This window comes from Perognathus longimembris, chromosome 28, assembly GCF_023159225.1.
Source record: "Perognathus longimembris pacificus isolate PPM17 chromosome 28, ASM2315922v1, whole genome shotgun sequence".
Classification (NCBI taxonomy): domain Eukaryota; kingdom Metazoa; phylum Chordata; class Mammalia; order Rodentia; family Heteromyidae; genus Perognathus; species Perognathus longimembris.
This window is the reverse complement of record NC_063188.1, coordinates 104,473,496-104,545,584: the sequence shown is the minus strand read 5'-3', so window position 1 is coordinate 104,545,584 and position 72,089 is coordinate 104,473,496. Positions and strand designations below refer to the sequence as shown.

The window sequence follows — 72,089 nt, the reverse complement described above, 5'->3', positions numbered from 1 at the left end:
AATGAGCTAGTAAATTCAATAGCTTTGTGGGCAACATATAGCTGATAGACTTTTTCTTTAAACCTTGCCAACTCGTTGCATCTGAGGTTTCTTTGAGCACTCAGAAGGGTCTAAGATAACCAATCTATATAGCTCAGTAGCTGCTTTGGCCAGGCTTCATCTTCTTCCTCAAAAGTGCTTAGAAACCAAGGAGGAGTAGTTGTTAGCACATTGCCTGGTCTGGGGACAGCCGCTCTACAATTAGAAATAAAAAGGGGATCAGCCAGAACCTTAATTGTCCTTGAACAAATCATACAGAACTGAATTGGCTTATGGGTAGTATCAAGAACCTGGGACAGTAGGAACAAGTTAGACTAGACCACACCTTCTGAGTGTCTCTGAGCCAGAGCATGACTGTTGACTTTTTTTTTTCTTTTGCTGGTTCTGGGCCTTGAACGCAGGGCCTGAGTGCTATTCCTGAGCCTCTTTGTGCTCAAGGCTAGCACTCTACCACTTGAAACACACTGCCACTTCTGGTTTTCTGGTGATTAATTGAAGAGAAGAGTCTCATGAACTTTCTTGCCCTGGCTGGCTTTGAATTGCTATCCTCAGATCTCGACCTCCTGAGTAGCTAGCCACTGGCACCCCGCTGTTTTAATTTTTTTTTTTTAAAAGAAAATTTATTTTTGTACTGGAACATAGTTGAAGAAAAAAGTGTGTGTGTGTGTGTGTGTGTGTGTGTGTGTGTGTGTGTGTGTGTGTAGCTATGAACTGCTTTTCTTCCACATGGGAAACCATTTGAAGTATTGGAGGGGGCAAGTGAAATAATTCCTAGAGATTGGAGTACCTACAAGAGTGAACCAACACAAATTTCATTTCCCACGTGGCATCTCCTTGAACTGCAGAAAAGAGAAAAAGAAGGGGCAGAGCTGAGAGAGGATAGCAAGAAGTGTTACCTTCTATGGAAACAGGATTGTTACAGATGTGAGATAAGGCTCTTGACTCTCTCTGGGCTGAGATGAAAATGTCAGTAGGGCAGGGATCCCTTTGGAGGCCCTTCCAGCATCTTGTGGCCACTTTCTTCCTTTCATGCCACTACTGGGGCTTGAACTCGGGGCCTTTTGCTCTGTTGCTCATGGATGCCACTCTACTACTTGAGCCATGCCCCCAGTATGGCATTTTGCTAGTTCATTGGAGATGGAATCTCATAGACTTTTCTGCCCAGGTTGGCTTCAAACTGCAATCCTCCAGGTCTCAGTCTCCTGAGTAGCTAGGACTATAGGTGTGAGCCACTGGCATTTAGTAAAGCTTAATGACCGAGATCCTTAGGAGCTTAAAATTCATCAGCCCATAGGGCTAAGATCAGCAGGAGAGGGCTATATTGTATTCTACCAGCAGTGATGCTGTTGGTGGAAACAAAGATTTTTGCAGATTCTTCTAATGAAGCTAGAAAAGGAAGAAAAACAAATTCTTTAACTTTCTATATTGAAAAGGGTCGGGTGCTCTCTCGTTTATGATGAAGGAATCATGTTATATAGTCAAGAAGTCTTTGTGGTTGGGAGGCACTTAGGGAGCTAGGACAGGAGGAATATAGGCTTGGAGACCAACTTAGGCTACATATTGAAACCCTGTCTCAAAACTGTCTTTTTATAAAATGTAAGTACAGAGATACTTAAACCAACAAGAAGTCTAATGATTGACACTCCCAGAGTTAAACCTCGGTTGGCTACTTCAAGTTTTACAAAATGCAGAAATAGAAATACTTATATAAATATGAATGTTTCCCAAAAGTTTAAGAGATGCTGACTTTCCTTTCCCTCACACTCACCTGTCTAATAGATGTCTTTATTTTCAGTCAATAAAGGAATAGGCATTTATTCTAAGGGCAAAAATTAAATGTTCACTGAGGCTCAACCTCTGCACATTTCATATGTCTCTTCAGATTTGGCTGAACTACTTCCTAGTGTGTAGTGAGTGCCATTAAATGCAGAACTGATAGAGCCAAAAAAAAAAAATGACACGTCCTAGAAGCAATGTGCTTTAGAGGTATAAGATATTTTAAACTCAATTACATATAAAGAAGGCAGAATCTACTTTAGGAAATAAATGATTAAAGCTAGGAGAGATCTGAGGTTATCGAGTAAACTCAATGATTTTATAGATAAAATATCTGAGACCCATAATCATAAAAAGATATATCAATCACCTACTGCTGCATAACAAAACTTACAGATTTTTTAGCAGCTTACAGTATATATGGATTAGTATGTATTTAGTCAACAAATCTCTGGGCTAGCTGGAGTTTGGTTGATGTATGCTTTACTGTATAGAGCAGGTTTATTTCACACTTTGGGTATTTGAGTCTTCCTAACATGACTCTCATCTTCCTTGAACTAGTAGGTGAACTGGTTAAAATAGTACTCTGGAACATGTAATTTTTTTTTTTTTTTTTTTTTTTTTTTTTTTTTTTTGGCCAGTCCTGGGCCTTGAACTCAGGGCCTGAGCACTGTCCCTGGCTTCTTCCCGCTCAAGGCTAGCACTCTGCCACTTGAGCCACAGCGCCGCTTCTGGCCGTTTTCTGTATATGTGGTGCTGGGGAATCGAACCTAGGGCCTCGTGTATACGAGGCAGGCACTCTTGCCACTAGGCTATATCCCCAGCCCTGGAACATGTAATTTATTGGTGGTAATACAACAGTGTATCACAAACTACACTCATGTTATCTAGATTTACTGATTTCTTTCTTCCTAATTTATATTGAATAATTCACAGATCTCTATAACTCTTAACTGTGAAGGCATATAGCACTTCCGTGCATTTAAACTTGGTACTGCTTTCATTAGTGTTAACCACAGCTCTGCCTGTGAGTTCTAAAGTGGGCACATTAGAAGGAAGTGTCCAGATTTCACTGGTTTTGTAAAAATCTGACTGTGCTGGCTCATGAGAAGCTTTTATATATTCTCCCTTAAATTTCTCAAAAATATCCGCTACTTGGTGCTTCTTGTTACCACTGCCAACACCTCTGCAGAGTGCTGATGTTCCAAGTACCTCAGAACCACGAGCCCTCAAGTCACCAAAGTGACATCATGTTCCCTTCTGCTTCCTTCACTGTCTTCAGAAGAGCTATGATACACTGCTGCTTGTGACCTGCATATTTAAAATATCTTAGGAAAATGGATTCTTCAGCTGTTTTTTGTAGTGCCTTTCTTTAGAGACAACAAGCTGAAGACCTGTATTCACAACAGATCATGCTCTTCTCCATGTGCTAGAACAGTCAAGGGTGCTGTGAAATTCAGCACATTTGGATGTCTATAACGAGTCCTTAAATATAATTTCATTAGAGATATTTGAATTTAAGGTAAGGCCCAAACCTTAAAAGAAGGCCTTATTGATACTTTCTTTTTGAAAGATCAACATTAAAAGAATGTTGCCCCAACTAGAGTTCACCAACAGAATGGAGTAAGTCATTTACATCAAGAAAGAAAAATTAATGATGAATAACTGGGTTTTGTTTTCCCCTTAGAAATTAGTACTTGAGAATTTAATGATTTCTAAAATGTAATTTAGAGGAATCTTCTCAATATTATGAGGCATAACTAAGTTCAAATGGAGCATGGCGAGCCCATTTAATTGTGTTTAGAATGTATTTAGAAGCTGATTCTTTTGCAAAGTGGTTTTGTATATTTCTCCGACTGAAATACATTTCCAATATGGCTCTGAAGATGCAGATGAAATAAGGATCCTAATTTCACCTTTCCTTTGCACTCAAGAGATCCATGCCGTGCTTCTTTTTAGCTAGAAAAACAAAATGGCAAGCCTTCTTAAAAAAAAAAAAGTATCTTTATTGAAAAAGTGATGAGCAGGGGGGTTACAGTTATGTAAGTAAGGTAATGATGACGTTTGTTTCTAAACAATATAACCCCATCCTTCATTTTCTCCCACTTACTCCTCCCTCCTCCTCCCCCTCCCCAAGTTGTATGGTTGATTTCCAACCTATTGTTGAGTATCATTGTTGTATTAATTCATCCTTTGACCTGCTGTTTAGCAAATGCTTTCCTCCTTTAGCACCACTTGGCAGTGTGGTGTCTGACTTAGCCTTTTGCAAACACTTTAAAGCAAAAGCAAATATGAACATTTCCAAAGACCCTTCTGAGACTCATCTGTTCCAATGCTCTACTTTCATGCTATACTCTCTTGAAAATTGCTATCATTTCTATATCTTCACCAACTAAAGAGATAAAAACTAAAAGCATTTTCATTTTGTAAATATAACATTATATTCTCTTAACTATGGTTTTTCAAGCTATCCATACTCTGAGGTATTTTGACTCACTTTTATAGAAAGGCACTGCCCTTTGACCATTTTTCTAAATGTGCTCTTCTTAGACTCAATTAGTGAAGCATTTATTATCTATACTTCATCCATATCTGCTTGGGCGTACCATTTCAGTGGACAGACTCAATATCTAGCTGCCAAAAGATGTTCTCTGGCAGTAGAAGCCCTTTCTATCTGTACACATGGCAGACTATAAATGCCAAAAAATAAACATCTCCCTAGGAGCCATTCTCAATGGTAGATGAGAGTTGGTATAACAATATCACAGTTCCCTTGGCTCTCCAGTACAATAATTCTTAGGTATATGTTCTACTTCGACTCCCAGAGGTTCCCAGTGTGATTGAGCTGGAGTTGTATATAGTGGAGACTTACTTGATAATATCACCTTCATTAGGTCCTTTCCTTCTGCAATATATTACTCCACTGTCTGCCAGAGCGTCCTGAATCATTTCACAAGTAAATTGTTTTGCAGTCAAATCATACCTCAAGATATTTTTTTCTGGGAACAATGAATTGGTCACATGAGTCAAGGGTGCCTTTCCATAATAATAACCTCAAATAGAATACCTTGGACACAGAATACAGGATACATAGGGTATGTTGTCTAGTGTTATGTCATTTAGAATCAACTGGGAAAAAGTGGATCAAAGCATGTTGCCATAGTGTTCTTTGACATGTGTTAATGGAGATGCCACATAAGATTTATGTCCAATTTTATAAATTTCCAACTCTGTGACCACAATTTCATCATCTGAAAACTGGTGATAGTATTAATAACAACCCCATTGTGGGTATTTAATTAAACAACATACATAAAGTGCCTAAGGTAATACCTGGCAAATGAGAAAAGCTTATTGAGGAATTACCAAGCCATTCACGGAGGTATGCTGGGATACTGTCGTGGATTCACAAAGGCACAACAGTATATTTTTGGTTTTTGAGGAAAACACTGGGACACAAATTGGTTTGGGGGCATTATGCAAACTACTACCTTGATACTGTTCACAGTTCCAACATTAGATCTGATCTAGTGACATTACTTCTGCTAACATGATGTTTTTGGTGTTTAAAAGCATTTTATTACCATATCCTACTTATACAAGGTGAGAGGTTTCATTATGCGAGTTCCATACATGTGTATAATATACTTTGATCAAATTCAGTCCCTCTATTACTCTTTCTTATCTCCCCTCCTCCATCTACCCCCTTTAAAAACGTTCTTGCAAATTCTAATAATGGGTTTCAGTATGTCTTTTTTCATATGTGCATATAAGGCAGTTCAATCATATTCTCCCTCTCCTATGTCTTTCCCCTTCCCCAAATTTCCAATCTGCTGTTACCCACCTTTCCACAATGTACTTCAACATACCTTTCAGACGTAATTAGCCACCTACATCTGGTTAAACCAAAATATTCACCATCTCCAGGGGATACCTTTATATTTGTAACTTGCCCTCTCCTCCAACTTCTTGGCCCAGTGAACTCTTTTCCATTTATGGCATCCTATCAATTCTTCAAGAATTTTCAGAATCTGAAGTAAATTCTAACTCTTTATATCCAAGAAGTTTGCCTTTCTTTTCTATCAGATATGATTTTTCATGCCTTAGAACTCTAGATTCATCCCGGAATTCTTGAGGATATTTTTCACATAGTTCCTCTTATTTTCTGTCCTTTGTGAATGGAAAGTTTCCATATGCTTAGGGCCATTACTTACATATGTTGATATGCATTGTAATATTACTACTACTGTCAGTGAGTCAATGGAAAGGATAGGTGAATGAAAGAATGAATGTATGTATAGATAAAAAATTAGATAACAAATTGACACATGGGTGGAAAGATGGGTGCATGGGAGAATATGGGTGAATGGTCAATGGATGGGTAGATGAAGAAGTACATGGACGAGTAAATGATTATGTGAGTGAATGTAATAGCTGTTTAAAAACTCATTCCCACTAATATTTTAATCCCTCATAGGCATAAATTATCCAAAGGTCACATTCAATTAATAATCATTTTATCATTTCACGCCTTATTAAAAGTCTAACATCCCTTCTCATTATATCATTAATTAGAACAAAATTTTGACTCCTTACCAATAAGATTATTTTCCCAGTCATATTTTCACATCGATTTCCTTATGAAATAAATTTGTCTGTCTAAAGATGTGCACTCATTTTGACATATAATTTTCTTACTGAATACACTTTATATTATTAGTTGCATAAACGCAGTGTGGTAATACATTCAAACTAAACCTTCCCATAAAAGACAGAAAATAGCTAATTCTATATAAATATGACTATGAATATTAAGTACAAAGTTTGTTAGTAATATTGGGAACGGAAATAACTGTTAGCTATTGCTATGTGCCACTGAATTCTCATACTTATATTGTAAGTTAGAGATTATTATACCTATTTTTTGTATGCTGGTGGTAGGACTTGAATTGAAGGCCTGCTTCCCTTAGCTGTTTCTCTCAAGGCCAGTACTGTACCACTTGAGTCATACCCCCACTTCTGTTTTCTTGCTGGTTAATTGGAGATCAGAGTCTTACAGACTTTTCTGCCTGGGCTGGTCTTAAATTGGGATCCTTAGATCTTGACCTCCTGAGTAGCTAGGATTATAGGCATGAGGCACAGATGCCTGGATTATTATACTCATTTTATAAATCATCAAAAAGGTTGTAAATCTTGCCCAAGGTGGTACATTTCACATATATGAGGAAATAAAGATTCACAGTTGTACTATTGTTACTGACTTAACATACTTCAGATTCATACTCTTTCCTCCTCACCATGTGGAGATGTACGTGTGAATACTACTTAGCAATAAAAGATAGGGAGTACTGGGACCCAGAACACTATACTTCTAAGTGTGATGCTTTGATATGCCAAGTACTTTGAACCAAAAGACACTTGAAGGGCCTTAGGAGCAAATTCTCTTTCTGACATTCTCTTGCCCTTATCTCCAAAGAGAAATTGTAGAAACCAGAATTCTTCTTCCTCAAAGTGGATCATGAGAATTTGCAATCCTTTCTCCCAAAGTGATCCATAAAATCGAGAAATGTTGCTCTAATCTTTCTCCTGCTTTTCTATGTAGGCGCTTCCCATAAAAAAAAAAAAATTCTGGGGCTGGGGATATGGCCTAGTGGCAAGAGTGCTCACCTCGTATACATGAAGCCCTGGGTTTGATTCCCCAGCACCACATATACAGAAAATGGCCAGAAGTGGCGCTGTGGCTCAAGTGGCAGAGTGCTAGCCTTGAGTAAAAAGAAGCCAGGGACAGTGCTCAGGCCCTGAATTCAAGGCCCAGGACTGGCAAAAAAAAAAAAAAAAGAAAGAAAGAAAGAAAAGAAAAGGTATTTAGGAAAAGAAAAGAATAAGGCCTCCTGTTTGCAGACATTACAGATTTCATTGCATAGCTCTTAACATCTGGGCTGTGGTCTCTTTCCACATATGTGATTCTAGCTTTTGTGCCTCTGATTCATCACCTGTGAAATAGATACAATAATACTACCTACCTCATTATGCACTTATAAAGATCAACTAAACAACCCAAGACCTGGAGTTGAGTAATAGTGAATAGATGCCAATGTTGATGATAATGATGATTTTTATAATGGTGATGGTCATATAGTATTGGTGGTGGCGGTGGTGATGATGATGATGAGGCTATAGGACAATTTTGTCTGGAAGACTCCAGGGAGGCTTTGCACAAGAGTAATATTTGAGCTGGGTGCTATTGGCTCATTTCTGTCATCACAGCATTTAGAACAGTGTATGATACATAGTGACTATTCAGCTAGCTAGACCTAGCTCCCACCCTCATGTATATTTACATTGCCACAAACATACACTCGTGAATAAACCTAGAGCTTGGAGTGAAATGTAAGGGGTGATTGTGCTTGGATTAGTCTTGACAGCAGTTATATTTAAGGAAAACTTTCAGTGCTGCTTTTTGTATATCCTGGTTTCTGGGAAGGGGTAAGAGGCATTTTTCTTTCAGAGTACAGTTTATGTTGCTTCTGGATTGCCTAGTAACAAAAGCCTCTTCTTGTTCCTTGTCTGATCTGATTGTTTTTAACCTCAATTTTTTAACTGAAAGTTTAAAAAATTATTACTAATTATGTTTACTTTCCTGACCATTTGAAGTCACTACATCTCAAACAGAATGTTTCAGAAGTGCACACACACACACACACACACACACACACACACATGCTAGAACGTGCTCGAACCTGCTCAGTGATTAACCTTCAATTCTGTTATTTTCATGTACTTGGCAAGCAGGCTTTCATTGCTGCACGCATAAAGAAGTCTTACTCTCAAGGCAGCCTTACAGCCCTGGAGAGGGGAAGGAGGGCCTGGCCAAGCTCTTCTTAAAGACAAGGTTCTCACATTTTTCAGGCCTTCATTAAGGAAAGAAAATGTGCTTTAGCAATTGATCCCAATGGTACAAAACCAAAACAATCATTTGTATGAAAAGTAGAGCTTATAAATGAAGGGAGTGAAGTGTGGTTTTAGGGTGTGTGTGTGTGTGTGTGTGTGTGTGTGTGTGTGTGTGGTGTGTGTGCTGAGGGTCAGCTCAGGGCCTTTAGCATGCTTAGGGGAGCAATCGACCACTGAATTACATCCTCAGGCAAGTAGAGATGTTTTTGAGTAGCTTTAGTGATGTTTCTCTAATCCCAATGGAACAGATTAGCTGTTCATTTTCAAAGTTGGCATCGCACCTAAGAGGATACAAGAGGAGGGTGAGGACAAAGAGTGGAGTGTGCTGGAAAAAAAAATAGACTACGATGTATCTGGCCTTGCTCTATCCCTACCAGAAGCTTCTTTGCCATGAGTTTGGAAATGGGGTGCAGGATCATTATTACTAAGACTCATCATGAAACATAGCAGCATTTCCAGCAAAAATGTTGCATAAATGGTTTCATACTTCTCTGAGGATGTTTTCATGTTGTTTATTCAAAGCACAGTTGAGGTATTGGCAGCCACCATTGGGACTCAGTGAGTTTCTACTTCTCTCTATTCTATATCTTAAGCTACTTTTATATTAAAGAAATGTGACTGTAGACATGAGACAGGTACTAAGCATCCTATTTTATTTCCCTAGAGGCAAACCCACCACCACCCACACACAAACGGGAAACTAAAAGCAAAAGACATCTTTGCTGAAGGAGAAACAGAAACTACAGCTGCCAGATTCTCTATGATGGATTTTCCCCTAGTCTCTCAACTTCCTAATTCTTTATCTGTGGTTTCTCCTTATTCAGATTTCAGCACGTACTTCTTTTCTTTTCCCTATTTGTACTTTTGTGGGTGTATGTGTGTGTGCCTATAACAATGTTTGAATTTAGGGCCTCTCATTCTCACCTGGCTTTTTCTGTCAAGGCTGGCACTCTATCACTTGAGCCTCATTTCCAATTCCAGCATTTTGCTCCTTAATTGGAAATAAGTCTTACAGACTTTTCTGCCCAAGATGGCTTCAAACCATGATCCACTGATCGCAACCACCTGGGTAACTAGAATTGCAGGCATGAGCCACTAGTGCCCAGCTTCACATTTCTATTTCTACCTCTTGTCCCTCAAGAGGTGGTATGGTCCAGTGATCAAACCTCCAATCACTGGAACTCCGTTCTTAGCCATGTGACTGCTCCTACCACATCTAAGAGACATTTTCCTGGGCAGACAATTCAAAAGCCACTCTGAAACCAGTTCTATCCCAAATCATGTATATTCCATCACACTTCTGTCTTGATGTGGTGAACGGGCAGTGAATTCCTGCATGGCGTGGCCCACATGACGTCACACCCTTCTGGGGAATGGTCTTTCTCAATGGAGGCCTCAAACATGGGTGTAGTTATTTGGCTGGCATTATTAGCCATGATAAATTACATTGTTGGCATCATGGAAGCTTCTTAGGGTGGAGAATTGAAAGTAAGTACAAAAAAGTAGACAGCTATATAGCATGAATCCTGATAGCCCTTTTCAGAAGTCTTGAACAGCTATCAGTTCAGGGCTAGTCCTGTTGCATTTTGGCCCTTCCCAGTTCTCCACTTCCCATATGACTTTGAAGCAAATCCAGCTTCTCCTACTATTTCATCTATAAAGATCCCAATATACTTCTCTGAAACAGAGTCAGCAGACTCTGGCCTGTGGGCTGATCTTCTGTTTTGTAAATAAAGTTTATTAGAGCTAAGCCACACCCATTCGTTTTCTTACTGTCTATTGGCTACTTTCCCAGACAGGAAGCCTAGGCTCCATAAAGCCGAAAATATTTACATTTGCCCCTTACGCAAAAGTGTTGGGTGGGGGGGGAGAAGGGGAGATGAGAAAGAGTAACAGAGAGGGTAAAATTGATCACAGTACATTGTGTGCCTGTGTGGCACTATCAAAATGAAACGCCTTTGTAAAATTAATAAATGCTAAGAAAAGGGGGAGGGGGAGGGTACTGACCACTGCTGTTAAAGATGAGGACATTTTAGAACAGCTAAGATGCTATGATCACACCTAAAATTAATAATAAATCTACCGCATTCTCTTGAAATTGTTTAGGACTCGATTTTCAGATGTTATCTTATTTGAATCTCCCAACAAGTAGAAAGAGATAGAGAAATCTTAATGTCATTTAAATCTCTTTGATATGTGAAAAAGTAGACACAGAGAGAGATTAAAAGGGTTTTATCAAAGGAAGGTAGATAATGAGCAATTTGAGTAGGAGTCTGCTTCTGATATATTGTGATAGAGCAAAGAGAAGCTTGAATTCTGCAGTAGGTGAGTGATAAATTCCCTGTGTATTTCTTGGCAGTTCTACTTCAAGAGTATTTGACTTGAAGAACCTGGTATGGGATATATATTTCAGCCATGACTTGGAGTTAATTTAAGGTGAGCCTTCTTCAAGCAGTAAAAATAACAGAGGTTTTATACTGAGTGAGAGTTCCCATGAAACCCCTCTGAGTTTGAAGTACCATAATGGTATTTGGAGAAAAATCTATGGGTAAGCCTTTTCTAGCATCTTCCTTAGAGTAGAACCTGGTGTGTTATTTTACAGGCCAAAAAAACCGGTGAAATGTAAGGTTTGGATTCACTTTAGTGACATGAACACCGAAGAGTCTTGAGGAGCATCCCGGCTATTTTGTTCCATAAAGCAGGCTGAAAACAAAATAAAAGTGAGACTTTCTTATGAGAAACATGATGACATTTTTATTGTTTTTCCCCATGAGATAATACTAAAAAAAAAAGAATCCAAGAAAGCATATAAAACTAGAAAATGGTCACAGTAAGTCCAACCGTACTTCAGAAACTGTAAAAACATTAGTTTCCAGTTTGGTTTGTTTTGAGAAAGAGTCTTACACTAAGGAATCCAGACTGACCTTGAAATCATAATCCCTCTGCATTGACCTCCCCACTGTTGAGCTTGGAAGTGCATACCTCCATTCCTAGCTTTGTGGTGGCCTGTCCTGGGACTTGAACTCAGGACCTCTCATTCTTACTTAGCTTTTTTTCTTATAGCTGATGCTTACCAGATGAAACACACCTCTACTTCCAGCTTTTTTTTGAAACTACTTTTCATTTTTATATAACCTGGGCCCCACTGAACAATCAGTGATCATTGCTGACACATCTTCCAGATTGTTTAAATATAATATTTGTTTATACTTATAGAATGGATTTCTTTATAGAAATTAAAACTATTTTACTTGTTTGTCAATTAGTTCCTTGAAAGCAGGGGCTATTTGGTAATTTGTGTACTCCCAGGACCTAAAACTAGGTCTGTCAAAGAGTAGCACTTCAAATAAATATGCTGACTGGCAGCATAATGTCAACATCATTATTTATTTAGGTGTGATTGAGATCACATTTCTAGTAATTAAAAGGATTCTAGCTGGGGATATGGCCTAGTGGCAAGAGTGCTTGCCTCGTATACATGAGGCCCCGGGTTCAATTCCCCAGCACCACATATACAGAAAACGGCCAGAAGTGGCGCTGTGGCTCAAGTGGCAGAGTGTTAGCCTTGAGCAAAAAGAAGCCAGGGACAGTGCTCAGGCCCTGAGTCCAAGGCCCAGGACTGGCCAAAAAAAAAAAAAAAAAAAAAAAAAAAAAAAAAAAAAAAAAGGATTCTAGGGCCCCAAATATAACTTTGTAGTGGAGAATCCTAGTGAGCAGCAACTTAAGTGATTGAAATTAACATCACCACTGATAAATCATGTGGATATTGTGTACCCTGTAGTAGGCTGAATAACGGCTCCTAAAGACATCAAGGTCCTAATCCTGGGTCCTGTGAATATGTTCCTTTATATGGTCAATGGACTTTGCAGACACAATTAAATTAAGGCTCTTGAGACTGTCTTAGATTATCTAGATGGTTTAAATGTGTCACAAGGGTTCCTATAAGTCGGAGGCCAGAGGAAAGTTTGCCCTCAGAAGGAAAGGCAATGTGATGACATAGTGGAATGGTAAGGCCAAATGCCAAGGAATGTGCTTGGACCATCAGAAGCTGGCAGAAGCAGGGAACAATTCCCCCTAGAACTCTCAAAACGAATCTGACTGGGTGTTGGTGGCTCTCACTTGGAAGAAGTGGAGCTGTAGCTCAAAGAGGTAGAATGGTAGCCTTGAGGGAGAAAAAAATTGCAAGGACAGCACCCAAGCCCTGAGTTCAAGCCCCAAGACTGACACAATAAAAGTGAATCTGTCCTGTTAACAACTTGAATTTATGCCTATAGGCTCATTTAAGATTTCTGGGATTCACATTTGTTCTTTCAACCATTTGTTATAGTAGCAACTAATACATACTCCCTGATAGGATGTGATAACAAAGTCTCCCTACCTCTATGATGTTTCTCCCTTAAATTCACACCTTCAATCTAGTCATGAAATGATACCAAGCAAACCTAGACTAAGGGACATATAACTAACCAGTATTTTCAAAGTATCAAGGACATGAAAAACAAGAAAATCCAAGAAAGTTTCATAGACAGGAAGAGATGAAGAAAAAGTGATCATTAAATACCACGGTGCTTCTTGGATTAGACCCTGGAACAGAAAATGGTAGTATAGGAAGACCGGAAGTCTGAATAAGATCTATAGTTTAGGTCATCGCTATGTGTCAACACTAATTTTTTTTTTTTTTTTAGTTTTGGAAGATGTTAGTTAACAATAGGCGAAGATGAGTGACGGTATATGAGAACTCTTTGTACAATTTTTTGGAGCTTTTCTCTAAGCCCAGAGTTTTGAAATAAAATATTTACAATGGGATCCATCTTATCAGCATGCTTCCAGTTAGATGGGTGTTATTAGAGGTAACACTAATAGAGGGATATGTTTAGAGGGGTTTAGGGTATAGTGAATAGGACTCTTCAGGAGAGAAGAAGAAAGAGTTGGAAAGAAATGGCTGAGTACAGAAGGTGATAGAACTCTTGGTTACCTTCAGTGTTACTGAGAAGTTACTGATGAATCATGTTGTCTCGGGGTGCAGGCAAGGGGAAAATGTCCCTGTATTTCATGGCTGGACAATCTACAGCACAGAATACTTCAGTAACAAATAATGTTCATTGAATTGATTTGACTTGCCCAAGCTCACTGAGCAGATGCGGAAATGGAATATAAATTGTCTAATTTCCAGATATATGGTGGCTGAGCAGAAAAGTTAAACTCATTTATAACATTTTAAAAATACATATATTTATCCAGATACAAACTTTTGGTGTAGCTGGATAACAAATGGATTTCAGTCTGCATAACGTTTAGAGTTGTCCAGACTTTCCTTCACCTCAAAGTCAATTTGAACACTCAAGGCTCAACTCAGCTTTATTGCTCTTATCTTTTGTTTTGTTTTGTCTTTCTTCCTCCTGTCCATCTGTTTTTTCCTGACCAGATATTATTGATCATTGCATAATAAACTGACATAAAACAGTGATTTTGAAATAATATTTGTGAACTGACAGTTTCTGCGGGTCAGGAATTTGGAAGTGGCTTGGCTGGGTGCTTCTGGTTCTGTCATGAAGCTTGGTCAGGCTCAGTCAGTTGAAGCTGCAGTTATCTGAAGGCTTGGTTGTTGCTAGAGGAGCCATTTTCAAAATGGCACACTCACATAGCTGGGGACAGGAGATCTCTATTCTTCAGCAGGTGGACCTACCAATAGGGTCATTTGAGAATCCTCATGATATAGGAGCTGGCTTCCTCCAGAGCAAGTGAAGGAAGCATCAATGCGCTTCCTTCCCTTCATCATTCAGTCTTATACCGTTACACACTCTCTGCTGCCTCAGCGAACTTGTGCATAGTACTAAGTACGCTAAAGGAAGGGACATTAGCCTCCCTCTTTTAAAATGAAGCATAAAAAAATAAATAAAATAAAATAAAATAAAGCATAACGAGAATTGGTGGACAAAGCTAACTGCCAATGGCTCATGCCTGTAATCCTAGCTGCATAGGACTCTCCAATCTGAGGATCCCAGTTCAGAGCCTGCCTGAGCAGGAAAGTCCACGAGACACTTATCTCCAATTAACCAGCAAAAAGCCAGAAGTGGGGCTGTGGCTCAAGTAGAAGAATGCAAGCACTGAGCAAAACAGCTAAACGACAGTTTCTTGGACCTGAGTTCAATCAAGCCCTAGTACTAGCATATACACACACAAAAAAAGAAAGAATTGGGAGATTGACTGAAAAATGACATGGATATTGTCAGTCTGAGCTGACTGAGAATGTGGTCATTCTCTTCAGGTGTTCTCTGCTCATCAGCATGTATGCCCACACTTTTGGGGGGCTCAAAATGAAACTTGACTCTTTCTTCCAGAATATTTCTTTCATCTTTTGCTTAAGTTTCCAAGCCCCACAAAGAGTCACAGAAGGTTGAGAACAGAAAAGGGAACTTGAAATACTCCCAGCCATACAGGATCTGGATATAGTCATCTGCCTTGTTTGTTCCTGCTACAGCACTAAAATTTGACATCTCTGATTCTTCTCAAGCAAGTTGCTGCAATCTTTTTAGCAGTTTCTTCACGGTGCTGTCACAAATCTAATGTTGAAATAATGCTCAGTACCCACTGACTTTTACCACATGCCATTTTCCTCAAAGTCTAATGTCATTCTATTCTCCATGAATCTTTCACTATACATTTGAACTATTTGCCATTCAGTATTCTAGTTCTCAGTTAGTCCTCTTAATTATTTAACTCCAGCCTTCAGGCTTCATCTCTCATTTCATTTGACGTACTTACATTCCCCTGTTCATAGAGCAAACTCAAGACTAGATTTGGCATTTCCCTCTAGAGTGACTTCTCTCTTGCCCTTTGTTCTTTATTCTTTGAGATACACTGTAAGAAACAAAATCTCTATTTGTGAGGGAGTAATAAGATTCTTGTCTCTGTGCTGTGGCAAAAAACAAAAAAGTCATACCTGCTACCATGTAATCTATGACAACTCTTAGCCATTCTTGGGGGTATCAAAAAGTCCCAATGCAGTGCTCTGTGGTTTTTGTGGTTTTTGTTGTTGTTGTTTAGAACAAGTCTTGCTCTTTAGCCTAGACTGGATCAAGATCCTTCTTCCTCAGCCCATGGAGTGTTGGGATTACAGGCATACCCCACCCTGGCTGGCTATAGTGCTTCTCAGTTTAACTTTGAGTTGCCGTTGCTGGTCCCATTCTCAACTCGAGATTTTTAGCCTCCCATTGGTTCCTAGTTCATGTCTTGGTTTCTAAACCATGTTTCCAGCTCTCCACAATAGCTAGATCAGTATATACCAGACTTTAATGTGCACACGAATCCCTAGGAATCTTTTTAAAAAGCAGATTATTTGAATAATGCAAATTATTGGAAAGTCTAGTAGTGTGTGAGATTCTGCATTTCTAATAAGCTATGTGGCTTAAGGACTACAAGTTGAGTAGCAAGGAATAATCTCCTAGCTATGTGTCCTTGCTTACTCTCTTCCTCGGTAGAAGGGGCAAAACAAATTACTGTCATGTTGTCCTCATCTCTGGAAATACATGCTGCCTCTAGCACTGGTCCCAATGGTAGCAGAGAGCTGGAATCCTCTGAGAATCCTAAGAAAAATATTGATTCTTAGGTTCCAGGCCTGGAGATTCCAATTTAATAGGTTTGATGTCGAGCCTCAGAATTTTTATCTTCATAAAACACCACAGGCAGTCTTGATGGGGTTTTGTTGTTGTTTTTATGTGCCAGTCCTAAGGATTGAACTCAGGGCTTGAGCACTGTCCCTGAGCTCTTGCTCAAGGCTAGCTCTCTACCACCTGAGCTAGAGTTCCACTTCTGGCTTTTTTGGTAGTTTATTGGAAATAAGAGTCTCACAGACCTTCCTGCCTTGACTGGCATTGAAGCATGATCCTCAGATCTCAGCCTCCTGAGTAGCTAGGATTACAGGCGTGAGCCACCATGGCCAGCATTTGATGATGTGCCTGTTAGGACTAAATATAATCTGAAGCTTTATATGAAAAATCTTCCCCAGAAGATTCCACTATCTTTTATTTCTCACTTTTTTGTTCAGTATCTTTTTTAAAATTCCTTCCTTCCAAACTTTTGTTCTAAATACACTGCATCTCAAGCAGACCCAGAGCAACCCCTTCTCTTTACTCTGGTTCCAGTTACAAACTCTACTCATTCTATAATCAGACTACCTTCTCTGTGTATGTTTATGGTTGCTGTAGTGGAATATACAGCACCATCACATAGCTAGTGGGAAGAAATTAAGTCGCTATGTTCTTTGGTTCCATCAGATCTACCTGTCCTCCTACAGTTTACCAAGTTACATATTCCCCCTCTCCCATCATTAAAGTTCTTCAGAAATTCTACTTCTCTGGAAGAATGGAAAATATGACTATTGAATGAACCAAAAGTACAAGTGACACCCTACCCTAACACATAAGATGTTGAGTCACAGTCCAATTCTATTCACTGACTGCAGTCCCTGAGAACAGGGACACTATTGTATTTGTTCTATATCATTTTCATAAATCACAGGCATCTCATACTTTTCACTAAAATATAAAAAAAATCTGAGTGTCTTTGGTTGTGGGTCGAAATATGACACATAATAGTAGGAATGGGAAGAGTCATTATAGCTAATTAGTTGAAATGTCATCAAAATTCTCTATTTAACCTTTTAAAACATCCTCAATCTTAGAAAATATTAGGTGTCAGACTTTAATATACATTCAACCCTAAAATACCATTAGAATATTCTATAGTGCTGTGCAACATGTAATACCAACACCAAGTATGAGAAATCATCTATCTGAGAATCGCATTTCAAAGCCAGCACGGGCAGATCAATCCATGACACTCCTATCTCCAATTGACCACCAAAAAGCTGAAAGTGGACGTATGGCTCAAGTGGTAGAGAGCTAGCCTTGAGTGAAAAGGCTCAAAAAACAGACAGGTCAAGCCCTGAGTTTAAGCCCCAGCACTGCCACCAAAACAAAACAAACAACAACAACAAAAATTCCTGCTTTTCTTGTGTCCATTACTCCGTTACTGAAGGTTTAAAGTATGAATCCTACGTGCATATTTCTCAGTAGCATTCCTCATTCCAAGATGGCCAAGTAGAGCAGATCACACATGGTCACCCTGTGTACCCATGCGCATTAAATCCAGACAGACTTCCTTTTATAGTAACCCCAGTATGTCATTCTAATGTATTAGAAAAGCTGAGAAAATGGGACAAGCACCATTTGAATTCATGAAGATAGGGAAAGAAAGATTTCCAGTGCTTTTGCAGAGTGTTAGCAGCATTTATTAAGTACTTACTACAGGTTCTGCATACTTCAATGAGAAGCCAAAAGTGTCTACTATGCCATGTAGAAACTGCAGTTGGCTGGCTGATTCTCGTTTGCAGAAAGCAGGTGGCTAGGCAGTGATTGAAGTGTCCAGCAGGGGGCTGGCATTCTCTGTCTACGTGCTCCTGGTTCCTCTTCAGAGCCTCAGCTCAGGAGAGCTGCTGTTTGCTGGTGAAGCTGGTGACGTGCAAAGCATCCTGCCTATAGGATTGGACGTTTGCTCAGTGCAGGTTTTTTCTACTCACTTTAAACCTTCAGGTTCCAAATATCAGGAAAGGCAGGAAATGCTGTGGAAAAATAGCAGGCCAAAAGTTCTTAGGAAGCTGCAGCCAAGCAGACTCAGACTGGGATGGAGGTAGAAAGAGCTGATACAGCGTGAGCTTCATTCTAAAGCCTCTCTGGGCTGACTTGCTGTTGCTGTTCACTTCTTGGACTTACAGGTGTATTGCATTGGTAGTGTGAAGAGGCCAGTGTAGCACCAGTATCAGAACAGTGACAGATACTTTTGAATGCCATAGTTTAGATGCACTCATACTACTTTTTATTAAAGAAGATTAAAAGCTCAGCGTAGATCACCTAATCATCATCCTCATCTAATTGCAAACAATCAAAACTGAAGAAACAGCATCTGAAGGAGACTTTGGAGAGGAAACCTTTAGAGATGGATCCAAACCATTGCTTTCTTCTGAACTTGGACGTGGACCATTCCATGTACTGCAACGTCTCCAATCACAGTGTGGATCTCCCCATGAATGGAGACTGGTTACACCCAGGGATCCTCTATATTATTCCTGCAATTTATGGGGCTATCATCCTGATAGGCCTCATTGGTAACATCACTCTGATCAAGATCTTCTGCACAGTCAAGTCCATGCGAAATGTGCCAAACCTATTCATCTCCAGTCTGGCTTTGGGAGACCTGCTCCTCCTGGTAACGTGTGCTCCTGTGGATGCCAGTAGGTACCTGGCTGACAGATGGCTATTTGGCAGGATTGGCTGCAAGCTGATCCCCTTTATACAGCTTACTTCCGTGGGGGTATCTGTCTTCACACTTACAGCCCTTTCGGCAGACAGGTAAGTACTGACTGAAAGTTACATGCTCTCCCAGGTGGTAGATGTCTTGCTAAATGAACGATCATATTATCGTGACAGAGTTGTTTGTGTAAAGGGAAGTTTTACTCGAACTCAGATTCCCTTCCAGGCATGTTTTTGTTCTCGGAATTACTTTTTGAGTTTGATATATTGGTTTACAAAAGAAAAATGGGTGCCTGGTAAAGACAGAAGGAGACAAATGAGAATTTAAAAATCTCTAAGCATAAGACTGAGGTGTATTTTCTAAAGACAAATCATTGCCTTTTCCTAACTTTGCTCTCCCTACAAAATAAATTGACTGGGTAGGAAAGACAACCACATCCCATAGTTTCAACCTCAGGCAAATGTTTCTCAGAAGCAACTCAAAACCTTCAGAGAAGAGGAAAGTCCCACCACACTTGTTCAAACTATCCTTTCAGATATCACTAAGAGAAGAAAATACACCTCATTCCTTTGAGATTTATTTTTCTCAGATAGTTTAACTTCATTTGCAGCTGATTTTGTATTTGGATCTCTGTGACTAAATAGTTGTGTGCTGCTTTTTCCGTCTTAAATGGAATTGAGTATTATTGTTCCCCTCTTCCACCTGAATGCTCCACTCAAGCTTGACTCCTCATTTTAATGTCTTTATTGACATTCTTCTATATACAATATCTTCAGTGGGGTTTTTTGGAGGGGGGAAAGAGGAAGTCCGGTACAGGGCTTTATTCTGGGAAATATTTGTGAACTGTTTTGCTGTGTGAACACTTTGCACAAACATTTATATTTACACAGTCTTAAATTTTCTTTTTTAATGTTGAGTATTTATTCAATCCTTATTGTGTAAACAACACTTGCTTGAATTAACAGGTCAAAAAACATCTACAGGTTGCTCACACATATGGTTGAGCCTAGTGTTATTCTAAATTCTGAAAGTTGGACACAGTATTAAGACTTTCACACGAAACATCAATGGGTTGAATTAAGAAAAACTGATTCTATGAACAAGTGGACATAAATTGCTGTCTTAAAATTATCTGTGCATTTGTTATATATGAATGATACATAAGACTTCACTACATATAGGAAAAGGCATATAGGAATAAGCTCTTAAAAGTTTGTGCCGTGAAGAAAATGTCTCACATTTTACTATGTGTGGTGCTCGATTCTCATTTGGGAGAGGAACAAACAGTCCTCAGGTGAGCCAACCTTGAGGAGTACTGGACAAATAAAGCTAGTGTTCTCAGTATTTTAGCCATGTGTTTATACTAAGCTGCCTGAAGTAGTCTGCTGGGCATGCATGACATTTTCAACGATTGCAAAGTAATGGTCCACAAATGATGGACCCACACAAGTTGAACAAGGTCTTTTCATTCTCTCTACCCACTTGCAAATTGTTCCAGCCCTGCACATTTGCCCACCAGGTAGTAATGAGCACAGACAGTTTCGACATTCATTCAAGACTGTCAAAGTTCAGAGCTGGCAGAAGCTCTGTGGCTGGTTGAGCAGTGGTACAGGGCACTTCAGGATGAGGGTACTTTACTTGATAGGAAGAAGAGATTTGGATTTGCAGGCTGGTGAATATAGTAGGACAGATGGTGTTTACTGTCTTTTGGGGGAGGCAAACAGAGAGGAAAGCAAGGACGTGGAATGTAAAGATGCAGCTGCAGAGCCCCCGTCCCCAGAGTTGCAAAGCACATGAGCTCATGAGCTAATCCAAAGCTACATTGCACACGCTGACAGCCACAGGGTCCTGAGGAAGTTGATAGATGCTCTCTATCTTGAACAAGTTCAGAAATTACTACAAGCTCCCACTCAACTAACTTTCTGTGTTTCACTACTGCTTAAGAAAGAGCGAGGGGATAGGTAAATGGAAAGAGGAACGGTAAGCAACTGCAGCCAGAATATTCAATATACACAGATGAAAATGGAGCTTGGAAAATTGAGGGGATGGGTGGCGTTGGAAGATGCAAGGGAGGATCATGAAAGGGATGATATTGATGAAAATGCATTGTACTCATAAACTGACATGTTGAATCAAAACCCTTTTAGAACTACCTAAAGATGGTAAGGAAAAGCTGACGAATCATTGGACTCACCGGTAATACACCTAGCTGATTACAACAAGTATTGAGCTACTTAAATGTTTTAAGATTGTACTTTTCTGTTTGCCTCAATTCTAAAAGTTACAGGATTCTTAGAATAACTGGTGAGTTTGTCAGTGCAAATATATATAGTCTATATTTTCTCTTCTCAACAAGATGCAATCTATATACTGGTAAACTAAGGAAATTAATAGCTCAATCCATTTTTACATGTTTACATAACTGCATAACCACTACTCGGGAGTTAGAAGAGTTCTGGCACTCTCAGAGTTCTTTTATGCCTCTTCCTAGTTAATACCTCCACAGAGAGGCAATCATGGTTCTGATTTCAATCACTGTAGATTATTTATGCCAATTTTAAATCTCATACAAATGGAGTCATTACAGCAAATACTCTTATGTGTCAATGTTCTTATATTTACCATTATTTCTGTGTTATTTATCCATGGTGGTTCATAGAACAGTGGTTTGTTCTTTTCTTTATTGTATGTAATATTCCACTACATACCTCGGTCTATCTAACCCTTCTAATACAGATGGACAATAGGTTGTTTCTGCCTTGAGGTTGATAAACCTGTTCTGGATAGTCTTATTTATGTTTTGGAACAGTGTAAAAGTTTATTTATTTGCAGTATATGTCTGTGTGTGAAAACTGGGTAAAGGGACACACATTTGGCCAATATCACCAGTTTTCTCATGTGCTAGTCTGTATGTGATAGATTGGTAAGAGGGTGAACTGGAAGACTCTCTAAACTCGAGTCATAGGGGAACTTTAAAATCATACGGATTCTTTTTCTTCTTTTTTTTTTTTTTACTGTCTTTAACTAGTTCTACAAAGGCCTTTCAATTCAGCAGGTCAATTTATGGGTACCAATACATCTTGAGCGGGCTGGGGATATAGCCTAGTGGCAAGAGTGCCTGCCTCGGATACACGAGGCCCTAGGTTCGATTCCCCAGCACCACATATACAGAAAACGGCCAGAAGCGGCGCTGTGGCTCAAGTGGCAGAGTGCTAGCCTTGAGCGGGAAGAAGCCAGGGACAGTGCTCAGGCCCTGAGTCCAAGGCCCAGGACTGGCCAAAAAAAAAAAAAAAAACCAATACATCTTGAGCAATATCATCCCTTCCATCAACCCTCCTCCCATCTCTACCAACTCCACCTATCCCATCAAGTTACCTGGTTCCTTTTTGATATATGTACATGCAGTATTATGGCTGTAATCATTCACCCATTCCATTCATCTTCCCTCTCTTGCCTTAATACTCATTTTCTTCAGACAAAGCATGTTCTTCACCCCAATCCTTAATCTACTGAATTAGGGTGTGTGTCAGGCATGAGTGGCGCCCATCATAAGAACCATCCACCCCTGCCCTCTGTAGATTGGCCAATAATATTTGTAATTTGCTCAATCCCCCTTCTACAGCCTTCCATTACCTCAGGTGAACTTGAGTCTTTGTTAGGAAAGTTTGTCACTGTCACCATTTCAATTACATGCTTAAAGGCAGTCCTAGAATCCAGAACATGGGGACTAGTATAGCAGTTTGAAGGTTTACATTCAAGCCCCTTCAATATTGATACCTGTGCTTCCTCTCCTCTCAAATTCTCTGATCTTGCCTCTACACCAATGTCCTCACACATACTGTTCCACTGACCCACTCCTGTCCCTTCACTCTCAAACATGCTTCCTTCGTTCCTACAATTCTTCCACTTGTCCCACGTGGTATATGGGCATCAATGGAGCTACATTTTAGACCTCTTTCTACTACCCTGACTCGTATGAAGGAGTTGGCTCAAGTCACGCAAATCTCTGGCTTTTGTTTAACTATCTACAAAATGACAGCGTTGAACTGGATTATTGCTATGATCCCTCCATGTTCTGAGATGCGACTTTTATCTATATCTTGCCTCATTCAGAATCCAGCTTAAGCCAAAATTCTAAATTCATTCTAGCTTGTGACATTTTATCTTGTTGTTTTGAACTATTTTACTGGCTTGTCTTTTTTTGAAGGGAGTAAGAGAGAAGGCTTTTGTTTATTTTTTTATGTTTTATAACATCACAAACTAATGACAGATTAGAGACCATACCTTCATCTATTCAGTGCAGAGCAGAGAGTAACTCTCATATCCATTATTTCTTTTAACTTGCTTATCTTTTTTTAAAAAAAATCCTCTCATATATTCTTTGCTATATAATTTTAAATTTTAGATAGGTTATTAAGAATGTTGGCTGGAAATATGGCCTAGTGGCAAGAGTACTTGCCTCCTCTACATGAGGCCCTGGGTTCGATTCCCCAGCACCACATATATACCAACGGCCAGAAGTGACGCTGTGGCTCAAGTGGCAGAGTGCTAGTCTTGAGCAAAGAGAAACCAGGGACAGTTCTCAGGCCCTGAGTTGAAAGTAGAGATTTCCTATATATTTCTCTATAAAATTTAGTTCCCTGGCCAGGCACCAGTGGATCACACTTGTAATCCTAGCTACTCAGGAGGCTGAGCTCTGAAGATCACAGTTTGAAGGCAGCCTGGGCAGGGAACTTCATGAGACTCCTTTCTCCAATTAACCAGCAAAGAGGCAAAAGTGAAGATGTGACTGAAGTGGTAGAGCACTGTCCTTGAGCACAAAAGCTCAGGGACAATGCCAGGCCCTGAGTTCAAGCCTCAGGACTAGTGTTGAAAATTTTGTTCCCTGAGCAAGGGCTACATGAGGCTAGTGGCTCCCTACCACACAGCACAGTTACAAAACAGTCCCATCACTACAGAAAGTTCTCTTACATACAGTGATAGTCACTAGATACTGTGTTGGAAATGAACCTTACAACTTGGATGGGAGGGGAGTGGAGGAGGGAATGAGGGAGGGAGTAACATTGTCCAAAAAGAAATGTACTCATTACCTTACTTATATAACTCTAACCCCTCTGTATATCACCTTTACAAGAAAATTCCATTTACCTTTTCCAGCATCCATGTTTGCTGTTTTGTCATATATGGGAAATCAAGAATTCCTCAGGAGGGCTAGAAATGTGACTTAGTGGTAGAGTGTTTGCCTAGCATGCATGAGGCCCTGATTTGATTGTTCTATACCATATAAATAAACAAACAAACAACAACAACAAAATAATTCCTTGGGATACTAATGCTTCCCCATTGTAAAACTCTCCCTATCTGGGAAATACCTTTTATTAGAACATATCCACGAATGAAAGAGGAAAGAAATCAAGCAGTTTAATACCACCTCCAGTCACAGGCTTGAAGCACTGAGGAATATCGACTGATGAGGTTTTGAGACTTTGTGAAGAATCCATAAGAAGTTCACTTTCCCAATTTGTACTGAGTCTGTCAAGTACTTTTGTAGGCCTTCCTTCATCTATGAGTCTACTTTTACATCCTCTTGTCCCAGGTCTCGCCAGAACTAACACTGCTCTAAACTACTCATTTTCCCCCACCAGAGATCTGTCACCAGAGTTCTCCCCTCTTCTACTTCCTTTCTTTCCCCCTTTCTGAGGGGCTTGGCCCTATTTTCTCTTTTTGCCCAAATTCTACCAGTCCTTCAAGGCGCCATTCAATTCCTCTTTCTTTTATGAATCATTCCCTGATCTTTTACTTTCATTAATGTTTTGCAGTTCTTCAGGACATCTTTGTCTGTATTGTTTTTCAGTTACCAAATATATACTGCTTTGTACTACTCTATCCTTTTTCTAGATGTGTTTTCTATATTCTTAATCATATGGGAAATTCCATGGAATCAATGTCTTCCACAGTAACCAGGCCCATCTTATTTATAGTGCTATGATGATTCCCACTTAATTGTTTTATTTGATAGATGTTTAAGCAGTAATGAATGTTAAAATCCAGAAGCTTGATTGATGTTTGAGCAGTGATAAATGATAAAAGCAGAAGCTAGAAATGGAAGTCATCTTAACATTCAAACCCTTGTTTGACCCAGAGACCCAAAGAAGTGATGGAATTTAACCTTCACAATAAAATCAGAGTAGAATCCCACTAAAGGCCTAACTCTCCTCATTCCAAGTTCCCATTCCTTTGCTGGATAAGGAAATTTTCTTCAGAATAAAAACCCATCAAAATCTAGAGTCTGACTCTATCAACAGAATCTGTTCTGAGGAAAGACACACTGAGTGACTCCAGGCTGACCCTCTTGGAAGGGGGTTACTCTAGTGATTTCAAAGCTCCCTTTACTTTTATGCTCAGCTTCCTTGATTTCAAAGAGATTGACCACTTTTCTCACAAGAGAAGATTCAATATAATTTCTTATAAAGTATCCTTCTGAAAAGTGCTTTGGTTGGAGCAGTTTACATGAGCAATTCATAAGTTTATGGTTTTGTTTTTCTGAGGCAAATGCAACTTGTCTGGAAGGAAATTCAATGTACGTCTCCCCACAGCAATGGAGCTACCACAGCTGCCAGCAGATTTGGAGTGATCAGAGGACAGGTGGTGGGGAAGTGGAGTTTCCCAGCCAGGTTCTCTCAACTAGAGGACCCTGAAAGAGAAGGGCAGCACTGAACTTGACTCTTGTGTCTCACACATTATCTTTTCAGTGTCAGGCTTTTGTGTGATTAATTATCATTTCTGGCAACTTAATATGCATCAAGGCAAAAAAAAAAGCACAAACTTCATCATAAAATGTACAGCATCGCCTGCAAAGGCTCCCTGGTGGGCTTTATTGAACTGTGCCTGTCAATAACATCCTTTAAAAATAGACTAAATTTACATTCTTGCACTTAGAAATCTTCCTGATGTGTGGGGTGGCATAAATTCTCTCTTAATTAAAATACATGGTTTTTTAGAATCAAATGAAAAAAAAATTCTTCATTCTTCTCTCTTGCCTCCCCCAAAACAGGGCAAGAGGTTCTTTCTGCACGTTAATCATCTCCTACAAGGGGTTTTACTTGGCTGTTCAGTGTATCAAAATGAACTGCATATCCTATCAACCAGTTGTTTTTGTTTGTTTGTTTTTGCCAGTCCTGGGGCTTGGACTCAGGGCCTTAGCATTGTCCCTGGCTTCTTTTTGCTCAAGGCTAGCACTCTGCCACTTGAGCCACAGTGCCCCTTCCGGCTTTTTTCCATTTATGTGGTACTGAGGAATCAAACCCAGGGCTTCATGCATGCTAGGCAAGCACTCTACCACTAAGCCACATTCCTAGCCCCAGTTTCTTTTTTTAAGGCTTAGCAAGGTGTAATTCATACACACACACACACACACACACACACACACACGTCTTAGGTTGACAATTATATGAGTTTTGACACGAACATCATCACCACTAGTTAATCAAGATAAAGAGCATTTCTATCAGCCGTCCACCACATTCTCTCATGTTCCTTTGTAGTCTACCACCTTCCTCCACCCCATTTTAGATAACTATTGATCTTTTCCAGAATGTCAAGAAAATTATATCACACCAGATGAAACTTCTTGAATCTGGTTTAAAAAAATTTTGGCAGTTGTGGAGCTTGAATTTGGGGCATGGGTGCTATCCCTGAGTTCTTTTGATCAGCGCTAGTGCTCTACCACTTTGAGCCACAGCCCCATTTCTGATGAGTCTGGCTTCTTTCAACTCATGTTATACAACATTTAAGTAATCTGGTCTTTTTTGCTGAGTAATATTCCATTTAATATGTATATAGTATATATATTATATATATATACCCACAGTTTGTTTATTTTTTCTAGTCTACAGATTGACTAATCAGTACTATTTTTTGACTTGGATGATAATGAATAATGTGGCCTATGTGTTCATGTCTAAGTTTCATATAGATAGGTGTCATTTTTCTTGGGTAAGTATCATACAGAATTCTTTTCTTGATAACTATTTTGTTCATTTGTTTACTATTTTTCTTCCAACACTATAATGTATCTCTAAAAAAAGTGAGACTTAACTCATTAGTATAATCTCTCATAGTAGAGTAGTCTCTAGCCTAAAATAAGTGTTCAATAAATCTTTGTTGAATAGATAAATTGACAAATACATAAAAGCAGGAAAAATGACTGGATTCTGGTAGATCCTACTAGGTGAATCTGGTGTACTAGATTTTATTCTGAATCAATTGTCCATTTACTCTGATAATTTGTAATTCCTTCAATAATTCAGTAACAATAGGATAACCTTGGTTCCAGCCAGAGATGGCAAGAGCTCATCCTGTTTTTTTGAGAAAAGAAATAAAACATTAATTTAAAACTTGGGCAAAGAAATGAATGTTTGTAATAATTTAGAATCATACGTTAGATTTAGAAATCATGACAAATTGCAAATCTAAATAAGTTAAAACATTCTAGGATCATCACAAAATCCTGAAAAATAACATATCATCTGCTAAAGAACTGCCTTATTTATGTCTATCATGCTCACTTATTAAATATTTTGGCTACATCTAAGCTTGTCTTTTAAAATGACCAGGATTTGAAACACATTTCCCTTCCCTTCCCTTCCCTTCCCTTCCCTTCCCTTCCCTTCCCTTCCCTTCCCTTCCCTTCCCTTCCCTTCCCTTCCCTTCCCTTCCCTTCCCTTCCCTTCCCTTCCCTTCCCTCCTTCCCTTCCCTCCCCTTCCCTTCCCTCCCCTTCCCTTCCATCCCCTCCCCTCCCCTCCCCTTCCCTTCCCTCCCCTTCCCTCCCCTCCCCTCCCCTCCCCTCCCCTCCCCTCCCCTTCCCTCCCCTCCCCTCCCCTTCCCTCCCCTTCCCTCCCCTTCCCTTCCCTTCCCTTCTTCCCTTCCCTTCCCTTCCCTTCCCTTCTTCCCTTCCCTTCCCTTCCCTTCCCTTCCCTTCCCTTCCCTTCCCTTCTTCCCTTCCCTTCCCTTCTTCCCTTCCCTTCCCTTCCCTTCCCTTCCCTTCCCTTCCCTTCTTCCCTTCCCTTCCCTTCCCTTCCTTTCCCTTCCCTTCCCTTCCCTTCCCTTCCCTTCCCTTCCCTTCCCTTCCCTTCCCTTCCCTTCCCTTCCCTTCACTTCCCTTCCCTTCCCTTCCCTTCTTCCCTTCCCTTCCCTTCCCTTCTTCCCTTCCCTTCCCTTCCCTTTTCCTTTTCCTTTTCCTTCTCCTTCTCCTTCCCTCTCCTCTCTTTTCCTTTCTTACCCCCACTCTCTCTTCTATGCTGGGAATGGAACCTAGGGCCTCATACATGCCAGGCAAACCTTTGATCACTGAAGTAGACTCTGCAGATTGGCTCATGTTCATTTCTGTAGAGAAACGAGAAAGATAAGGCAATCTTCTATCATTTTTTTAAATTAATAGGAGGTTAGAAAAGTTTGTTTAAGTCATACCTCATTTTAGTAATGTCATATAAATATTTAGAATTATAATTAAATCCTAGAAAAAAAAACAGTCTTCTCTCTGCTGCTACAGACTGGATAAATTATAAACAATACAAGTTTATTTATGATTTTGAACTTGGAAGTCCAAAACATTTTGCCAAGATTGGCTAAGGCCCATCACACTCCCATACTGCATCACAACATCGAATAAAGACAAACAAAATAAATTTTTAAAAAGAGGAAAAAGGACTTAGCTGACCCTGCTGCCAGTAACAATTCCCTTCCCATATAACTAATTCCCTTTTGGGATAATGGCATTAATCCATTCATGATAATAATCTCATAATATAGTCATATTCAAAGGTCCCACTTGTTAGAGTAAATTAGACTTTGCCAAAACAACCACACAGACACCCAAGTACAAAGAACAAAGGAAAGGTTTATTGCCAGCAAAAGGACTGGCAAGACCCCTTCTCACAAGAGAAAAGTGAGGGGGCTGGGGATATGGCCTAGTGGCAAGAGTGCCTGCCTCATATACATGAGGCCCTGGGTTCGATTCCCCAGCACCACATATACAGAAAATGGCCAGAAGGGGCGCTGTGGCTCAAGTGGCAGAGTGCTAGCCTTGAGCAAGAAGAAGCCAGGGACAGTGCTCAGGCCCTGAGTCCAGTCCCCAGGCCTGGCCAAAAAAAAAAAAAAAAAAAGAGAAAAGTGAGAAGTGTGGCTATTGTGTTAGGTGAGTTGATAACCTCCAAGGTTGGGAGATCTTGCTGCCTTATGGTTATAGCTGCCCCAAAGGAGTGCCATCTCAGGTGACATAGATGACCTTCAAGGCTGAGGGGATCTTGCTACTGTATATGGCTAAAGCTACTCCAAAAGAGTGCCATTTCAAGGTAAAGGTAAGTAGAGGCTAAGTATTTAGTAAATGGGCTTAGTGGTGCCTAGGGAAAGAGCATCCTAAGCTATGAGAAAGGATGATATTGGGCTAATACCATTTCTTTACACTGTAGAGTTAAAAAGACAAACTTAACATGACTTTTTGGTGGGGAAAAGTGCTCCATTCAAACCACAGCAATCATTATTAAGTTTCTTTCCTATATGGGCTGTTAAAATCCACAGCATTGCAAGTTTTCTTGTACCTTCAATAATCTTACGTACTCAATTGATGGTATTTATTTATTTATTTACCATAGATGTTTTGTTATCTTCCTTAGTGTTAATATTTCTTGATTTTACATAGCACAAGTATAGTTATTTTATTTTTACCTTAACATAACCCTTTATTTTACTTTCTGCTTGCATGGTAATTTTTTTTTCACAGCCATTTGTGGAACTTGAACTCAGGGCCTGGGTGCTCTCCTTGAATGCTTTTGCTCAAGGCTAGTGCTCCAGCACTTTGAACCACAGCTCCACTTCCAGTTTTCTGGTGATTTGGAAATGAATCTCCATGACTTTCCCGCCTGGATTGGCTTTGAACCACAATCCTCAGATCTCAGCCTACTGAGTAGCTAGGATTGCAGGCATGAACCACCAGCTCCCAGCTGGTGTTACCCAGCAGGGTAGTTATTTTGAAGCTCTTCTTTAATCTCACTTTTAATAAGATAGGGATACCATGGGCATGGTAACACAAGTGTATTTATGCAATCAATTTGCTATTTGTAATTTGACTACTGTACCATCTTATAAAGACATACTTTTGATTCAGTTTTTATATATTTAAATTTCAGTTTGAACCTTGTTTGATTTTTACTGATCTTACCTGCTTCATATCTTTTGCCTCCTTCATATCATCTTTTAAATTAATTAAATATTAAAAATTTCTCTTTTTTCCCTCCATGAGTTTATTGATTTTACAAATTTTCCTTATTATTCATTTAGAGCATCTAGAGTTTAGAGCATCTATGTTTGACTTACTAGAATTTACTATAAAATAGGACTTTCCTACTTCCTGAACAATTCAAGGAAACTTACATTTTATTTAAAATTCCCTCGTACCTCTGGATTAGTTGTTGTTTTATTCATTCTGTATTTGAATTCCTTATTTTAAACTCCATAAAATATTATTTTTTGTTTATGCATGTTTTGCATTTACTCACACATTTACTTTCAGGTTTAAATTTATTATTTTGTGCAAATGCTTGGGGCTTGAACTCAAGGCTTCAAGCTCTTGCTTTTAACCCTTTGAGCAACTCAACTAAAACTCTGATTGTTAACCTGGGTTCCACTCCTTATTGGGTCTTGAACTCCACTTACCATCACCTAGAGGGTCTGTTCAGCACTTGAATTTCTCTGCTCTTGCTTGATATTTATAAATGCTTTCAGGGGAAACTAATGCTGAATAATAAGAGCTCTCCAGGATTGGGGCCTCTCCCATTGTTATTGCCTTGGTATTTCTCTTATGTTTTCAAAGAGATTTTTTTCCTACCTTTTGATTTCAGAAGACCTGGTCAGCCACAGGCTAGTTTGCCGTTACCAGAAGGGGAAAATCCCATACGATTTCTCATAATAACGTGAGCTACTGCCCGACATACATCCTGGTTCTGTTAAAGAGTTGTTCAGAACTATCTATCCAGACCTGTAGGGTTAGCATTCAGAGCCTCAAACTATCCTCACAATTTAGAGTGAGAAAGGGTGCTGTGGCTAACTTCAGAGTGAGTAAGTCAGAAATCTCTGCAGATGCCTGCAGCAATGGGTACTGGCAAGCAGAGAGGCACATCAAAACCTCTGGGATTCCCAAAATCAGCCGGGCCTCTCACCTCAGTGAACATGAACTCCAGTCAACATTTACTTATGCAATGAGTGATAATGGCTGAAATTTCACAGGAAAAACAATGTTCTACAATATGTTTCTTTAAATTTCACTTCATTATTATTTCTCCATCCCTCCGTTCCTTCTTTCTTTTTGTCATGTATTTTATGTACTTAGGCCAGTTAACCAGTGATAATAGCTAAAGTTTTATATGGGGAAAATAATGGGAAAACACAAAATTTGTCACATAAAGAAAAATGAGGGAGGAGGTAACAAGTTGGATAAGAAATGTACTTGCCTTACATATGAAACTGTAACCCATCTGTATTTCACTTTGACAATAAAGAAGAAGAAAAAAAAGAAATCTATTTTCCAGTGTGAAAGGACGTACTGTGATACTATGTCTATTTCTTGATTTTGCTTACATATTATTTAAGCCAAAGTTTTCTTTTTACTTTGTTAGTGTTTTGTTGTCTTTACTGGTTGCTTTGTATTCATTGTGTTTTATTTTTGTCTGTTATTTGGTTAGGAAATGTCATACCAGTGCAGAACTCCTTTATGATAAATACTTTGAGTACAATTTTCAAGCAGCATAAAATTATGTAACAACAAGGTCATAGTAGTTTCCTTATTAGAACATATAGGAAATGCTGTTTAAAAAAATAATCAGGGTGCTGGGAATGCTGGAATGTAGAGAGATAGCCTAGCATGCACGAAGCCCTGGGTTCGATTCCTCAGCACCACACAATCAGGGGGAAAAAGCCAGAAGTGGTGCTTGGCTCAATTGGTTAGCCTTGAGCAAAGAAGCCAGGGACAGTGCTCAGGTCCTGAGTCCAAGCCCCAGGATGACAGAGGAGGAGGAGGAGGGGGAGGGGGAGGGGGAGGGGGAGGGGGAGGGGGAGGGGAGGAGGAAGAGGACATTTTAAGGAGGCTGAGAGGTAAGGATCAAGGTTCAAAGCCAGACCAGGCAGAAAAGTCCATGAGACTCTTCTCTCCAATCAACCACCAAAAGACCACAAATGAAGCTGTAGTTTAAATAGTAAAGTACTAACCTTGAGCAAAAAAAATACAAACAAAAAACAAAATACCTTGAGGCTGGCTCCCAGAATCTGAGTTCAAACCCCAAGACTAGCACACACACACACACACACACACACACACACACACACACACACACACACACACACTAAAATTATATGTGAATTATAAGATGAAAACAAGTTAAGCCAATATTTAGTTTTAAGTATTCTTTGCTTTAAGAAAGCCCTGAGAGGGGCTGGGAATATGGTCTATGGCAAGAGTGCTTGCCTTGTATACCTGAAGCCCTGGGTTCAATTCCCCAGCATTACATATATTTAAAAAAGGCCAGAAGTGGCGCTGTGGCTCAAGTCGCAGAGTGCTAGCCTTGAGCAAAAAGAAGCCAGGGACAGTGCTCAGGCCCTGAGTTCAAGCCCCAGGACTGGCAAAAAACAAAACAAGAAAGCCCTGAGAACCTAAAATACAATGGTCAAATATAAAATTCACTAAACTTGAGATCTAAAGGCAGCACAGGCTATAAGGTTGGTTCTCAGCTGACTAAGTGTGAGATTTCTCTGAGCTCATTTCTTTCTTTAAAGAATGATACTTGATGACATATAAGTTTTATATTCCATATTTGTCCAAAAAGTAGATTTTGTAATTAAGTACATCATCATTTGTCTGTACAGTGATAATGGCACTTTTATATGCTGATCTAGCATCACTTATTCTAAGAGCTCTTCACAAAGGTAGAGTCATTGTATTATTCATTAAGGGCTTTTCTTGGGTATATCTTGCTTCCTCAATCAAATTTTAAATCCTCAGTGGCCAGGGACTTTCATATTCATAGTGCCAAACACAATCTAAAATGTCAATTACTACTTAAATGTGGTGATAAATTGACTGAGCATGATGAGCACTGAGTATTTAGTACTGGAAGAGCATTGACAGAGGCAGTGGCCTGTTGTCTTCATGATCACAAATTAGTAAGTCTAATAGCCATGAGCACTATTTTGTGTTCTCCTTATTTTGTTGCATTTAGTAATTCTTTGGGGGTAATATTTAGGACACTCTCAATGCTGGGACTAAATTCAAAAGCATTGCTGAGTGCACCTTTAGTGCTGGCTACTCAGGAAGCTAAGATTGAGAGGCTAGGGATTCAAAGCAACCTAGGCAGAAAAGTGCACAAGACTCCATCTCCAAAATTCACCAGCAAAAATCTGACTGGAGGCATGGCTCAAGTGGTAGAGCAAGCAAGCTGAATGAGACTGTGTACAAGGCTCTAAGTTCAAAGCCTAGTACTTACAAAAAAATAAAACAGTTCAAGCCCCATGACCAACAAAATAACAAAAAATAAAACAGTTCAAAAGCACTGAGTTCAAGGAGATATGAGTCTTGTACTTCTAATAGTCAATTATGAGACATCCAACAAATTACACTTATAAAACATCTGATTTTTTAACTGTGGATAAAAATGTTTACTTTTTCATAGGACTTTCACATTGCTGTAATGAGAAAAGTGACAATATGCATTCACTTCTTTATGTAATCTAGTCACAAGTGGGTATATAATTAGCATACAATTTATATTATGAAAAAAGTCAAGAGGTTTTTTTTTTAATCTCCACTATTTAAAATTCTATTGGATAGGCATCCCTTGCTAGGAAATATAATCATCACTTGTTTTGTAAACAGTGCTTCCTATTTTTCAAAGAACTTTTGAAATATCCATTTGCTTTTCATCATAGCATATAAATTGATACCATTACTTCCTCTCACAGAATAAAGAAAATTTTAAAATGGAAAAATTAGAATCTTGTGGTATAAAGCACTTCTGTTCAAACTCCGGCTCTGCTACTGTTGGTCATGTGGTCTTAGCCAAGTTCTTTAGCCTCTCTGTGCCTCAGTTCCTTCCTCTGTTAAAAAAGAATGACTATATTATATACTTTCTAACATTGTTATGCAGACTAAAATTAAGTATTTGTAGGCAGATTCATTCATGAAGTGCTGTTATGCCATGCCCCTCATATTATGTACATTTTTGTTAAATAGCAAACCATGAAAAGAACCTGAGATAATATACTCTCACCAAACAAAATAGCATGATGGTAGAGGAAATGGAGTGCAGACCTCCCAGTCTTCAGCAAGCCTCTCTGTCTCCCTGCTTAGGCTCCTCCATTTTACAGCATTGCCTTCTCAGCACTGCCAGAATCACCTTCCTATGCCAGAGGATCCCATACATTACAAAGAAAGACCTCTCAGAAAAGTTTACTTCAGGGGCTGGGATGTAGCTCAGTGGCAAAGCACTTGCCTAGCAAGTGCAACGTCCTGGGTTCGATCCCCAGTACCAAAAAAAAAAAAGAAAGAAAGAAAAGTTTACTTCAATTATAGGGCTGTTGAATTTTTTTTGGAGGTACTGCTGGGATGGGGCTGTTGAATTTTTATAATTAGACACAATGAGTCATAGGTCATGATGGTATTTATTTTTGTATACCACAAATGAATCTTGCCTTGGAAAGAAATGTATTTTATTAAGGTCATTTAGAATTTTGATTTGTCTTTCCACGAATTGGAAATATATTTAAAATGAAAAAATTATCTCCAATATTACATTTTCTACATGGATGTTTGAATGTACTGGGAAAAGAATCTACACAGTAGGTAGTATTTCCTTGTGTGCCAGGAAGTCACACATACATCTGGACTTCGGGTGTTTTTCTGACCAAGGGCAAGCACTACTCCAAGGGCAAGGTTGAAGTAGGGTGGTATCCTGGCATTAGCAGCCCAGGACAGAGTGGAATGAGAGTTGGTAGGTAAACATTCTAACCTGATCCCCTAGTGATACAGTCCTAAAAAATGTGTTTAATACAGTCTTTCAAGGTGAACCCTTCCTGTCTTCCTTCCATGTTCAATATTCTCTATTCTTTCTGGGATCTCCTCTTTTGCTTGGCCTAAATCCTCACCTCAGAGTCTGTTTGGGGGTGAAAAACAATTTCTAAGGCAATTGGTGATGTGGAATCTATTAGACATTCCATCCTAGGATATAGATTATTTTTTTGTCTCCATAGATTCTCTTCATTCTGTTTATATTCTTTGCTACAAACCACTGTCTAACTATAGTTTGCAAATGGAATCTACAAATGTTCTTCAAACTTTTTGGCTCACAAAGTCCTGAGAAAGTCTAACAGGATATAAATATATGTTCTTGTCATCATAACACTTTTTGAGAAATGGACTACAAACAACTTGTGCCAGGATGTTTGCATTCCTACTGAAACTTCACTGGGCTACTCCTTTCCTTGGTCATTTTAAACATATCCACTGGCAAATGTAATATTTCATCTTATTTATTCCCCTACTGACAGGCCCCCTTACAGGATTAACATTGAGTTTGGAATTAGATCATTTTGTTGAAAATCATTTTTGGCCCAAGGGTCAATATTTGTCCAGCTCCTTAAGCAAAAGTGCAGTTGTCCAACAACTGATTTCATCTTTTTACAGGTTATGCCTAACTTCTACAATTCTTTAAAAAATGTTCTCAATGGAAAGAAAACAATGCTTTTTAAATTGTTATTATAAAAGTGACATACAGTGAGTACATTTCTTATCGGACCTGTTACCTCCTCCTTTATTTTCCCCCTGCCTCCCCCTCCCCATCTTCCTCTCCCCCCCCTCCCGAGTTGTACAGTTGGTTTACACCATATAGTTTTGTAAGTATTGCTGTTGCATTGGTTTGTCTTCTTATCCTTTGTCTCTCAATTTTGGCATTCCCTTTCCCTTCCTTAGTTCCAATACACATATATACAATATCCAGGGTACTAAAATCAGCTACAGTGATATCAGGGGCAAAAACACATGAAAGAAATATGAAAAAAAGGGCACGATTTCACATGGGATGTGGAAAATAACAACAATGGTATCCCACTTGTTTCCATAACTTGAAGTTCATTTCACTTAGCATCATCTTATGTGTTCATATGTGCATAGCTATTGAGCTATTGTGATCTAAACTGTAACTCCTCTATACTTCACTTTAACAATAAAGCAAAAAAGAAATTATGACATTCAGAATATTTATGACCTAGGGAACTACAACAAAAGGCATATTTCCTAGCTAATCGGTTTAAACAAATTTCTGAAGTGTTATTGAATGTGGACAAGATGTGCTCTCTGTGCATATTAAATGACAATTTTTTCTGACATATTTTGTACCATTCAGTATGAAAATATAAAGACTACTTCATGATTATGTTTTCATGTGAAAAATCGTGATATACAGAGTGGTTACTGTTTCATAAGTCAGGTAATGATTATAATTCTTTTTGGACAATGTCATTCATTTCTCTGTCTCTCTCTGTCTCTCTGTCTCTCTCTGTCTCTGTCTCTCCCCTCCCCCAATTTTTCCCTCCCATCCCTACCTACAAGTTGTATAGTTAATTTTCAACTTAGTGTCTAGTGTGTACCACTGCTGTATTTGTTCACTCTTTGTCCCTCCTTTTCTATGCCCCCTTTGCCCCAAGCTTGCGCGATTATTATACTCCACAATCAGTACCGTGACTTCTGAAGCCTTTCCAGTGCCACGGCTGTTTCTTTAGCCTCATTCTAGCCTATGGCTTCTAATCTTTCACTGTTGCCATTTTTCACCTGGTCTTCAGTGATTTATTCAGATGACCCTTTTCGATCCTGGGATCCCTAAATATATACAAGAATGCAGATCTCACTCAAGGTCTCAGGACACAGGGAATTACAGTTGTGTAGTGTGTGTGTGTGTGTGTGTGTGTGTGTGTGTGTGTGTGTGTAAAGTGATTCAGAATGACAGACTCAAGGAAGCACAAGATTGTTTTTCTGCCTAGAAAACACACTGCTTTCACCATGACTGCAGCAGGTAGAGGAAAGACCTTTTGGTAATTTTTGGTTTCTTCTTTACTTGCAATACCAGAAATCCAAAGTTGCCTGGTCAATCACAGAACAAGCATGATTAGAAGCTGTGTGACCTATTCACAGGCTTAAGGGACTCCCTGTATTGGCTCAAATTCTGTTTCCTCTGTTTAACCCTCATAGTCTCACGTAAGTTACTAAGCTTCAGTTTCCTCATTTGTAAACAAGCATTGACAGCAGTATATTCCACATAGGATTATTATGACGATAAAATGTTAAACAAACTTCACAGAATAAGTATCAGATCTGTTGTAAGTAACCCATAATCTTTGTCTATTATGGTAGCATGAATTATATTGCATGACTGCATTTCTCAAATATAATATGAGAAACATTATACTCGTTTTTCCTTCTGAAGTTTAAAGAAAATTAAAACATGTTGGAGCCCTAAAAGTGTCACAGGCCCTGAAGCTCATGTCTGTCTTCCCACTGGAGAAGCTGATCTTGTGTTTGAGCCCTTCCTTGGGGATTTACTTCTAGATCGGCCCGTTGTGATTAGATGATGATCTGGGGAGAAGTCTTTGTGTGAATATCCTGTTTCCCCAAAACCTGTCCTCCAATAATTTCATTATTTTTTACCTACATTCAATTATTATGTTGAAGGTTACAAATGGGGGTGTTTAAAGTTCTGTTATTTCTTCTACATTTGTGAGTTGGCCTTTTTCTTGCTCTTTTTTTGATTCTTTCTCAAGAAAGAATCTTTCAGAAGCAAGAATGAATTCTTTCACAAGCAAGACCCTTTAGTATGTCCTCGGTGTTCTTTGCTATAATCCATTATTGTGCAAGCATTTTCTTTCTATCTGGCACAATAGGGTATTTGAAATTCATCCTGACTTCCTGATTCAGATGTATGATCGACCATTTTCCCAATGACGTCTGTTTTCCTTTAGTGAATAATAAATTTAAAGTGCTCTTTTACTGTACATAAAGAGCATAATGGTACATGTGTATAATTTTTAAATTGACACACATAGAATGTAGGTGTATGTGCATTTTTATTTTTTTCTTTTACTTTTATTATCCTTCAGTAGATGTATAAAGGGGTTTCAATTCCACATGTCAGTTTGGGAGTATAATGCATCTTGATCAATGTCACCCCCTCCATCATTCACCCCCTCTATCCAAAGTCCATTTTCATTTCACTGCCCAATTAGTACACAAATAAAACTGGGATATATTTGCCCTGGATTTGACATTTGCTGCTTGGAACATTTTATCATTTAATAGCAAAGAAGACTCGATTCAATATTATTATAATAAGCAAGAAGGATTGAAACTGACTTCCTGCTCATCAACTTTCCCAAGTTTAATATTGATATATACTTGCCCTTTTTAATACAATATCTACCAAATCCAGGACAAGGAAACAATAGCAACAACTGTGTCAACTCTACCAGCTACCTTGGGAAGCACGTTTTTCTGAATAGTTATTTTATTCTTCATTGAGATTGTCATCACTTTCTTAGCTAGAGCCCTATTTTAAAATAATTCTCAGAGAAGGGGATTTAGGGACTTCACTTAGTGTTCCCAATTCTCTTCAACAGCACACTGTCTTATTCTAGCTTAGCTTTTGGTAGCAAGGTATCCTGACCAAGCCCTGATGAATAGATCAGCTGGGGATTGGTACTTCTGAAATACAATTGAATTGCTAGATAGGCTCTACTTTCAGTCTTTTCTTCTTCTCATCCCTCCGTCCTTTCCCTTTCCCTGCCATCTTCTCTCTCTCTTTTCAATAATTACTTATTTATTGTCAAAGTGATGTACAGAGGGCTTACAGTTTCATATGTAAGGCAATGGGTACATTTCTTGTACAATTTATTACCTCCTCCCTGCCATCTTCTCTTTCTGCCTCTTTCTCACTCTGTCTACATTCTTCATTTTTTCTTCTCTTTTGTCCTCCCTTTTCACTCCATCCTGCCGTCTCCCTAGAAATTGTACTCTGATACCTATTCCATACTAGAGACCAGCAAAAGCTACAGCATATTGGGATGGAATAGTAAAGAACATTAGAGCTATTTACTTGGGGAAAAAGAAAAACAGAAAAAGGTAACAGTAATCCATGACATACTTAAGGGAAATGATTGGATGTGCACCAAGGATCCCGAAGTTCTTCATTTACATATCAGTAGTTCAAAGGGGCATAAGATTTCTTTGCTCCAGGTTATTGCCATCTTACAAGCCAGCTAATAATTGCTTTACATTTCTTCAAAAAATTACTGGTGTTACCAGCACAACAATGTTCATCACAGCACAATTAGCCATTGCTAAAATATGGAACCAGTCCAGATGCCCCTCAGTAGACGAATGGATCAGGAAAACGTGGTACATATACACAATGGAATTCTATGCCTCTATCAGAAAGAATGACATTGCCCCATTTGTAAGGAAATGGAAGGACTTGGAAAAAATTATGCTAAGTGAAGTGAGCCAGACCCAAAGAAACATGGACTCTATGGTTTCCCTCATAGGGAATAATTAGTACATGTTTAGGCTAGGCATAGCAGAAGATCACAATAGCCCAATGTCTATGCCCTTATGAACACATAAGATGATGCTAAGCGAAATGAACTCCAAGGTATGGAAACAAGTAGTATACCATTGTTATAGTTATTTTCAACATGACATGTGAAACTGTACCTTTTTTGTTGTTGTTGTTTCTTTCATATTCCTTTCCTGTGGTTTCACCCCTGCTATCACTGTATCTGATCTTAGTACCCTGGATACTGTATATACGTGTATTAGAACTAGGGAAGAGAAAAGGAATACCAAAATCAAGAGACAAAGGATTAAAAGACAAATGATTCCAAAAGCAATACTTACAAAACCATTTGGTGTAAACCAACTGTACAACTCATGGGGAGGAGAGGGAAAGGGGAGGAGGGAGGAGCAGGGGGGAAAATGAGGGAGGAGGTAACAAGTTGAACAAGAAATGTACTCACTGCCTTACATATGAAACTGTAACCCTCTGTAATTCACTTTGACAACAAAGAAGAAAATAGAAAAAAATTATTGGTGTTATTCTCAGGAGCAAACAAAGCCAGTGTTTCGTGGTTCTGCCCAATCTTACTGGGTAGGACTCGCATTCAAATGCACCAAATGTGTCAGTTACCCTAGAGACCATTTTGTTCATTTAGCTTTCTACTTCACCTTAGTCTTTTCCACAAAAATGTACATTTGGATAATAGTGGGAGTTTTAAAATATTGTTGTTCAACAATTTCTATTGACTGCAATAAGTAATTATGGACAAATAAGGACTAAAATGATGAATCTATAAAAATGAACTGCTCATATTTGAATAACAGATATACCTTTTGTGGGAAAAGGTTTCATCTCTGAATTTGACAGCCAGATACTTTTATTTGTCAAGAATCTCTTTGTTACATTAATCTTGTTTTAAAGAATATTTTTCAACCTTTCCATTGTTTACCTAAGAAAAATGAAGCACAGATGTTTTGGAGGTGGGAAAGAATAATGTCATCAGAGGAGTTAATCTGTTTATGGAAGAATAATTCTCACTAAGTATTGTATGTAAGCAAATCTAGTCTATCATTTATGAAAAGTTGAAAATAAGAGACTTGTCTGTAAGTCATATATTATTGAGTAATTAATTAGCAAGTATTTTCGGTAAGATAAGTGACAGGCAGAACAAGGGACTTGAGGCATTTTTAGTGATACAGAAAGAAGAGAAGGACACAAAATATAAGCTTTTGACCTTGGGAAATTTAAAAGAAAATTACATAGAAAAGATATGCCCATAGAAAGCTAGCAAATAATTAATTCAAGACAGTTCATAGAACACACAAAAAATGAAAAGAATTAATAATCTAGTCATAAAATTGAAAGAAAAATACTAAGTTTGAGACATACTCAACAAAAGATTCATGAAGATGACACTTAAGCTGAAATTTGGAAGGATTGAATTCACACATAGAGAGATTCTGGATTATACACAAAGAAAAGAGGAAGGTAAGATGTAATGCAATTTAGGAACTTGTGTTTCTCTTGGGTAAATGGGAAGTTACAGCTTGGTCTCTCAAGAGACAGTAACGTGGGAATGATAGATGGGAACTGATCATAGAAATAAATTTTTAAATGGTCATTATGTTTTAGATGAAGCTATTTTGTTGGCAAAGAACAGAAGACACAAATTAACTCCAGTGCAATGAGGATGAGAAAATATTTTAAGATTACAACAGATTTCTTCTGCATTTGACAGTAGTGTATGGGCCAGAAAACAAGGACTTTGTGTATTACTTAGGGCCACAATACCTCAACTTTTCCTCTTATGTCTTTGTCTTTCTCTCAATACAGCTACTGTGTTTATTCGCCAGCTACATAGTTATCAATGGCTGCCTTGATCACTTCCTTGACATCAAAATCTTTTGTTTTCAATCATTCACTAGCTTCATTCTCTCCATAAACCAGATGATTCAGATCAGGTATCCACTCTAGTTCAACCAGCTTCACTACTAAACAGGAACAACCTAGTGGTGGCCCCCTGGATTGGGAGCTCTGGGCAGAACAAGCGAAGCAAGAAGAAGACGTAGACTAATCAGTTCCCTGTTCCACAGACTACTAGACATCTTAGGGGGGGGGTATAGTATGGTCTATATACATTTGAGAAACTTATATGCCTTGAGACCTGCTTCCCCCAGCACAAGGGTCTCAGAAACTTTCAAGGTGGTGGCTGGAGCTTGAGAGGGGGGTCACTCTGTAGGTCACCTGTGTTACCTATGCTCAGGGATGCAGAGATGTGTGTGTGTGTGTGTGTGTGTGTGTGTGTGTGTGTGTGTGTGTCCCAAGTAACTGCAGTCCTGACTTGGACTCCTGGAAGTCTAGTGTCTGGTTTCTACTCTATTTTTCTGCACCTAGATAGAACTTATCCAAATCTCCTTCTGAAGGAGCTGTGGTCCTAGATTGGATGTTTCTTCACCATCTCCTAAACTACCTGAGCTTCAATTTTCCATCTGTGGAATGGGAGTAATACTAACCTGTTAGGGTAATATGGAACATAAATGAGGTAATGTAGATGTCATTCTTTGCTTGGAACAAAACAATAGCTTAGGAAATTGGATTCCATTCCACTCTTTGATATATTGCAAATATTAGATAAGAGAAAATATTTGCATTGTTTTTGTCTATTTTAGTTGCATAAATGGTATGTTGTCAGGATCTCTGAGGACCCCTTCTCCTCCCTTCCCCAGAGGAGATGTTCCAATGTTGGGGTCTCGAGGACCCCTTCCCCCCATCTCCCGGGGGGAAATGCCTAAACCTCGATTCTGTGGAAGAAACTCCGCCCTACCCCTCATACTGGCAGAAGGAGTAAGGCGTGTCCTTTCTGGACTGCTCTAGGCTGAAGTGGGATGCCGAAATCCCTTCCTCGGCCCCCCATAATGTGTCAGGAACCGCAGGACAAAGATAAGGGGGAGACGGCTGGATGGTTGAATGAGTCTCAAAGGATTTAATTTGGGAGGGGGGCTTATATAGCGGTCATGGCAGAAAAGGAAAGGACTTGGGCCATTGGCTAAGCCGAGCTGCCCATCAGGTGATGTCATGAAACTTCCTTTGTGGGTTGGACAACCCTATCATGGTGGCACGTACGTGTTCACCCCCCAGGGGTGGGGGGCTTCTTTTCCGGTTGAGGCCGGAAGGTGGGAGGGGCTCCCTCCCACACTGTCCCAGGGCTGGGGGAAGGGCAGCGTCTTGCTCTTGGCGCCCTTCCCCCACCAAGGCCAAAACTGAGTCCCCAACATCTCCCCCTTTTTAGTTTTTTAAATGAGCAGGGGATTCTGTAAATACATGGCACGTGTGGGCATAAGGCAAATGCTGACATAAGATCTTTGGGGCCCCTTCCACAAAAGGGGTGAGGGGTAGGTAAGGGGCCATCTATGTGATTTCGTCCAGAGACGCTGGAGTCCTTAGCTGGTCTCACGCCAAGTGCAGACATTCCTCTTTTGGCGGTAAGGTAGAAGTAGGCTGAAACTCTGGCATTCCTGGTAGCTCACAGTAGCTGATAACTTTGACATAAGTGATTAGTAAAACATTCTTTTATATATAAACATTGAAGCGAAGGCGCTAAAGCTTTGCACTTACTTTTCCCAAACATTTCTATCACAAAACATTGGGGTTGAGTGTCAATACCCTCAACTCTTATCTGCTTTCCAACATGGCTCCACAGGAGGTGTGCAAGGAATGCATCGGGTACCAGCACCTTCAGGAGGTCCTAGAGAGCCATGGGCCCCCTACCCACCGCCTTCTGCAGGAGCTGCTCAACATGGTGGATGAGGGCACTCAGCCAAGTCCGAATGACCACGGGAGGAGGAGGGGGCCAGTACCCCTATGTGGGCCAGAGAGTGCTATGGTCTCCTCTGGCCCCTCCTGCATCTTGGGCATACCCAGAAGTTTCCAGGGCTGGGGCCTCCAGGGTTCAGGTCTGTGTTAGGGTGACGGCTATGAACGGCAAATTCCCAGGTGGTAATCTCAGCAAGAGATGTTATTCTGTCAAAAGAGACTTTTAAAAAGGTCAGGCAAAGTATTGACAAGTTCTCAGAGCTGGTTGGCATGAATGACGTAGAACACACCCTGGGCATAAGCCAGGAAAAGTTCCTTTTGGAGCATAAACCCAATTGTAAAGTGAAGAGGTAAGGAGAAATGACTGAAAGAAGTGTTTAGTGATAGAAAACCAATTTGGCGTAGCCAGTCAGAGGCAAAATAAATAAATATATATATATACATATATATATATATACATATATACAACTGGCAGAAAAAGGAAAATGGACAGGTATTACCTCTCTCGATTTCCCGGCTCTGATCCATTTTGAAAGGGTGAGACAAGGCAGCTCCCTTTAGGATAATATGACACCATTCTCCTCTCACTCCACTCTACCTTCCCGTCTCCTGGACTGGCTAAGTTCCAGGACTTTCAATGTTTGTTGCTGGAATTGCATTCTCCCATCTGTACTTGAACTCGGGGCCTGAGCACTATCCCTGAGCACTTCTGTTCGAGGCTAGTGCTCTACCACTTGAGTCACGGTGCTGCTTTCAGCATTTTGTTGGTTCTCTGTAGCAGAGCTCTCAATCTGGCTCTTTGCTGGTTAACTGGGAGGTGGAATTTTAGAGAGATTTTTCTTTTGCCCGGGCTGGCTTTGAACTATATCCAGAAAGTCTTAGTCATACAAGCCCTTTTTTATCTCCATTGAGCAACAAGGAAAAACAACAGAGATAATCCATTTTTAACTCATTGAGAGCTGACCAAAAACTTCTTGTTAAGATTTTGCTATAACACTTAGAGAACATGAGATTTATATGCCATCAACTTGAATCACGCCATTTAATCCCACTGGCAAGTGAAAGAGAACACAGATAAAAGCAGTGTGGACTCCTCAATCCCAGCAGTGGCTGCGTCCCTCGTCCCAATTTGGCAAGTTCCATGCCATGCGATGGAGAAATCTGGGCAAGGCTGCAATGGCATCTCTGGATAGACTGTCACATCTCGTTTTGGGTTGCCTGCAAAATTTCTATATAGATTGGTTAGGGTGTTTAAAATTTCCCAGCATTCCTGGCTCTGGTAGGCTGATGCCCTTCTGGTTAAGCAGGGTGACAAGATTTTCTTAATCACAAAATCCACCTGGCTAGCTCTGTGGCCACTAACATAACTATGGTGATTTAACCTGGAGTAACTGTTAGGAGAGGACTATTTATGAACCCAACTCTAATCTTGGGAAAAGATCATTAGTAGTGAGACCAGGCAGTTTGGGAACAGACTGTGGTGGCTCTCTGTCACAGTCCATGCAGCTAATACACACACATTGGACCTGTATCCTATAAAGCAAAATGTCAATTTTGGATCAGGAAAATTTAGGTTAATAGTCACATTTGTATGAAACGATTCCAATTTCTTGATCTTGCGAGTTTACGAGAACACAGGAGATAAAAATGGGAAGGTAAAATCTTAATTTATGCCAAAGAATTGTCAGGACTAGATGCACACTTAACTTTTAACATACTGAATATAAAAATAACACACTGGTTTTACATCACTGTACTTATGCCACATGTTGCATATGTGAACCTTATGTAATTTCTCTTAGGCCCATTTGTTTGCATCCGAACTTTGGGCTGAAAACCTATTTTGTTCTGCTTTTAAATCTTACCAACAGCCACACACACACACACACACACACACACACATAAAAACGCTGAGCGCTCTTAAAATTGCTTTTTTGATTGGCCATTTAAGTTTTCTGGAATTCTAGTGGCAAATGGTATTAATTTGCCCATAATAGAACCACGTGGTTGAATAAAAAACAAAAAGGAAACCTCTCCTAGTCACCCAATCCCAAGATGAATCTGTGACTCCCAACCTGACAATTTTTTTAAACCACACCAAACAATCAAACTTTTTTTATCCATCCTGAAAAACTCCTCCAGTTTTCAGTATCTTTGAACTGGTAATTATAGGAAATCCAATCAAGTTACCTATTATTGTATTAAAACTCTTTCTTTCCCGCTTTAATATTTTGTTTTAGTTCACAATTTGAAGCTTTTCCTGGTTTTACCTCATCTGTAACTGTAAATCTGACACAGAGAGAAACCGTGCAGGCAAGCACGGCAGGGTGCTAGCCCCTCCCAGCTGCAGCGCAATCGCTGGAGGCCTGTTAGTCTGAGTCCCCGCCCAGCCCAGGGGAGTCTGGCACGCCCATCACCTGGGGGAATGGGTGGGACTCCACCTTCAAAATGGAGGACTCCATTGCCCACCACATGCATTGACCAGCTAGAGAAAACAGGATTTAACCAACAATAGGCAGAACTTAACCGCTCTGGTGCCCTGCCCAGCTGCCGTGAGACCTGCAGCTTGGCCCAAAGTAGTTTTTTTCCCAAAAGCTCTGCCGCCGCTGCGCTTCCGCGGCGCCATGCTCGGCCTGCCATGCTTGGCTGCCCAAAGACTTCCGCACTAGACGCCCGGCACTGCCCGAGGCCACGAGGGCCCCAGCGCAGGCGTTGCTCGCAAACCCCCGCGCCCGCTGTGTTCCGGCGGCGATCGTGCGCTTTCGCCGTGAGCTTCCGCCGCGCCCGGCAGCCCAAAGGTTTTCCCACTAGACGCCCAGCGACGCCCGACACTGCGCGGGCCCCAGCACACGCCACCCGCTTGTGAACCTGAGTGGGGGCCCCCTGGCCCGTGACCCGGCGGGATGGCGGCACCCGCTCTGGGAACCGCCTCCGCCTGCGCCGCCTCCATCCCGAGCGCTCCCCTGCCGGGTCTCCTTGCCCGAAGCCGCGTCGCGGGACTCGCAAAGCCCCGCGAGCCCACCTGCTCTTCATGCGTTTGCCCCCCCATTTGGCGACACGTCCCACTCCTGAAAACCATGTACTTAGAGCAGCCTGTGGGGGTCTCTGAAGCCCAAAATTCCTGGCCGTGCATTCAAGCCCCGCGTTGGCGCCATCTGTCGGGATCTCTGAGGACCCCTTCTCCTCCCTTCCCCGGAGGAGATGTTCCAATGTCGGGGTCTCGAGGACCCCTTCCCCCCATCTCCTGGGGGGGAATGCCTGAACCTCGATTCTATGGAAGAAAATCCGCCCTACCCCTCATACCGGCAGAAGGAGTAAGGCGTGTCCTTTCTGGACTGCTCTAGGCTGAAGTGGGGTGCCGAAATCCCTTCCTTGGCCCCCCATAATGTGTCAGGAACTGCAGGACAAAGATAACGGGGAGACGGCTGGATGGTTGAATGAGTCTCAAAGGATTTAATTTGGGAGGGGGGTTTATATAGCGGTCATGGCGGGAAAGGAAAGGACTTGGGCCATTGGCTAAGCCGAGCTGCCCATCAGGTGATGTCATGAAACTTCCTTTGTGGGCTGGACAACCCTATCATGGTGGTACGCACGTGTTCGCCCCCCAGGGGCGGGAGGCTTCTTTTCCGGTTGAGGCCGGAAGGTGGGAGGGACTCGCTGTTACACTGCCCCAGGGCTGGGGGAAGGGCAGCGTCTCGCTCTTGGCGCCCTTCCCCCACCAAGGCCAAAACTGAGTCCCCAACAGTATGTCAATATATTGATATTTAAAAACAAATCCTAAATACCATATTGTTTCACTGATAAATATGTCAATGTGTCTTATAGTAAACAAGGTCTCTTGAGAAACGTAAGACTATAATATCATTATTATATTCAGTACATTAAAATAATCCCATGCTATCATCAATTATACATACAAAAAAATCCTCCTTAAATGAGAACGTGAATCATCATTTTTGTAGAATTTTCCAACTCAGAATTTGGCTAATTCCTGTCTTCAACACATTATTTTATAAGTTACTCTATCCCTGCATTTCCTGAAAACTGGCACATAAATCTAAAGGCTTAGATTTAAATTCAAATTATTGTTTACAAGAAATATATAAGAAAATCCTTATATTTTGTTTTTTGGAAGTAGAGCTATTCAAATAGCGTCTTCCTATGTAGCCCAGATTGGCCTCAAACTTGTGAGCCTTCTGCCTCAGCCTCCTAAATGCTAGCACTACAGGCCTGGGCTGGGATATATCTCAGTGGCAAAGCACTTGCCTAGCAAGTGCAACTTCCTAGGTTCAATTCCCAGTACCAAGAAAAGAAAAAGAACTACAGGCCTACAGCATCATACCAAACTTTATACTATCTTTCTTTTCTTTTCTGATCATTTTTTAAAATTTTTATCGTCAAGGTGATGTGCAGAGGGGTTACAGTTATATATATAAAGTGGTAAGTACATTTCTTGTCAAGCTTGTTACCTCCTCCCTCATTTTTCTCGCACCTCCCCTCATCCCCAATTCTGCCCTCCCTCTGAGTTGTACAGTTGGTTTACAACATATTGTGTCAGAAGGTTATTCACTCATGTATGACTTAGAAACCAGTGTGAACAGCTTACCTCATCTCTCTTGGGAATCTTCAGTTCCTAGGTTCAGAATGCCTAGGGAACTATTGAGCAGCTATTTTGAATTCATGACATTTAAAACATGAAAGATAGTGTATGATTGTATTTGATTTTCACATCCTGGGTATTGTATACACATTTATCTGAAGGGGAACATCAAAATGGTGAGATTGATAAAGATGAAAAAAAGCCAAAACACCTACTTTATATCATTTGTATTTGTATGAGAGTTAGGAGATGGGAGATGTGGAAAGAATCCAGCAAGTTAGAACCTCCAGGCCTTGTACAGATTCTCTTTTGCACTCCTTCAACAACCTTTCAATATAGGAATTATTATTCTATTTCATAGGTAAGAAAGTCGAGACTCAGAGAGTAAATTATGCAGTCTGAACTTGAACTCAGATCATTGTAAGTGTTTTTCAATCAAAATTTTCCTGACTTCTATGTCTGTTTCCCGGAGTACTTGATCTAAGAAAAGGGAACAAATGTCTCACAAGCCAATAAGGACTGTAAGAGAAAATAATCTGAAGGTGAAAGAGGAAAATGAAAGATTTGACAGTGATGAGGTGTCTCTTGGGTATAAAATTTTCACTAGACCATCCTTTCTCCATCCTTTGAAAGAAGGAACAGACCTGTTTTGAATATTCAGTGACTTAAGTTCTTGAACTATGTTTGAACACTCAAAATGTGGAATTTTACCAAAAATAAAAAGCTATCCTCGGGCTGGGGATATAGCCTAGTGGCAAGAGTGCCTGCCTCGGATACACGAGGCCCTAGGTTCGATTCCCCAGCACCACCTATACAGAAAACGGCCAGAAGCGGCGCTGTGGCTCAAGTGGCAGAGTGCTAGCCTTGAGCAAAAAGAAGCCAGAGACAGTGCTCAGGCCCTGAGTCCAAGGCCCAGGACTGGCCAATAAAAAAAAAAAAGCTACCCTCCTTTTCTCTGTCTCACTTTAAACAACAACATGCGTCGTTACTAATTTCTGTGGTAAGAAAAATAATAGGAATATCAGCTTTTTTTTTTTTTTTTGGCTAGTCCTGGGGCTTGGACTCAGGGTATGAGTGCTACTCAAGGCTAGCACTCTCCCACTTGAGCCACAGTGCCACTTCTGGCTGTTTTCTATATGTGTTGCTGAGGAATTGAACCCAGGGATTCATGTATAGGACGCAAGCACTCTTGCCACTAGGCCATATTCCCAGCCCTAATATCAGCTTTTCTGACAAGCAGTTTCCAAATCAAGAAATATTGTGAATTGTACAGCATGATGATTATAGTTCATAAGAATATATTACATTTTTTTTAAATAACTGAGTCAATTGCACATGTTCTCACAGAAACAAAAAAAAAATGATGGTCATGTGAAATAAAGTACACGTTAATTAGCCACAGTGGATACATATTTGGTAACATGATATTGTATACAACAAGACACACACACAGAGAGATTGAGAGAGACAGAGAAGAAATGTGGACATTGGCAGACTGCTATTGCTGAAGAAAGGGAACAGACAAATTCAAGGAGGTGTTCACTGCTGAGGTTGTGTGGGTTCAGTCAGCATTTTCATAAACTTGAGAGTGAGTACTTCTTTTAATATTACATGTCAGGAGGCTAACCTGCCTCAGTCCAGTCCTGGCCCTGGCATCCATGTTAGGTGACTTATGCAGTACATTCCTTCTTTCTTGCCCAGGTACAAAGCTATTGTCCGACCAATGGATATCCAGGCATCGCATGCCCTAATGAAGATTTGCCTGAAAGCTGCCTTGATCTGGATCATCTCCATGCTGCTGGCCATCCCAGAGGCTGTGTTTTCTGATCTCCATCCCTTCCATGAGGAAAGCACCAATCAGACCTTCATTAGCTGTGCTCCATACCCACATTCTAATGAACTGCACCCTAAAATCCACTCTATGGCTTCCTTTCTGGTCTTCTACATCATCCCGCTGTCAATCATCTCTGTCTACTACTACTTCATTGCCAAAAACCTGATCCAGAGTGCTTACAATCTTCCCGTGGAAGGGAATATACATGTCAAGAAGCAGGTGGGTACTGATAATGGACTTAATTCCTTCTTTGGGATGTTTATCTCTTGCATTTCTTTTGGGTTCCACTAACAAGTGTAATATTTAGGTGGCCATCACTTATGTTTTGTGCGTATACAGGTACTAGGGCTTGAACTCAGGACCTAGACCTTGACCCTTATTTTTCCCTCAAGCCTGGCACTCTGCCACTTGAGCCACAATCCTCAGATCTCCGTCTTCAGAGTAGCTAGGATTACAGGTATGAGCTCCTAGCACCCTGATAATTTTCCAGTTAGAGGAAATGGGCAATCTGAGGTCAGATGATTTCTTAAGCTTGAATCATGGTGTTTGGCTAGAAGGAAGGTTCTCACGTGCTTTTTTCTTTTCAAATGAAGTCTGAAGCTTTTTTTTTTTTTTTTTTTTTTTTTTTTTTTTTTTTTTTGGCCAGTCCTGGGGCTTGACTCAGGGCCTGAGCACTGTCCCTGGCTTCTTCCCGCTCAAGGCTAGCACTCTGCCACTTGAGCCACAGCGCCGCTTCTGGCCGTTTTCTGTATATGTGGTGCTGGGGAATCGAACCTAGGGCCTCGTGTATCCGAGGCAGGCACTCTTGCCACTAGGCTATATCCCCAGCCCATGTCTGAAGCTTTTTGCCTGTTTGCCTTAGCCTGTGATCCTCCTATACCAGCCTCCCACATAGCTTCAATTATAGGCCATCACACACAATCCTTGCACTCCTAATTTGTTGTTTTTTTTTTTTGGCCAGTCCTGGGGCTTGGACTCTGGGCCTGAGCACTGTCCCTGGCTTCTTTTTTTTGCTCAAGGCTAGCACTCTGCCACTTGAGCCACAGCGCCACTTCTGGCCATTTTCTGTATATGTGGTGCTGGGGAATCGAACCCAGGGCCTCATGTATATGAGGCAGGCACTCTTGCCACTAGGCCATATCCCCAGCCCCCTAATTTGTTTTAATAAGAACGAAATTTCCCCTTGAGGTGGCAGAGGGACTTAGGAGCAAAAGGAAGCGCTCATTTCATTTTGTCTCATAAACTTCTTATATGGGGTAGTCCAGAAATAGCTTGATTAAAAAATAATAATAGGGAGTTCTCTTGGCTTGACCAATGAGGAAGAACTAAGCTGATTGTTTTTATGAGCATCAGAGGGAATAAGAAATCATTAACTGTGAAGCAAAGAAAGGCATGAAGTAACATGGCTGATAAACTCCACTAGTGCTCTCTGGAGGAAAAAAGAGGGCACTTACTAGAATTTCATTGTGCAATCCATTCAAGCATGTAATCAACTTTGTTTAAAGATCTCTTCATGGCAGCATATTCTAACTCTATTCTCCCTTGTGAATTTCTCTCTGTCTCTCTCTGTCTCTGTCTTTCTCTCTGTGTCTCTGTCTCTGTCTCTCTCTCTCTTTTCCCATGCTCCTATCTATTTCTGTTGCATTTCTTTTATCTTCCTCTATTGGAATTCTTTCTCTGTGGCTTTATACAATCACCTATTTTCTTAATTGCATTTCCCCATCTATTTCCCTGTCTGAGTCTTTGCTTCCTTCCTATGACCCTGTTCCCTGATCTCTGTCTCTCTCCATGTGATTTTTCTCCTTAGATTGAATCCCGGAAGCGACTTGCCAAGACAGTGCTGGTGTTTGTGGGTCTCTTTGCCTTCTGCTGGCTCCCCAATCACGTCATCTACCTGTACCGCTCCTACCACTACTCTGAGGTAGACACCTCCATGCTCCACTTTGTCACCAGTATCTGTGCCCGCCTCCTGGCCTTCACCAACTCCTGCGTGAACCCCTTTGCTCTCTACCTGCTGAGCAAGAGTTTCAGGAAACAGTTCAACACCCAGCTCCTCTGCTGCCGGCCAGGCCTTATGAACCGTTCCCATAGCACTGGCAGAAGCACCACCTGCATGACCTCTTTCAAAAGCACCAATCCCTCTGCGGTCACCTTCAGCCTCATCAATGGAAATATCTGCCATGAGGGGTATGTGTAGACTATACTCAACTATGCCTTCCAAGGGACTCCTGCTTGCTTTATGGCTGATCAAGAGCCGGCAAATCTATTGTTGTCTCTGTACTTTCCTATGATCCTTCAAAAGACTGGGTGGTGTTGGTGGATAGATAAATGACCCCAAAGGATCATTATTGTGTTTCAAAGAAAACTATTGTGTTGCAAAGAAATCCATCAAGGCATGCACCCTTTTCAACTTGTGAGTCTTTCTGCCTTGTTTAAGAAAAGGGAACCAATTATGATCTTAAACATCAAGCTCTGATAAACAGGTATGGCCAATTAAGCCATCAAAATTCTATGAACAAAGAGATTTATTCAGCAGAAAAATCATGCTTTCAAAGTCTATTTTGTGAAAGATTGTGCCCTGTTTCTTGAAGCAAAAGTTAATGCTTACAAAATATGGCTTAGCTTTTTTTCAAAAATGTCTATAATACCATGGGATAACTTTTTTTAAAATTCTACACATGAAAAGTCAACTCTATGAAAAGGCCTCCTGTTTGAGGCCTTCTTTACAACAGTGGAAGGCAGTTTCATATGAAACAAATCTGCAAAGATTGATTTTTAAACAATGTTACTGAGCATATAAAATAGTGAGAAACACTTAAAACATAGCTTTAAGACAAAAATACAACTAAACACATAAATAAATATATAAAGATCCACATGTTGCTAGAGACATCTCACACTGACTTCTCTCTTGATGGAAAGTTTCATTGTTGCTATCCAATTATTATCATCACAGTGCCATTCTACCACAGAAGAGAAACCCTAGAGGAAAAGAATTGATCATGATATCAGCTGTTGATAAATGCATGAAGGATGGTATTTATTCTTGGTATACGCGTTCTGAGACAAGTGTATTTATTTAGATTTGACTGTCTTTTCTTCACACATTGAAGCAGTAATTTCAATACCGGAAAGAGGGCATTGTATCTGAGTGAAATAAACATGTTTGCATTTAACATACTTTTCCCATAGTTCTTCTGCATTGCAGAAGAAAGGGATAAAATTTTAGTAATGTATTTCTGTCTGAATATGTATAAGAAGTATACATGAGGCTTAGCTTTTATATTGAAGGAAGAAAAGTATATATTTGTTTCTACTTGAAAAATGTACTTATGAAATATTATAGGTGCAGATAAAGACTAGACTGAAATCCTTTTCGTTTTCTAAATGACTAAAATTGGCTCTACAAAGTCTGGATGATCTTACTTTAGAAACTGATTTGAGGTTTGCTGGACTCAAAGTCAATTCTGGCATATCACTAACTTGCTAACTCACATGCAACATGCAACTTCTGAAAATGTGTTGTAATATGTACTCCTTATATACTAAGGCAATGGTAGTTCAGATTTCTTCTACTTGAATGAAACAGAAATGGTTCTCTTTTCGAATGGTACATTTGATATTTTTGTCTCTTAACATGAATGCTTACTGTCTGCAGAGCTTTAAGTTAGTACCAACACAAGTTGTAAAAAATGTGTGTTTTACAGTTGAGTTCACTGGAGCAAAGCCTCTATGCTTCTGCTTTCTGCATGCTCTTTGGTACCGTACGCACTTTCTCTGCTAGTAGTCCCTAATTATATTGCACAATTTGAAGAGCAAAACAGATAACATACTAAGATTTCTTGCCATTCCAGCTGTGTCTCAGGGTATCTGGCTTTGGCTTCTCTAGACTTTCCCTTCTCTAGACTCAGCTTTCCATTTCTACAATGAGAAGAGACCCCTTTGATCTCTAAAACGAAATCATCATTTCAAGTTCTATCGTTTTAAATTTGTTTTTATTGTCTTTAAGCAGCTGCACATAGGGGTTTCAATTCAACCGGTCATTTTATATGTACAATGCACCTTGAGCAATATCACCACCCCTTTCATTATTCTCTCCAATTGCTCCCAACATCACTCATGTCCCCAATGTACCTGGTTACATTTTCACAGATGTCTATTGGATATCATGGCTGCATTCTCCCACCCTTCCTCTCTCCAACTAGGTCTATCTTTTTTAATTAAAAAATTATTATCTTTAAGTAGCTGTACAAAAGATGGGCCATATAACAAAGCAGGTTTTGAATACAATGTGTCTTGATCAGTGTCACCCCTTCAACATTCTCACCCACCTTCAATCTGCCCCTTCCCTTACTCTTCTTAGTTTTGTAGCATATACAATGACTTTTTACTGCATTAGTCCCCTCTCCCCCTCTATTCACCTGCCCTTCTCCCCTTGCCCCCCCTCTTGGATATACCCATTTCCTGGTATTGATTTTATTGGGTTTTAACCTAATCTTTTTGAAAGTTACTATTTGAGCTTCCCATAGAGTTTACTTCAATTAATTCTTTTGTAACCACTTGTACACAGCCCAACATATTTAGTTATAAATTTGTAGGTACAATCTATCTATGACAAATGAAGGAAACCATGACAATTTGTTCTTAAGTTGTTGTACAAAGGAGTTGCCATTCAACAAAGTAGTCTATGAATACAATGCATCTTGACCGATGTCACTTCTTTCATCATTCTCCCTCGTCCCTCTCAAATCCACTCCTTCCCTCAATTTTCTTCATTTTGTAGAATATTCAGTGAAAGCATTGTGTACCCTAATTGCTTGCTCTTGCTTCTCTTATACCAGTAACTCTTTTGAAATCTTTCAACCACTATTCCACACTCTTGTATACATTAGCAGAATGAAAGGAGACAGGCCATTTCATTGCTTTCAGGAACTCATTTACACCAATGATATTCCATGAACTTGCAATGTTTTGGAATTAGAGCCTAAATATACATAAGAACACACATACAAACCGGTAATCCTAGCTACTCAGGAGGCTGAGATCTAAGGAGTGCAGTTCAACTCCAGACCAGGCAGGAAAGTTCATGAGATGCATCACCAAGAAAATGGAAGTTCACCTGTTATCTTCAGTAACTATTCCATAATTTTGTCCTCTAGGCTACCTTCAAATTCTTGAATACAAGTTGCTCCTTACCTAATTATTTGATAATGTATATAGCATTCTATTCTAGATGCCTAGAACTCTGGGTAAAAGAACATTGAGGTCTAGCTATAGCTATGTGTCACCTAGGCAAATGTTGTTCCTTCCTTGAGACTCTTTATTGTGGTGTTAGATCAAGTCTTTGCTCACCAGTGAGCAAAGATTGGCAGAATTAATGTGAATTAACTAATACGTTGACTCACATTTGACATCAGGAACCTAAAGTCGTATGAGAGAAACCCAACGCCCATGTGTTTTCACTTCTCTGCCAGGGCAGAGTATAGTAGGGACTGGAGCTGAGACATTTCACGCCTGGCTTACAAAGCTAATCACGTTTTGCACTTATGTTTTTGGTGAAGGAAAAAAAATCAATTTTTGCCGTGGAAAACCATCTGTGTTTATTCAATTGACAGATACTACCTTTCAATCTATCTTAAATTGAGCCTCCCTAAGGCCGGCAGCTCAACAGTGATAGATTAAGCAATAAGCAAAGCAGTTTTCCCACCAACGGGCTGCTGCTGGCAGGGAAGGTGCAGCTGCTATTGGGAGCCATATTCTACAACAAGATGATCCTCCCTGCTTAGTGAGGATGAGGCCCCTCCCTGTTGATGACTTTATGACTCTCTATAAACTGGGATGGCTAAACCCTGTTCTTCCTGCTGCTCTCCCTCCCCCACTGAACCTGGCCTTCTGCCTCATTAACAAGCCCTAAATCTCCCTCCTTGCCCTTCCTGGTCTTGGAGGATGGGGAACGCTTTGGTAAATAAACCATTTGAAGGCTGTTTCAAATGAAGCGAGCTCAATTTGTTATGATAGTGTGCATTAACTAGAAATAAGTGAACTTGACTAAAGGACACGGGCAGACTTGGGTTACTAACTCCTTGGTTATGTTAATAGCAGTTAGTTACCAGTTTCAAAGTCTCTTCACACATCAAATGGTTTCTGGTAATAGGGAATGACATATGTAATGGTGTCCTCATCTGCGAACTAAAAGGCGACTATGTCACTTTTCCCAGAAGCCAGATTGAAACCATCACATTGACTATATGAAAATGGAATGAGTGATAGGCACTTAAATGGTAGTGAAATTGGAGGGGGACAAGCTTTCTTTTTTGGCCATTTATGCCTGTCATCCACACCAAGAGGAAGCTGTTGTTAGAGAGTAGTTGTTTTGTTTTTTGTTTTTTTCCAGTCCTGGGCTTGGACTCAGGGCCTGAGCACTGTCCCTGGCTTCCTTTTTGCTCAAGGCTAGCACTCTGCCACTTGAGCCACAGCGCCCCTTCTGGCCGTTTTCTGTATATGTGGTGCTGGGGAATCGAACCCAGGGCCTCATGTATACGAGGCAAGCTCTCTTGCCACTAGGCCATATCCCCAGCCCAGAGAGTAGTTTTGAATTAGCCCTGGGTTTCTGTATGGAATAGAACACAGCTTTCATATTTGTTTAACTTTGGGCCACATGTTCACAAAATGAACAGCGACAAACAAAGGAATTCTTCACTCCCAAGGGTCTAGGCTCTGTGTGTTATTCAAGGAAACCAAGGCTTTACAAGTTCTACTTTATTCCGAATATGGATGCTTATTCCCCATCCAGATACTCCTCCCCTACAACACGAATACACAACTTTAATATTGTACAATCTCACTGAATATATCCAGACTAATCAACACATAGCACACTGAAAACAAATTTCCTCTTGTGGAACCTCACATTCCAAATGCATTCCATGGAATTTGAATTTATTTTTTTCTAAGTTTTGATGGTGCTGAGTGCCAATGGGTCACACGTATAATCTTAACTACTTAGGAGGTTGAGATCTGAGGAGCACAATGAAAAGCCAGCCTGGGCAAGAAAAGTCTGAGAGACTCTTAGCTCCAATTAACCAACAAAAAGCTGGAAAGGAAGCTGGATATCAAGTGATAGAGTGCCAACCTTGAGCAAAAGAGCCGAAAGACAGTGCACTGGCCCTGAGTTCAAGCCCCAGGACTAGCACAGTAAAAGGTTTTGATGTTGTTCATATATTAAATTTAAATGGATTGTGTTAAAATATGACATGTTCATGTTTGATTCAAAAGAATACTTTGCATTTACCTAGTCTTCATGGTCTATAAAGCACTTTCATACTTATTACCTCATCAAACCCAAACCTTTTCTGCTGGCCATAGAGCTGTTTTACTCTCATTACTATGAAAATTCATAAATATTAAATTCACTTATTAGTTACCATCTACCAGTAGATTAAAAGGCCCATGGAACTATGAGACTGAAACATGAAATTGTCTCCATTAGAGCAGATTTGACCTACAAAAAGGTGATTTCTTCTGGCCCATTTTAATCTGATTTCATTTTGTTCTAACATAGAGTAACCAAGCTTTATTCACATGGGCTGCTCAGTAATAAGAAAGAATGGCACTGATCAGTGTGTTACCAACTTATGGGATATTTTGATGCCTCCATAATAAGTAGACTTAACACAAGGGAGTTATCAGGGTCATTGACTTCTAAACCAAGGGATGCATATTAATGGGGATTACATTTCATACAATATCACAATGAAGTGAAAGGAAGAGAGGTACAGAAGGGTAGGACCCTTGGAAGTAAAAACAAAGTACATGAAAGCCAGGCATCAGTGACTCATGCCTGTTAATCCTAGGTACTCAAGAGGCTGAGATCTGGAGGATTGTGATTTGAAGGTAGCCTGGAAAGAAAAGTTCACAAGACTCTACCTCCCAAATTACTAGGCCCCCAAAATGGGCTGGAGGTGGGGCTTAAGTGGTAAAGCACCAGAGGAACAAACCAACAGAGCCAAGGGCAAAATCCTGAGTTCAAACTCTAGAATTACAAATACAAACAGTCAAAAAAATAGGGTAAAATATGTTCCATTTGTCCAAAACCTGAATGGATTCTTGGGACTGAGTCAAAGAACACACAGAAAGTATATTGAGATATATAGGTTCAGAACTCTTTGGAGACTGAGGCTAAAATGCTGAACAGACTTGGGTGAGCTGAAAAGCCCGGTGTGATTGGCTCAAGGCGGTAATACCAGATACTCAGAAAGCTGAGATCTGAGGATTGGGGTTTGAACCTAGCCCAGGGAAGGAAGGTCCAGGAAACTCTTATCTCCAATAAACTACAGATACACACCTCCACCCAGAAAAAGCCAGAAGTGGAGATGTGGCTCAAGTGGTAGAGCACTAGCCTTGAGCAAAAAGCTCATGGGCAGTGCTCAAGCTCTGAGCTCAAGCCCCAGGACTGGCACCAAAAAAAGTTGGTTGAGCAGGGAACTCCCATAGTTCACTTGCTTCTCAAGACACGATTCAGTTGCAATCAGAAGATCCACACAGAATTTCCCACCTGAGTCTGTGACTAATACAAGACAGAAAAAAAACTTGGTGAAAGAATGAGCCAATGAGAGAAATCAAGTGAAAAGAGTCAATTCAGGCCTCCTTCCTTGAATCAGGATTAGCTAGAGGAAAGAGTGTCAAGAAGAAATTAAGCCATTCCTTTCTCTTTTCCCCTAAAGAGTAAGCTATTGCAATGGATAGTTTCCAAAAGCCTGAGGACTAGCTACCTAGAGAAAAGACCTTCTAGACTAAGGGGTAAGGAATTACTAAGGTAAGGAATTTAGATAGAGAATTGGGAGTCTGGATGTCTAACCCTAGGTGCCCAGCCCTGAGTGTCCTGTTATAACCATAGTCACTACCAGTTCTTGGCCCTCTCGGAGCTCACCCAGGGCTAGAATATAAGATTTATTGTTCTCTAAATTTAAAATTCACTCCCAGAGTCATATAATATTAGAAAAGAACTCTCATAAAATTTATGGTCTTTTAAAAGAATCATTTTAATGGATGATAAAACCTCATATATTCAAGACCTCATTAACTCCCAGACAAGCTTGAAAATTTTGGTGTAACTCATGACTTCCACATTTAAGGTATATTCCATAATTTGGCCCTGTTGTGAATCCAAGTTTTTCATCACTTTGCTTTAATCTTAATTATTGCCATGGATAAAACACTTATACCCCTCAAATGAAAGCTTATTTTTAAAGTTTTTTTTTCTCTAGTCAGGACTTATTGGTTTGAATATGGCCTTTCTTGCATTCAAGTTGGTAGGGTTTGTTGAAATAGTTCAGTGAGTTGTAATAGTCTGTGGCACAAACTTCTTCAATGTTATCTTATGTTTGTTTTAAATATTAGACACATATTTTGTAAATTACAATTGTACATGTTAACTTTAACTATAAATATTTATTGCATTGAAAAATGTACTCTGTGTTAAATAACTCTGAACAAGTTCCAGGTGTAGTACTTACTGTAAATAATGTCATAACTTGGCTTTGCCTAGACTCTTGGATAAATGAATTATATATAAGAAATTCACAATGTTAACATGAGTGATTCAGATCTTTTTTAAACTTACAAACTTAAATGTATGGCTGTCTAAAACTCTGTATAAAGTCTGTTCTGTGATTGAATTTTTATTTTCCAAGAAAAGTTTCTAATACTTCTGTCACACTGTATGTGGTTTGTGTGCCATTAAATCGAATCCAATGTTGGTAAGCTGAGTCTTCATGTTGTAGAAGATAAGAAATGAAATAAGTGAAACATAATTTATGAAATGTATAGATGCATGTATCCACGGTTAAATAAAAAATAGCTGTTGCATGAATGCAGTCTATGGCTTTGTGTCCCTCAGTTCTTTGGGTTTCCTGCATTAGAATCAGTCAGGCTGCTAGGTACAAAATACATCTCCAGTCTTTTATTGAGTTGGATATGGTATGTGTCATTCAAAGGCTTCAATTTCATGTGTCTAGGAATGGATAGAGATTAAGCCCTTAGGAAATTATAGATTAGATAAAGTCATCAGGTTCGAGCCTCTGTCATTGAATCCTGGTGGTTTTCGTATAAGCACTTTTATGCACTCATGTGTGCACATGTGTGCACGCGCACACACAGACACACACACACACACACACACACACACGAAGTTTCTTGCCCTGTAATGCCCTGCACCTCCTTTGACTCTGCCTGAAAGAAGACCATAACCAGATGCAGCTGGTCGACCATGTATCTCCAGAAATCTCTTTTCTTTTTCTTTTTTGTACTATTCCTTGGGATTTGAACTCAGGGCCTGGATTCTGTTTGTGAACTTTATTTATTTATTTGTTTATTTTGCTTAAAGCTAGCACTCTACTACTTGACCCAAAGTTCCACTCCTGCTTTTTGCTGGTTAATTGGAGATAATAATCTCACAAACTTTCCTGCCCCAGTCTGGCTTTGAACCACTGTCCTCAGATCTCAGCCTCCTGAGTATCTATTATTTCATGCATGAGCCATCAGTGCCCGATTTAGGCCCCTTTTATTTAGAACTCACCCAATCTATGATATTGTGTAAGTGACAACAGAAAATGAGCTAATACAAAGAGGCTGACAGCAAATAAATGATCTGGCTATTGTGAAGTAAATAGGGGCTAGGTAAGCTCCCTGCTTCCAGATGAGAAGAGGTAAGCAGGACTGTCTATCAAATCCAGTCAACATTCTTGAAGAAACCTTGGTAGCCATGGCTACCATCATGGCATTGGCTTGGGAGAAGGTCTTTTGCCCCCAAGATGTCTTACCACTTCCCCTGCCAGGTATTCTACCCATTTGATATACATCCAACATTTATGTTGCAAATGCTTTCTGGAAGAATCAACAGCTTTACTAGCCAAAGATGATCATAACTGTGCCAGAAGTAGACCTTGTATCTGTAGTTTTCATGGAGTAGGTGGAGATATGGACAAACCTAATATCTTTTAGGATACGCAGGCATTAAAAGGCCACACTGACTTGTAAGGATGTCCTATGCGAATTGCTCACAGCCCCATCCAAAGTCCAAGTGATTTGTTTTTCTATGATCATATCTAGACCCTTTGTAAGCATTCTTCCTTTCTTAGTAGACTGTAATAGAGAGGATTTAATATTCTTTTAGAAGCATGCATTGTTGGAGTTGGAAGACACTCAAGAGAGTGCCACTTCCCCCCTCATTTCACAAATGAGAAAGTTAAAGGAAAGTGTCATAATTTGTGCTTCACTCAGCATCAGAATTGGGAACAAATGAAACCTAATTGGCTTGAAGATGATGCAGACAAACTGGGCAGAGATCCATCGAGCCCTTCTATTGGCAGAAAAGCAAAGCCATGCAGGGCTGTGATGTAACACACCAGGCAGCCCTCCTCTTCATTTGGCTCATCATTGATAAACAGTGACTTCTACAAGAGAGATGGGGTAATATCTTGTCCAAGAAAGAAGGCAAACTAAGCCTCCTGTGCTTTGAACATGGATTGAATTGTGTGCAATATTATAAAAATGAATATCTGAATGCACACTCTCTTCCAGAGCTGAAGTCAGGGAGGTCAAGCATGTTGCTCCAGATCCAATGCCAACTTTCAGACCTCCCCAGAATCTTTGTTTCTCAGACTGGGCCAGTGTGTTCTTTGTTAGAACAGTCCACACTTCCCTAGGGGAAGGAGGCAGTGTCACCAAACACACTGAAACTTAAGGATGAAGACCAACAGTCATGGCATCACCTGGGAGGGAACTAGTTTAAAATGTACTCCACAGGAGATTGAGATCTGAGGATCCCAGTTCAAAACACACCCAAGCAGGAGTGCCCTGGAGACTCTTCTCTCCAATGAAACACTAAAAACAGCCAGGGGCTGGGGATATGGCCTAGTGGCAAGAGAGCTTGCCTCCTATGCATGAAGCCCTGGGTTCGATTTCCCAGCACCACATATACAGAAAACGGCCAGAAGGGGCGCTGTGGCTCAAGTGGCAGAGTGCTAGCCTTGAGCAAAAAGAAGCCAGGGACAGTGCTCAGGCCCTGAGTCCAAGCCCAGGACTGGCAAAAACAAAACAAACAAACAAAAAAAAACCATCCAGAAGTAGAGCTATGGCTTAAGTCGTAGAGTGCTATTCTTGAACACAAAGCACAGGGACAGCTCCCAGACCCTGAGATCAAGCCCCAGGACCGGCACTCAAAAATGCACTTGATCTAGTGCCTCACAACTGGATTTTTATAAATCCCTAAGGGGGTTCCTGTGCATGATTTGAGACCACTGACCAAGGATATCTTTTGCTGTGAAGAATGAAGAAATCTAGGCTCTGCCTGGTAGTCTCTCTCTGCCCTCCAGTACTACACATTTACTAGCACATTGGGTTATGAGCTTTCAAATCTCTTTTTGAATGCACTTTACAAAGATTTGCAGCAAGTCCCCCACCTTTGGCCCCACTCACCCAGTAAAGTGTCAGTGTATGAATACAGGACATCCTTCTTACAGGGCTGCTTTGCTCTATTGGCACAGAGTCATTTAAGATTCATTGCACCATTGATTACTCTTACTTCCCGGTGGGATATAAAGGAAGACAACCTACAAAGGCTATTACCTACTGTCCAAAAGTCTTACCTTGCCCCTAAAAGGCTAATGAGACCTCGTGGGTTACATTCTCTCATGAGAAATCTTAGTAGTAAAAAAAAAAAAAAAAACCTGTATCTGTTTCTTATCAGGTGTCCACTAAAACCACCTCAAAGTATTTGATTCCTGATTAGATGCTGTTGACCCAATTTTCTCCAAGTCAGCAGAGGTTGTTCAAAGATCTAGTGTATCTGCCCCCTCACACCAGGAAGAGGCTGTTCTGCTGTGACAAAGGAATAAAGAAAGTCTATCACAAGCCAAGGGCTGAAGTTAGTTGGGGCTTATCTGAATGCTGTGCAGAGAACAAAGGGCAGCATGTCCCATTCGTCTCTCTCAGTCTCACAGGGCCTTGAAATTTCTTCCTTGCTGTATATTTTACAGGCACATCGAAAAGAGTTGTTCCAAACTGTGTAGGTTTGAGTTTAGAGGATTAGGGGAATTTAGAGTGCCATTAGTAGGCAAGGAGAACACAAGAAGAGGTGAAGGGGAGTTTGAGAGAGGGAAAGGGGGGAGAGAGAGAGAGGAAGAGAAGAGGGAGGGAGGAAAAGGAGGAGAGGAATATCATCATCATCATCATCATCATCATCATCATCACCATCATCATCATCCCTATTGGTCAGTCCTACAGAGTTAAATGGTTCCCATGGGCCTCTTAGCTGAGCCAGTTCTTAATCTGTCAGAGTAATAGAATTTGTTTCCCCAGAGTTAAGACCCCAGGTGGGGTAGAGGTGTAAACTTAATCTCTTTATCTGTTTTCTAGTCTGCCCCCCACCCACAAGTGGAGTTTAACAAAGTAAGCTTCTCCAAAACAAATTATTTTAGCATTTGTAAAGCAAGACAATGTCTTCATTTACACCTCTTTAGCATATGTTTGACAATTCAGAAGACACTGACTTCCTAAAGTCTCTTAGACCCTAAATTCTTAGAGACCCAGATACTCAAAGGTAGAGCCCTCCATCCTTTCCTGGTCTTCTTCAGAAAAAGGTATTTTTACTTTAGAAATAAGCAGCTAGGTGCTGGTGGCTCACGCTTGTCCCAGCTACTTAGGAGGCTGAGATCTGATGATCGAGGTTCAAAGCCAGCCTGGGCAGCAAAGTACATGAGGCTCTTATCTCAGTGAACCACCAGAAAACTGGAAGTTGTTCTGTGTCTAGAAGTTGTGTTGTGGCTCAAAGTGGTAGAGCGTTTGCCTTGAGCAAAATTGATCAGGGGCAGTTTTCAAGCCCCATGGCCAACAAAAAAGAAAGGAAGGAAGGAAGGGAGGAAGGGAGAGAGGGAGGGAGGGAGGGAGAATGGAAGGAAGGAAGGAAAAAAGAGAGAGAGAAAGAAAGGAAGGAAGGAAGGAAGGAAGGAAGGAAGGAAGGAAGGAAGGAAGGAAGGAAGGAAGGAAGGAAGGAAGGAAGGGTCTCCAAGACTTTTCTGGCTTCTAACCAAGATCCTCAGATCTCAACCTCCAATCTAGGATGGCAGGTATGAGCCACGGGTGAGCGGCTAATTATTTTTATTGCAGATACTGAAGCTTGAATTCAAAACTTGGATACTGTCCTTTAGCTTTTTTTTTTTTTTTTAACAAGGTTGGTTTGCTACCATTTGAGCCATACCTCCAATTTCAGGAATTTGTTTATTTGTTTGTTTATTGCTGCTTCACTGGCATAGGCAATAGTGTCTTGCATTTATCTGCCAGGGCTGGCTTTGAACCACAGTCCTCAGATCTCAGCCCTTTGAGTAGCTGGTATTATAAACTCCAGTCACAGCCTCCTGTCCCCTTCCCCCCCCAAAAGCTGGATTTATTTTATTTTATTTTATTTTTGCCAGTACTGAGACTGGACCTCAGGGCCTGGGCTCTGTCCCTGAGCTTCTTTTGCTGAAGGCTAGCACTCTACTACTTGAGCCACAGCGCTACTTCCGGCTTTTTCTGTGTATGTGGTGCTGAGGAACAGAACTGAAGGCTTCATGCATGCTAGGCAAGCACTCTACCACTAAGCTACATTCCCAGCCCACTGTTGCTGTTATTTTTGATGCACTATGAGAATATACTTTTTGTTTATCTTCCCTATGGTCACTGTACTTGATTTTGGTACCCTTGGTATTGTATATATGTTTGTCTGAATTAGGGAAGGGTAGGGGAACATCAAAATGGTGAGACAAAGGGCCAAAGGCTAACCAATGCAACAGCAATACTTACAAGGCAATATGTTGTAAACCAACTGTACAACTCTGGTGGGGGTGGTGGGGGACGGTGGGAGAAAAATGAGGGAGGAGGTAACAAGTTTGTAAAGAAATGTACTCACTACTTTACATATATAACTGTAACTCCTCTGTACATCACCTTGACAATAAAAATAAAAATAACTCCAGGAAATGGTTTTTATTTTACTTTTATTTTCTGGTTTTGATTTCTGAACCTTTTTTTCTGTTTTTGATTTTTTGAACCTCTTGTCTCATATGTATGTTTATCTGATTTGTGGAGGGTAAGGGGTAAGCACAGAAATGGTGTAACAAAGAGTGAACTAATTCAGCAGTGGTACTAGATACTATGTTGAAAATGAACTATACAACTTGTGGGGGGTCCGGATGGAAAAAACTGGGAGAAACAAAGGAAGAGGTAACACTGTTCAAAAAGAAATGGATTCATTAACTTATTTATGTGACTGTTACCTCTCTGTACATCACCTTTACAATAAAAAAAGAAAATCAATCCATTCCAGGTGTATAATTCAGACTACTTCAGTATACAAACAAAATATAACATCAATTTCAACTATCTAATTTCAAAATACTTTATCATCTCCAAAATGAAACACCAATAGCAGCCCCTACTTGATCGCTTCTCCTCTACAAACAACCACTCATGAACTTTATCTAGATTTTCTTATTCTGGATATTTCATGTAAATGAAACATCATACTATTAGCCAACCAAGTAGGTATTGAAAAGGAAAAGAAAAATGGACTTGATTGGCATAGCTGCAAATACACAAATGTGCAAAATGGAAACAGAACTAAGCTTAGGAGGAGAATAGGAAAATATTTAGTTCAAACTTTGACCCTCAGATATGTAGTAATGTCTCATTTGGGCTTTTTTTTATTGCATTCCCCTATTTGATGAGGTTGCTGATCTTTCCATCAATTCCTTTCACATTTGTATATCCTCTTTCTTGAGATGTCTGTTTACATTTCATATTCGTTTTTCGATTAGATTTTCTATTTGCATTTCTCCTTATTGAATTTTATATCAATTCTTTATATATTCTTGGTATAATCCTCACAGAATTACTATGCTTTTTAAAGCACCATCCAATGCTATATGACTTCTCTTTTCAGATTTTTACAGTGAGTTTTAAAGAAAATTATTAGGGTTCCTTTCAACTTTAGCTATGCCTTCCTTAACATTTTATGGTCTTTATTTCTTATTTATGAAATCTTGTTCTACTTTGCAATAATGAAAAATTTTCCCATTTTTTTCAAGCCTTTGCATGCCACATTAGTCTTTAATTCCAGTCCCATAGATCTTCCCATAGATATTTGAGACTGGAATTAAAGTTAAGAGAAATGTAGAGTATCTCCATTTTATCTGTATCCAATATCAACTACTGAAAAATCTATCCTCTCCTCAGATTCCAGTTCTGTACACAAGTATATTTCAGAGCTCTGTGTGGTTCCATTGGTTTATTTATCTCTTTCCGAGCCAACTTAAGTTGTCTTAATCACTAAATCTTTAGTGTACAGTCTGCTATCTCTAAATCCCTTCTCCTTCTCTCTTTCTCCACAATTTCCTTTCCTCTCTTTAGCCCTTTTTATTCTTTCACATAGCTTTTAGAATCCACTTGTCAATCTCCATAGTTATCAGAGTTTTCAGTGCCATAGATTATATATAAATTTATTATGTATTATATAGATTTATATATTATATATAGATAAACGTAGAAAGACTATATACCTTCACAATACTGACTTGTCTAAGCCACAAATATGACAAAGCTCTCAAATAACTTAAATCTGTTACCGTTTTTGTTAAAATGCTATAATTTACTCCATATTGATTGTTAGATTTGATTTGACATGCACATATTTTGATGTGATTAGATATCTCTTGCCCTCTCCATTTGTTAACTGATAAAAAGAAATATATGTAGCATATATCATAACATATATAACATATGCATGGACAGATATGCATTAATACACATTTTATACATAATATATAGCGACTTACATATATGTATATATACATATACATACGGGAATGGACAGAGTTTAAAGTTACTGATGAGATAAATTGAATGTATATTGTATATTGAATATGTGCTCACACATTTTATATATTTTATATACCTATCTATATATCTACATCTATGATATAGATATGAAGTCATAGTTACCTTTCTATTGTACTGCTATTATAAAGGTGATCAGGTTGCAGTTACTTAAGTCTGGTAATGAATGAGTATATTTCTTTTTGGACAATGTCAGTCTTTCCCTTGATCTCTCCCAGTTTTTCCCTCTTGTCCCCACCCACAAGTTCTGTGGTTCATTTTCAACAGAGTGTCTTCTGAGTACCACTGCTGTGTTTCTTCACTCTGTGTCCCTTTACCTCTCCAAAGTCAGATAAACAAACAAAACAGAAAAAGAAGCAAAGATAAACAACAAAGGATAAAAAACCCTCTTGTTTCCATTTCCTGGAGTTCATTTGGATAAAAATTATTTCATATCAGAAGCACATAGGCATTGTGCCTTTGTGTTCCTCCCCTAAGAGCATCCTTCTTTGCTCTCATTGTGTGTGAATGCCTAGAGTCCTGTATAATTTATCATGCCCTGGTGTATGTTGAGCTTTCTTACAGATTTTTATTCTTATATACCCAGTTTGGCTTTTCTATAAATGGAATCACAGCCTCTGTAAACACTGAGATTTTGTATCTTTCTTTCCCATTGTTCTTTCTTGTTTCTTTTCTTTGCCCTGCAGGACCACCCAGAAGCTCAGCACAGTGTAGAACAGAAGGGATGAATGAGCCCCCTCCCCTCATGAATTCAGAGAGGAGACAGTGTCTCCAATGGCTATGATGGTTGCTATAGCTTTTTGTATTCTGCTGAAAGCTATAAAAGTATCCATTTTCACTTATAAAAATAGCAATTTAGGGGGCTGGGAATATGGCCTACTGGTAGCATGCTTGCCTCGCATACATGAAGCCCTGGGTTCAATTCCTCAGCACCACATATATAGAAAAAGCCGGAAGTGGCACTGTGGCTCAAGTGGCAGAGTGCTAGCCTTGAGCAAAAGGAAGCCAGGGACAGTGCTCAGGCCCTGAGTTCAAGGCCCAGGACTGGCAAAAAAAAATAGCAATTTAACGTTTTTACTCAGTAGTTCCTCTTGTAATGTTAAGGTAGTTGCCTCTCATTTTACTGTTTTTAGGAACCAGGATCATTTAAAAAAATTAAAGTTAAAAATGTTGATTCTTTCAAATGCTTTTTCTGTATCACTGAACAAATATAACATTTTAATGTTTTCTGTTAATGTAGTAGAGTATGATGGTTGATATCTAAATAGTAAGGCAATTTCGTGTGTCTGGATTAAATCTAGCATATCTTGTATAGTATTTTTCATCTACATTGTGGGATGAAGTGGTCCCATGACTTTGTTTTCTTTGTAGTGCTGTTTAAATATTTTCTCTGCCCTTTAACTCTTTTTGCCACTTACAGTTTTGATTAACCTTTATGTTTTCTCACATTATTCTCCATGTGTCTTAATTTCACTGTCTTATCTTTTTGATGTAATCTAGTTATTTTTTTCTGATTAATCTTCCAGCTTATCTTTTGTATTCAAATGAGTCTAATTCCTATTAAACTCCTTTTATGAGTCATTTATTTTTAAATTTTAGAAGCTTTATTTCAATTCTGCATGGTCATTTTCTCAGCTTTTTCCCCTGGATGTGTTTTTCACATTATACAGTGGGATATAATCATTTAAATGATTACTTCAAATGTAGCAATCATTAGCTACTTTATATTCTGTGACTAATATGTAAAAACTTTGTAGGTCTATTTCCCTTTGCTTTTTTCTGCTAATTTTCCACTCAAGGACTCTTATGGGTTTTTTTTTTACATTTTTAATTATCTCTTTTTCTGTTGTTTTATTCCTTAAATATTTTATTTGCTTGGATCCTTGGTAATTTGGAATTACAGTTCCTAGAATACAGAGAATTAGTTATTGCTTTTATTTGTTATTTGTTGGCACTTATCAAACTTATCTAAAACCACTGTATTATTGCTTTCAAGTTTCATCAAACACCCACAAATTATACATTTGGATTTCCAGTTCTCTAGAGTCAGCGTGCAGTTACCACTTCTGGAGACGTCTTTTTCCTCTCTTTCTGTGCAAAGGTTCAGAGAACAACTTTCATTGTAGTCTCCTGAGACCCTCGCCCTTTATACTCCTAATGTTATGACTGAGAGGCATTTTTACCCTGGTTTTCTTCTGAATCCATCCCTATCCATACCACAGTAACACTAAAATTCAAGTTCACAGCAGTTTAATCAGAACTTTCAATGTCAAATCTTCTTATATGGGTGGCCATTGTCACTTAGTTTATTACCTATGCATTCCCTTCTTGTCACACTTACCAGGCTATTTCAATGACTTTTTGTGTCCGTCCTGGGGCTTGAACTGAAGGCCTGCCACTGTCCTTGAGCTTTTATACTCAAGGATATCACTCTTCTACTTGAACCACAGCTCCACTTCTGGATGTGCGGTGGTTAATTGGAGATCAGGCTCCCAGACTTACCTGCCTTGGCTGACTTTGAATCATTACCTCAGATCTCAGCCTTCTGAGTAGCATAAGCCACTGGCACCTGGCTGTTAAATAATTTTTAATTCAGCATTTTATAATGTTTTAAAAACTTTTCATACCCCATTACTAGAAAAGAAAGTCCAAGCAAAATACTTCTGCATAATTAGTTTTGACTAATTGACTTTTTTTCAATTTCAATACCTATCACATAGTCAGTGAATATGATTAGCAACACTCAGGCTTAAACTTATTCAGTGCCTTGGAGAAGCTGAAGCAGAAACGGAGAATCATATATTTTCTAGTATGTAAGTAAAGATGGCATCCTGGAGCATCTCACAAGATAGAACTAAGGATTACAGAACTGAATTGGTCCCTATGGAGCCTCAATGGCTTCCTAGCTTCCCCAAACAAACAGTATTAAGCACTATTCAGATTGTGCCAATCATGACTTAAGCCCTCTGCTTGTGAGATGTCTCCTCCTTCCAGCCCATGTTCAAATATAATTAAAGCCTTCATTTTGTTTTACTAGCACATGTGAAATGCTCAGCGGTTCTCATCTAGGGGTAATTTTAGTCAGTCCTCATCACCCCCAAAGCACATTTGGCTATGTTAGGAAACATTTTTATGTATTTGTCACTTTGCTTGCTCATTTGGTTTTTTATTTTGGGGGGCTGTACTGGGAATGACACCCAGTGTTGTGCACATGCTAGGCAAGTATTCTGACACTGAGCTAGATCCTCAGCCAAATAAATAGTTTTTGTACTTTTTTAGTGGATTTTCATTCTGACATTTGCATACATGTATATAATGTACTTTGGTCATAATCACACATAACTCATTACCCTCTCTTGTTCCAGGAGGCTTTTTTTTTTTGCCAGCCCTGGGGCTTGAACTCAGGGCCTGAGCACTGTCCCTGGCTTCCTTTTGCTCAAGGCTAGCACTCTACCACTTGAGTCACGGAGCCACTTCTTGTTTATGTGGTGCTGAGGATTCGAACTCAGGGCTTCATGCATGCAAGGCAAGCACTCTACCACTAGGCCACATTCCCAGCCCCCCAGAAGACATTTATGAGGGTCACACAAGAGGTACAGAGGCTTATTGGGATCTAGAAGGTGGATTTTTCAGGATGCTGCTAAACAGTGTCTCTCAATGAAGTCTTATCTGGCCCAGGATATCTATAGTCCCAAGAGTTCCCTATGCTGAAGACTGATGATCCAACAGGGTTTTGCCCATGAGAAGATTACTTCTTCAAATTGTGTGAGTGGGGGAAATACAGACTACATTATGAATCAATTGCAATTCTAGTACCTCATGGGAAGAAAGTCTAATAGTTAAGCTCTCCTCTAATGTAAAATCAACACGACTATGTCCAATTGTCCGTATCCATCTCTGGGCAGGGAGAAATATTTTACAGTAATATTTAAGTAGTAAATGTTTCATTTATGTCAATGCATACAAACTGCCTTTGGGGACATGTACACGCTGTGACTTAGCTAAATAGGAGAAAGAGAAGTCTTACTTTTTTGTTTCATTTGTTTTGTACAAGAGTGGAAAAGTCACTTCTTTTATATTGAGTGCTAAGACAAATCAGGGCAATTCGGGTCAATTTAAACTCTCTCAAGAGGGAATTTAACCAAAGGTCTTCCTAGATAGCCTTGCAGTAGTTTAACAGAATCTAATTATTAGAGAGCATATATATATATATATATATATATATATATATATATATTCAACAAATTGGAAGACCACATTTCTTCAAGAAAAAATAATTCACTAGCACTTGAGAAGCAAAAAATTCTCCTCGTGATGATTCAGTCATATGTTAGTATTGATGTTTAACTTGCAGCTGAAAATAAATAAAATTTCAATTATGCTATAGTGAATCTTTTTGTACCATTGGACTTCTTGAAGTCATTCATGAAAAGTAGTGAAATAATCTTTAGGAGAAAATCAGAATTACGTAGGGTTGAGTGAAAGAGGCAGGAACTCAATACAGAATGTAGTGGGAGGGCTTTCTTGCAGGGATTAACCTTTATGAAGTTGTGGAAGTATTGTGTATTCTAGGCAAGGCTGTTGCTTCTATATCATATTGACAGTTGGAATGGAGCTAGATATGAGTAAAAGCACTCAGAAACTTGAACTTGTATCGGTCACTACTATAGCCTCAATTCCATGAGTAGCTTCCAGTAGAAGCTATCTTTGCCATAGTACTCTTATGCTCTCGGCCCAGAGAACTCCTAGGAGGAACCTGTCAGGAGCTAAATGAGCTTTGTGTTCAGGTACTGCTTTGTGTCAACAAGGTGAGATAGCCGATCAATGAAAACCTTCAAAGCACTAGACTGAACGCTGTAAGCATAGGTTTTTGTCATTGAAACCTCAAGACATATTGCCTGGGTCCAATATTAACCTGTATCTCCACAGAGAAGGGAATTGTAGAAAGCACAGTACAAAACCACCTACTTAGAGTACTTTCCAATGGAAGAATAAATAAATATTCATGGCTACACATTCCTTAGTGGGTGATAATTAATGAGAGACTGGCACCGATGTAGCAGTTGTGAATGTCAGAAAATAGAATATCAAAGGATGATAAATGAAGATGAAATGACAGAGAATCTCTTCAGGGAAATGTCTATCCATGAGGATGTGAACTGTGGAACAGAACAAGAGCATCCTATGGAG

At 39.8% G+C, this 72,089-nt stretch overlaps 1 protein-coding gene across 1 annotated transcript; it reads left to right on the top strand.

Annotated features, from left to right (window-relative positions):
• The first annotated feature begins 18,762 nt into the window (after positions 1-18,762).
• On the top strand, positions 18,763-52,164 carry Grpr (gastrin releasing peptide receptor). The gene is made up of 3 exons (XM_048336582.1): positions 18,763-19,175; positions 49,835-50,186; positions 51,775-52,164. Exons 1-3 carry the CDS (start codon positions 18,763-18,765, stop codon positions 52,162-52,164), a joined length of 1,155 nt encoding a protein of 384 aa, XP_048192539.1.
• Positions 52,165-72,089: the final 19,925 nt, after the last annotated feature.

Bases quoted from the DNA above. Each gene is read 5' to 3' on its own strand.
- Grpr (XM_048336582.1), top strand. From the start codon at position 18,763: ATGGATCCAAACCATTGCTTTCTTCTGAACTTGGACGTGGACCATTCC. The intron at 19,176-49,834 runs GTAAGTACTGAC...TTTCTTGCCCAG, and splicing joins ACAGCCCTTTCGGCAGACAG to GTACAAAGCTATTGTCCGAC. The intron at 50,187-51,774 runs GTGGGTACTGAT...TTTTCTCCTTAG, and splicing joins ATATACATGTCAAGAAGCAG to ATTGAATCCCGGAAGCGACT.